Source organism: Oreochromis niloticus, linkage group LG9, assembly GCF_001858045.2.
Source record: "Oreochromis niloticus isolate F11D_XX linkage group LG9, O_niloticus_UMD_NMBU, whole genome shotgun sequence".
NCBI lineage: Eukaryota > Metazoa > Chordata > Actinopteri > Cichliformes > Cichlidae > Oreochromis > Oreochromis niloticus.
Window position 1 is genome coordinate 8084760 of NC_031974.2, and position 69291 is coordinate 8154050.

Below are 69291 nucleotides of genomic sequence, written 5' to 3' on the forward strand. Positions count from 1 at the left end.
GGCTGCATTTCGAGCAGCCTTTGAATTGGGACAGCCTCACTGTCGCTGTGACGTAATCGGCCTTAAACTGCGGCCTTTAAGGCTGCAGACCCTGAATTGGGATACAGCCTATGTCAGGCTGATTGGGTTGGAATGGCAGACCTGACATGTTAAAAGGAGGGTGGTGCTTGAAATCATTGTTCTTCCATTGTTAACCATGGTGACCTGCAAAGAAACATGTGCAGCCATCATTGCGTCGCATAAAAATGGCTTCACAGGCAAGAATATTGTGGCTACTAAGATTGCACCTAAATCAACAATTTATAGGATCATCAAGAACTTCAAGGAAAGACGTTCAATTCTTGATAAGAAGGCTTCAGCACATCCAAGAAAGTCCAGCGAGCGCCAGGATCGTCTCCTAAAGAGGATTCAGCTGCAGGATTAGTGTCACCAGTGCAGAGCGTGCTCAGGAATGGCAGCAGGCAGGTGTGAACACATCTGCATGCACAGTGTGGCGAAGACTTTTGGAAGATGGCCTGGTGTCAAGAAGGCAGCAAAGAAGCCACTTCTCTCCAAAAAACCCCCCATCAGGGGCAAATTGGTCTTCCACAGAAAGTATGGTGAATGGACTGCTGAGGACTGGGGCAAAGTCATATTCTCCGATGAAGCCTGTTTCCGATTGTTTGGGGCATCTGGAAAAAGTCTTGTCTGGAGAAGAAAAGGTGAGCGCTACCATCAGTCCTGTGTCATGCCAACAGTAAAGCATCCTGAGACCATTCATGTGTGGAGTTGCTTCTCATCCAAGGGAGTGGGCTCACTCACAATTTTGTCCAAAAACACAGCCATGAATAAGGAATGGTACTAAAACAGCCTCCAACAGCAACTTCTTCCAACAACAGTTTGGTAAACAACAATTCCCACATAAGGCACTCGGGATTATAAGGGGCACCGTCGATTTTCAGAAAAATCAAAGGATTGATTTTAAGTGTGCCATATTTTTCAAAAAAACACAGTATTAACGACGGCCTGCTAGCGTGTCCTACCACAAATAGTGCTTTGTTGTGTATCTGACGGACGAAAGCTAAACCAGTTCCACACCACTGAAGTTGCAGCATTTTTACGAACCAGAACTGGTTCATCTGTTTCATTCAACGATCCGCTTTCACCCTTTTCATTCTCCGTCGCCGCCATGCTTTTTCCTCCATGTGCGTATGAAAACAAAGGCACTGCACATGTGTGTTTTACCCATATTCTATCGTCATATTTCACTTTCCTATCGTTGCCCAACGTTATACCGGTATTACTATGAACGGTATGATATGGCCCAGCTGATCGTGCACTAATCACACATTAAAATGTGCAAAAGAGGCAAAACTGTGTGCCAGAGTCAGGGGTCAGTGTTTTGTTTTTATGTCACAGTACCAGAACGATTGCAGGTGCTCATAAGTAGTTACCATAAATCACCACCTTTCATGGTCTCAGCACATCGACTCTGTTATTAAGAAAATGGGACAAGGCATAGCTATGGCTATGAAATGCTCTTTCTGTATCACTTCTTCAATTATGAAAGATGTCATTAATGCACTAGTAATGTCTCATCTGGAGTATTGTTCAATCATTTGGTCAGCAGCTAATAAGACAGATCTTAACAGACTTCAGTTAGTCCAGAATAAAGCATCCAGATTAGTGTTAAGATGTTCATACTATACTAATATTGATAAAATGCATAATCAACTTTCTTGGCTTCCTGTACAGGCTAAAATATTCTATGGCTTACTTGTAGTTATAAAGAAAGCAATTCTGTTAAACACACCACATTTATTTCTGCTCAGTTGCAGTATCCAGATGAAATACATAATCATATTACACAGTTTTCAACAAACTGCAATTTAGTAAATCCTCGAGTTAAAAGTAACTTATGTGTGTGTGTGTGTGTACAATCAGGAGGGATGGGCATGATTTTAGTGTTTGAACAGTCATGAATTATTTTTAACACCAGGTTGGATGTAATATGTTAGAACTACCAGCAGGTGGGGATAAGAGACCTTTAAGGTGTTTGGTGCCACACTCCACCTTCAGGTTTAAAACTAGTGTTAATGGAGGGAGTTTGAAGGTTCAGTTTGTTCCACGACTGCATTTCACTCACTGCCTCTGTTTGTATCTCTGTCACTGCAGGACCAACATGGAGCGAGAAGTCAGCGCTCTCAGGAGGCCGACAAACCTCACAGAAGAAAGAGAGAGAAAACATACACCTGTGACGAGTGTGGGAAGGATTTTACTTGGAAGTATGAACTAAAGCAGCATCAGGTCATCCACACTGGAGAGAGACCGTTCAGCTGTGACTTGTGTGGAAAGTCTTTTTCCTGGAAGGGTTACCTAAAAAAACACAAACTCATCCACAGTGGAGTTAAAGCGTACAGCTGTGATCAGTGTGGCAGAGCTTTTAATCGAAGTAGCAGTTTACAGATTCATCTAGTTACCCACTCTGGAATTAAGGCATACAGCTGTGACATTTGTGGAAAAACTTTCAGCCTGAGAGGGAACCGAAATAAACACCTACGCATTCACACCAGACATGATGTGTACTGCTGTGAACAGTGTGGCAAATACTTTGCTACAGACGCACAGTTACAACAACACATGTTTACCCACACTGAGGGACGACTTTATAAATGTGACCTGTGTGAGAAGACTTTTAAATCTCCACTTAGCCTGAGGCAACACCAACAGATCCACACCAGAAAGAGACTCTACAAGTGCAGTTACTGTGAGGTATGTATTTATATTGTTATCTTGTCATTTTAGCCTGACTGTTTGGAACAACTCTGCTCATTAAACTGTGTTAGCATGTTAGCAATTCTACTGCATGGAAAAGCAGCTCTGAGTGATTATTCAGATTTTCATGTCAGTTATAATTTTAGTATTACTGTAGTATTATGGTGGTAGTATTGTAGTTATTGCAGCCCAGTAAACTGAGTGTGTTAACTGAAACAGTAAAATGTAATTGGACGTCTGCAGAGATGCTCCTTATTTCAGGCGACGTTCAGGATAAAATGTTGAAGGACTGACTTACACTGTCTTTGTGTCTTTGTTTAGAAGCAGAGCGACACAGATGGATCCAGTTCTCAACCCTGTCATCACTGTGGTGGTGGGAAGGACTTTCATTGTGACCTCTGTGGAAAAAGTTTCAGTTCCAAAGCTGACCTAAAAACACATCAACGTAGACACACTGGAGGCAAACTGAAATACTGCAAAGAATGTGGGAGAAACTTCACCACATCAAGTGACTTAAAACGCCATGAACTGATTCACAGTGGGGTTAAAAAGCACCTCTGTGATCAGTGTGGGTCATCCTTCACCTCTGCATGGGACCTTAAATCACACAAACGAGTCCACACAGGAGAGAAACCATACAAGTGCAGACACTGTGACAAAAGCTTCTCACAATCAGGTCATCGTAACAATCATGAACGTACACACATGGGAGGAAACTACAGCTGTGACCAGTGTGACAAGAGCTTCAGGAATCTCAGTTCATACTCCGAACACAAACGATCCCACGTTACTAATAAACTGTTTCACTGTTACCAATGTGCCCAAACATTCACCTCATTGTCTGCTCTGTGCAAACATCAGCGTGATCACTCAGGGCTGAAATCACTCCCATCACTGGATCACAGTGAATCTGAAGAGACAGAAAGATCCTCTGGTTTCAGTGTCAGACTCAAAAAGCTTGAGATCAGGCTCTGACATGTTTTAGCACACAAGGCTTCATCGGGGAGTTCACTCATGATTGGACCATGAGAATAAAGGTTTTTAGTTCTTTCAAAGAGAGTCTTGGAGCTGTTTGATGTTTTTGTTTTTTCTGAAACCACCTGAAAGAAAAACTATTTTTCTTGCTTTATGTAGTGTGGAAGTTTTTAATGTTTCTTTCATCTGTGATGTTCTTGAATGTGTTCACATGAAGATGGTACAAATAAACTGTCCTTTTAGCTTTAGCTCCTAATTTATTCATTATTTATGGATGTAGCACAGCAGCAGTTTCTTGATTAACACATGGAGGGCTCGGGATCTGATGGTAAATAATGTTTTGTGTCCTTGTGTCCTTGTACACATCATACAGCTCAGCTGTTACACAGATGTCAGGTTTACACAGTGGGATGGTTTGTAAGAACGCAGCTCTCCTGTGGATAAATCCTTACTCTTAGCCTCAGGACCTCACACAGTCCCAGCAGGTTCGGTCAGAAGATTTATCCCTTATACCAAAACTTCATAGAGTCTCCTTTGCTGTGCTGTTTTCACAAAGAAACGTAAACTGAAGACCTGCACTTACAATGTTTTAATTAGTTTAGCACAGGGGTCAGCAACCTTTAAGACCCAAAGAGCCATTTGGACCCGGTTTCCACGCAAAAGAAAACACTGGGAGCCGCAAATAGTTTTTGACTTCTAAAATGAAGATAACACTGTATATATTGGTTTTTACCTTTATGCTTTGTGTGAACAACTAAGGTGTGCTGCTTATGAAATCCATGAAGTGCTACAGAGAAAATTAGATTTTATTTATGTAATCAACACATTTTGAACTCTTAAAGAAATATAACAAAAGGAAAGACACCCAGCTCAACAAAAATGATCCATGTAGCAAACAAAAACTGTTGTCAGCCGCCACCCTTATGTCGCCTTTGGGATTTTGGAGCCTTGACCTGACTTTTAAAAAATAATTGGGGAAAAAGCACTATGCTGCTAAAAAATTTAAAATAGATATTTGCAAAATTCTGCCTAAATATTTTACCTGGTTAATGTGTGCGGCGGGGCGTGGTCTGCAGCACGGCTGCAGGGGAGGCGGACGCACTTGAACACCCGCAATCACGCCTCACTGCCTTAACGTCTGCGCTCCCTATGCTGATGTGTTGTTGTGTGTCGGGCTGTGAGCTGAAAAGCTACAGCCGGCTGTATGCGTACAGCAACCGTGTGTGAAAAGTGGTCAATATAGAGATGCTGAAAAACGTGTTCATGGAAACATCGTCGGGTCTGCCGTGACATGTTTACAATGGGACTTCTGCTCCTGAACCTCAGCGCACAGCGTCTGCAAATCGGGGCTGTACGAAGTCACTTTACGCAGGACTGTAAGCTGTCATCTGTCAGGTGTGAACGGTGTTTGTTTTTAACATAGTTCCCGGTGGAGAACAGCTGCTGATATAATGTGGATCCAAAGATCCATAATTGGCCTATCTGGGGTTGAAAGTCTCGATAAATGAACGCCGTTCGGCGGTATTTTGGCTTCCGTGAGTGTGATGCTTATTTTGAGCGATTAAAAAAAAATATATATATATATAATTTTGTTTTTATGTTTTAATATGACAATAATCTTCCAGTTTAGAACTACAAGTTAAAAAGAACTAACATAAATAAAATACACTTCAGCTAAATACTTCTAATTTATTTTCCCAAACCACGCGGAGCCGCAGTATACGGACTAAAGAGCCTCTAACGTTGCCGACCCCTAGTTTAGCAGATTCAGTGTCTCCATGATCAAATCTGCTGTTTTTATGCTTTTGTTGGTAGAAAGCCGGTTAATACTGAAATGAACTGGCTGCATGAATCTCTGAATGTAAATTGGTGCACTACTAATAGATCACTCTGGAGCGGTATCGTCACCCTAATTTGCCCACTTAGTAAATCTCACTCATGGCCAAGAAATTGAAATAAATCTTGTTTCCCTGCTGGATAGTGATCCACTGTAACTCTGCTCCTCCTTCCTGTTTAGGATTTCTGTGACTAAAGGAAAATTCCCTCCATCCATCACTTATCCCAGCTAACCCAAAGTAAAATAAAGTTTTGCTCATCTTAAAAAAGCATTACAATAATGGGCATTACCAATGCAAACTGAATAATACAGAAGATGAAAGAACAGACTTTGATCAGTTAATAAAGCTCATGATCTTGATTCATTGTGGCTGCTACACAGATACTTCTGGGTCACTTCTCTCAGTTAGGAACCTTCCTCATCAAAACAAAAAAACAGTGGAAGCGGAGCGGCCAAAGAGTAAACGTTTAAAGGTAAGTACTGATATGATGTCTCAACAGGACCTGGAAAAACTAGTCCATGCATTCATTTTTAGTTGGCTTGATTATTGTAACAGCATCTTTACAGGTCTACCTAAAAAATCAGTCAGACAACTACAGCTCATTCAGAACTCTGCTGCTCGAGTCCTGGACCACATCAGTCCATTAGCCTCTGCACTTCCTCTCTGTACGCTGACTCGTCGTTCTTGCCAATGAGACCCACCACGGTCGTGTCATCAGCAAACTCAGCAGTCAAATAAATGAGGTGAGAAACAAAATATTTATAAAAATGTGGTCACAAAGTTTAGAAAAACCAAAAGTGACTTTCTATCAAAAGTGTGAAGATTATAATATAGGTAATAAAAAGACACTGTGTATATCTGTCTAATGGTGCTTCTCTCTTTCACCACCACAGGAAACTCTGCTGTGTCCTGTGAACTAGAAAGGGAAAATGCTTATGAACTTGCAAATTAAAAACATGATGCATTTAAGGTAACCCTTTTTCATTTTTATTTAAGAAGAGAATTTGTTCCACTGTGGGATGGCCGAGTCTGCTTGTTTTCATGGAGTAATTTCTCCTGCCTTAAAAAAAACCCTCTCAGAAGAGGCTGGAGTGCACAGAAACTGGTAGAGATGCAGGTATCTGGTTGTCCTGGGTTCCACAGACTATCAAAAATGATAAGCAGATATGAAAAGCAGATTTTTGACAATTTAATTTTTTTATGTTTAGATAAAAGAAACACACAAAAAACAAAAACAAACAACAAGAACACAAAACTGGCAAACCAAACCAAAACTGACCAAAATCAACCGAAAATACTCCCACATGACAGAACCTCTCCTCTGCCTCTCTGGCTCCATATCTCTCAATAGATCAATCTGTGGTTTGCTATCTCTCACCATCAGAACACTCCACAAATCCTGCGAATGAATCACTTCCTTATAAACAGTGTTGGCAAGTTATTTTGAAAAAGTAATTAATTATAGTTACTAGATACTTCTTCAAATTAGTCACTGAGTTAGTAACTGAGTTACAAGATTTTGAAAGTAATGAATTACTTGAAAAGTAACTATTGCGTTACTTTCAAAAACGTTTAACCCTCTGGGCTCCAGGGGATAATTGGCCATTTTTAACTACTTTTGATTTGTAATTCTATTTCTGCACTTAAGGCGAACAAATCTCCTGGCACAGATGGTTTAACTGCAGAGTTTTATGAGTCATTTTCTAATCTCCTGGCTCCGTTCTTACTGCAGGTTTTTGATTGAAAGTATAGAGAATAACACACTCCCTCCTACTCTTACTCAGGGTCTCATAACACTTATTTTAAAGCCAAACAAAGACTCACTTCTTATTGATAATTGGAGACCCATCTGTCTGCTCAATAATGACTATGAGATTATGGCTTTAGTACTTGCTAACAGAATTAAAGAGTTCTTGGATACAATTATCGATGAGACACAATCAGGCTTTAAGAGAAATAGACACATTTCTAATAACATTAGACTGGTTTTACAAACCGGATTCCAAAAAAGTTGCGTAGAAAGATAGTGGAGCAATATCAGAAAGGTGTTACCCAGTGAAAAATTGCAAAGACTTTGCAATTATAATCATCAACTGTGCATAACATCATCCGAAGATTCAGAGAATCTGGAACAATATCTGTGCGTAAGGGTCAAGGGCGTAAACCCATACTGGGGGGCGATCGTGGCTCAAGAGTTGGGAGTTCACCTTGTAATCGGAAGGTTGCCGGTTCGAGCCCCGGCTTGGACAGTCTCGGTCGTTGTGACCTTGGGCAAGACACTTCACCCATTGCCTACTGGTGGTGGTCACTGGTGGCGCCAGTGTCCGGCAGCCTCGCCTCTGTCAGTGCGCCCCAGGGTGGCTGTGGCTACAATGTAGCTTACCATCACCAGTGTGTGAATGTGTGTGTGAATGGGTGAATGACTGGATATGTAAAGCGCTTTGGGGTCCTTAGGGACCAGTAAGGCGCTATATAAATACAGGCCATTTACCATACTGGATGCCCGTGATCTCCGGGCCCTTAAACGACACTGCACCACAAACAGGAATGCTACTGTAAAGGAAATCACAGAATGGGCTCAGGAATACTTCCAGAAACCATTGTCAGTAAACACAATCCACTGTGCCATCTGCCGTTGCCAGCTGAAACTCTACAGTGCAAAGAAGAAGCCATTTCTAAGCAAGATCCACAAGCTCAGGCGTTTTCACTGGGCCAGGAATCATGTAAAATGGAGTGTGGCAAAATGGAAGACTGTTCTGTGGTCAGACGAGTCACGATTCGAAGTTCTTTTTGGAAACGTGGGACGGCATGTCATCCAGACCAAAGAGGACAAGGACAACTCAAGTTGTTATCAACACTCAGTTCAGAAGCCTGCATCTCTGATGGTATGGGGTTGCATGAGTGCGTGTGACACGGGCAGCTTGCATGTCTGGAAAGGCACCATCAATGCAGAAAAACATATTCAGGTTCTAGAACGACATATGCTCCCATCCAGACGGCATCTCTTTCAGGGAAGACCCTGAATTTTTCAACAAGATAATGCCAGACCACATTCTGCATCAATCACAACATCATGGCTGCGTAGGAGAAGGATCCGGGTACTGAAATGGCCAGTCTGCAGTCCAGATCTTTCACTTATAGAGAACATTTGGTGCATCATAAAGAGGAAGGTGCGACAAAGAAGGCCCAACAGTTAGAGGCCTGTATTAGACATGAATGGGAGAGCATTCCTATTGCTAAACTTGAGAAACTGGTCTCCTCGGTCCCCAGACGTCTGTTGAGTGTTGTAAGACAGTGGTGAAAATGGCCTTGTCCCAACTTTTTTGGGATTTGTTGACATCATGACATTTTGGATCACGATATTTTTCCCTTAAGATGGTAAATTTTCTCAGTTTCAACTTTTGTTCCATGATTTACGTTCTATTCTGAATAAAATACTGACATTTGCCACATCATTGCATTCAGTTTTTATGCACAATTTGTTTAGTGTCCCAACCTTTTTGGAATCCGGTTTTAGATCTACTTGATTACTCTGATTTGGTATCTGACAATAGCTTCATTCTCTTCCTGGATTTTTAAAAGGCTTTTGATACAATTGAACATCAATTTATTTTCCACTCTTTGGAAAAAATTGGCTTTGGAGAATTTTTCTGTAAAGCTTCAAAACCTTGTACACGAATGGCAATAGCTCAATTAAAATGATTAAGACTCCACCCCGAGATTTGACCTGTTATACAAGGAATCACCATAGCTGATAAGGAGCTCATCATCAGCCACCTACCTGATGACACCACACTCTTCTTGAAGAATGCAAATCAAATCCATCCAGCCCTTAGTGTTATTAGTGATTTCTCTGAGGCATCTGGTTTATGTCTAAATCTAAAATAAATATAAATTACTAGCAATTAAAGACTGCACTGCAAATGCTATCTGTAACATTTCTGTTAAACAAGAAGTCACATACCCAGGACTGTTAATATCCAAAGACCAAAAGTCAAGATGCTCGTCAAACTTCAGTCCAATTATACAACAAACATGAAAAAAGTTCAATCAGTGGCTGCAAAGGGATTTATCTCTCAAAGGTAGAGTGTTAATTACTAAAGCTGAAGGGATATCCCAACTGGTATATGCTGCTCTCTCCTTACATCTGGATAAGAACATTAGTAAAGACACTGACCGCATGTTCTTTAATTTTATATGGAAAACCATAAGCAGGTCCTCTTACCGTGGACCCTCATTTATAAACACAACTTCTCACCACACAAATACCTCATCTGGAACAACAGAGATATTTTATTTAAAAATAAATCACTTTTCCTGGAAACTTGGGTCCAAAATGGAATCCTATTGGTGGCTCAGCTGGTTAATAAAGAGGGAGCACTACTTACTTACAATGAATTCCTTACACTATATAATGTTCCCATCAGTGTTTGGGAATTCTCAGTGGTGCTTGGTGCCATACCCTCAGGTACTTTAATGTTATATAAAAACACTGACAGTTCAATATCTACCTCAGTCACTCTCCCTGATCCAGCTGAGTCAGCAGTGGGAAAAATCTGCTTTTCACAGGAACTTGGTAACAGCAATAAGAGAATACGTAGTTTATTCCAAGAAGATATCGTGTCTCTCCCATATATATAATATCTTAGTGGAACCGACATGTTCCAGATATCACCTGGAAGACAGTCTGGATGATCCCATAAATATATAATTGTAAACAAGGTGAAGGAAATCTCATATAAAATTCTTCATAAATGTTACCCAGCCAGTCACTATATGGTAACATTTAAAAGAGACATAAATACTAATTGAACTTTCTGTGGGGATCATCCACAAACTGTGGCACATCTTTTTTGGTACTGTTCCTCTACACAGAGATTCTGGAAGGAATTTAGCAGTTTTGTTAATGTCCATATTTTAAGGGAGTTTTCTTTACGATGGGAAAATGTTTTATTCTGTTTCTTTAAGTTCTCCATGTTTTTTTTATAATACATTTCTTAATACTTTTAGCTAAATTTTTTATCCATAAATGTAAGTTTATTAATAAAACACCATATTTCTGCCTTTTTATAAGGATATGGAATTATACATACAATCAATTTCAGACTCAACCAACAAAAAGCCTCTCAGAACAATATATACATGTGATGTTTTGCGCATACTCATATAATTATTTTTTACTCCTGGTTCTGTATGTTCATGTTCTGTTCTTTCATAAACTTCATCTGTTTGTATGTTCTACACTCATTGTGTTTCAATAAAGTTCAATAAAAAAAAGTACACTGTAAATGAAGCTTCAGACGTCACTAATCACGTGACTCTGGCCAAACGAATCAAGCCTCGACACAGTGCTTCTGAAGCAGCGTGTTGATCTTTTTGACACACGCACCGGAGCGTCAGCTTCAAGCGGACCATCACTACCTCTCACATCTAAAGGTAAGTGTCAAGGTAACTTTGAACTGAGTTCAGTCAATCTCGAGTTTTTCGAAGTTTTCTGAATGAAGTTTTCTGTTGCTCTCTGTGAGAGAAGACCGTTAAAGGCGAGGCTCTCCAGAGTGTAGCAAAACAGGAAACCACAGCTGTGTGTGTGTAAGTGTGCAAACGAATAGATTAGATGTGCAAGTGAGCCACGAGTATAGAAAGGTCAAGTTTCGTGAGTTGTTTTTCTCACCACTGATAAAGCGCTCCGTCAAACACACTCCGTCAGTCTTGTTCCTCTTGAACAACTAAATGTTTAAAAATGTTGCGAGTGTACCTGGTGATATTCTCATGCCGATGCTGTTCACAGGACAGCAAGAGTAAACAATCAGGAGAATCTTGTCTTCGTCATCGTTCCCCTCGTACTTGTTATCACTCCGAATTCAGAGTTTTTGCTGCACAACTAAAGCGTGCAAATTACTTTGTGTGCGCTCAAATGGAGTCGAGTCAACCAGCGCCACCTGTGGCCAAGTGCCATAGCCTACAGTCAGATTAACTTGTGACACACATCTGCACCTGGCTCTATCGCCACGTTTGAATTCGTTTCAAGCACAATACATGTGGAACTTTCTATTTTCTCTGATTTTGTGTCTTGCAAATAAACCTCTAAAATGAATTACATTTTATTATTTTGGCCCACATCAGTAAGAAATGCCAAAATATATACACAAAGTTATAGAAATCACAACTTCCATTTTTCATGATGATTTCAATAACATCACATAATAACATGTAACATCACATCCTGTAAGCATAGTCTGCCTGTGTCTTTTCTCTGGAAATGAACATTTTCAGCCAATATAGGTAATACATCAACATGGCTGCCATGGCTAAGTTAGGAATATTTATAACGTAATTTCCAAAACTTGCATATGATCTGCAATTTGTAGCAGATCTACTGACTGTCACAGAGCAGCTGGAGCAGTCTCAAATGGAGGTCAGTCCACTACTGCCACCTGTGGCCAAGTGCCATAGCCTACTACTAGATTAACTCGTGACACATCTGCACCTGTTTCTATGACCACACTGAGTAGAGTCTGAGTGGCTGCACTTACACTGGTGCATTCAAATCCACCCACAAACATATTGAAAGACGCAATGTGGATTGTCAAGACTCAAACCAATCATTAAGCAAAGACAGCAGGGATCACTTGTTTCTGTTTATTATACAGCAAGATTTACTTGTGACACACATGTGCAGCTGGCTTTATCACCTATTTTGAATTTGTTTCAAGCACAATACATTTGTAACTTTCAGTGTTTTCAAGTCTTCCAAAAGAAGAAAAAAAACCTTCAACTACATGACATGCAATTGTGTATTTGTTTTCACCTTATCATCCACTTGAAGTTTTACAAATCACCACTCCTTTTGTTAATATCATTTCAGTCTCAGACAATCTAGTTTTTCTTACAGAGATTGAATGCACCTTCTGCGGATGGCGGTACCACACAGTGTGTGTGGACTTCCCCTGTACAGAAGGCAACTACAAATGTTGTGAATGCTAAATAAACAGAAACAAATGATCCCTGTTGTCTTTGCTTAATGATTGGTTTTAGTCTTGACAATCCTCATTGCTGGCATTGCATCTTTCAATGCCAGCAATGCCAGGTATCAGTGCTCAAACCTTTTGTGTTTGTTTCCAATAAGTTTCCCACCTCGGGAAGCAAAAATGTGTTCTTTGTCTTGTGAGATGAACATATGAGACACTTTGACTCTTCAGTGCAGTGTGGAGCCTAACAAAGATCTGTTTTGTGTCCCAGCTGATCAGCAGGAGGAGAAGAGTCTGACGGAGCAGCAGAGGAACATTTTCAGCTACTCGGACTCAGCTCAGCCACTACAGAGAAAACAATGAGCTCAACACAGAAGGTGACAGACAGAGCAGGGCGATATGACCAAAAATATTTATCACGATATACATTTGAAAATTTGCGATAACAATATAACTGACGATATAATTGACACTAGATAAAATACTTTACAACTCCACAACTTTATTAAAAAACCCATCAATGTATTTTCACTTAAACAAGCAGCTGTTTTTTATGTGCATCAAAGTTATATAAAAATTTAACAGTGCAAATGCAAATTCCTTGCTGACAGTTTAACCAAAAGGCATTTCCAGTGGAAATTGGCCGAAATATCCTGAGCATAACCATGTATAATATCCACAAAACTTAAAAAGAGGTTATACAGTCGTGGCCAAAAGTTTTGAGAATTGCATAAATATTGGAAATTGGAAAAGCTGCTGCTTAAGTTTTTATAATAGCATTTTGCATACACTCCAGAATGTTATGAAGAGTGATCAGATGAATTGCATCGTCCTTCTTTGCCATGAAAATGAACTTAATCCCAAAAACCCTTACCACTGCATTTCATTGCTGTCATTAAAGGACCTGCTGAGACCATTTCAGTAATCGTCTTCTTAACTCAGGTGAGAATGTTGACGAGCACAAGGCTGGAGATCATCATGGCTGTATCCCAATTCAGGTTCTGCAGCTTTAAACTACGCAGCCTCAACGGTCCTCAAGGGCCGCGTACTCAAAGACTGCTAAGGCCAGAAGTGCGAGGCTTGTAGGCTTGTGAAATGGGACGGTCTAGCCTCCATCATGCTACCCAGGTTGCCTAGCAACCATGATACTAACAACTGGAAACGTTTCATACAGCTTTGTTTGACAGAAATGAAGGAGAACATATTTTGTTCATTTGTTTCTACATGAGCTCTGTGTGAGTTAATAAGTATCTGAGGCTGAGACCACAGGACTGTAAAACATGATTGTTGGGCTTCATTTCTGTACTGAACAGTTTTAAGATTAGTTAGTAAATAACAATTAGCTAATGTTGTTCATGAGACTAAAGTCATCGTACTTTGGTAATGTAACTATAATATGGCCAATATTGTAGTTATTATATTAATCACTTCACTCAAAGACAAGTATCTTTGACAGTGTATATATAGATGTATCATATATAAGAGACAAATATTGTTCTTTTAATATGTTGGCATTCTTACATTTGGCTCAACGTTTACATATATGTGTAAAAAGCAAATGTACGAGCTGTGATAACTGTTTGTCAGTGTTGGGTAAGTTACTTTAAAAAAGTAATTAATTACTAATTACTTAGTCAATATTGTATTTAAAATACTTATCTAATTACTGTGTCAGAAAAGTAACTTAATTACTACATAAGTATTTAACTAAATACTTCTTAAAACCCATATAAACCTTGAGTGGACAAACAATAGAAATTAAACTCTTTAAATAATAAATACATTTTTTTAAAGACAGACACTCTACAGTACGCAGTGGTAGCATCTGTTCCACAATGTTGCCTGCCAGGGCTGGGCTGGGACAAAAAATCGGCCCGGGCATTTTGACTAGAGTCCGGCCCACCAGGTATTATAGGAAAAACCATAAAGCCTTTGAATGAAAACAAACGCTGTTGTCACAGTGATGTACACTGTCTTGCTGGTATATATTTATCAGTCTAATAAACTTAAACCTACGCATCCTCCCTATTCTGGTATTCTAAACAGCACCCGAAAGTAGACTGCTTGGCCGAGTTAACTTCCTGAACTATCTATAACACATGGTGAAAACCTGAAATTAAGACAGAGAAGACTAGAGGTGAGACATGATCATTACTGATTACTGAGGACAGATTTAGATATATTTTCATAAACCATTCATTTGTCACATCAATAAACACCATGGCAGGGCAAAATATTTTTTCTAACATGGCAACCTTTAAAAAGTGAAAGGAGACAGAAAGAGGTGAGAAAGAATGAAACTTCATTGACTTTTTGATGGCATTTTACACACAGTACTGGTACAGTATCTAGAAAATGGGGGAAAATGCTGGCATCATAAACAGTACTTAGCCACTTCTGAAGAAATTATGATGGGACCCTAAAAAAAATACTATGTACAATAATGGATTTCTATAATTTTACATCAGATGAAAACGTTTGTTGTAAGATTCAGAGCGATAAACAAACGAGAGAGAAAAGCCGATCAGCTGATCACTGATCAGTTTCATGATTGAAGTAGAAACAGGAGAGGGAGGGGGAGAGAATGAGAGGAGACGAGGCAGCTGTGCAGCGTAAACAGAATAAATCCAGCTTTGTGTCTTTTTCATTGTAGCTGAAATACAGGACAAACTGTGTTCCTTTTCACCTCAATACGAAACGCGCAATATTTTCTCTGAATATGAGACGATACCGTTTTTTACAGGACGGTTGGCAACTCTAATAACTAACCTTATAAATAAGATAAAGTTCAACATCAGTAATATCATAGCACCCGCCCAGCAGTATAGAAACTCCGTCAACTGACTGTAAAAAGTCAGCATAACGAAAATAAACTCCACCTAAACTTGGTTTATATCTGACCCAGATAGACTGCAGGTCATAACTTCTTACCTGAAGTTCAGTTCACCGCCTCGGGTCTCTGCTCCTCCTGCCTTTCCGTCATCCACCTGCCAGCGTGTTGCATCTGCTGGCCTCCACCACTTGCTAATGTTACTGAATCTGTAGAAGCTCCGCAATAGCCACCACCAAACAATTGAGTTATTTTTTACACATCTACCTTCATCTGGCCAATCCACCACCTTTCAGTGTTTCTACCATTACGGAAAAAAACGAAGAAAAAAAATTGGTCCATAAAAATGAAAAATCACCATCGGGGATACCAGGCATGGCCAGTCCAGCTATGTAGCCTGCAGTCATTTTTTAAGCTCACCTTCAGACGCTTTCTGTGCTGCTGAAGTAAAATCAAGTTTTGCCTGCTTAGCAGGAGTTGCTGCGGTGTTATCCATGGATGATGAACAAGGATCACTCAGAAGTGTTTGTCTATGCTCTCGTGTCAGGCGCTTCAGTAGATTACTCATGCTATTAACAGCAGCTAGAGCTGGGCGATATGACCCAAAATTCATATCTCGATATTTTTTAGCTGGATGGCGATATACGATATATATCTCGATATTTTTTTTTAAGCCATAAGGTAAGAACAAAAAGAGAGTTTAGTCAAAGCTGTGTCCCAGATGTCACACAGGCACTTTTATTAACATACAGCATAGATGTACATGAAGAATTTACTCAAAAATAAATTATCAGCATTTATTAAATAATAATGCTCCTTAAATAAAAGAACACAATGTTGTTTCTGTGCATAACAAAAAGCTCACAATTGTGCAGTCAAAATGTAAACTAAAAGACGCTGAGCATAATAACAAAGAGACAGATTTCACAGCTGCTCTATTCCCAAGTTCTACTGCGTGACTGACAGCCTTGAGTTTGAAATCCCCTTAACCGTGTCTCTTAACACGTGCCATTTATGGCCCTTATACACACACAATTCGGTAATATTACGTTGAAGCACAATACGTATCTGTCATGTTACGGCTGTGTGCAGACAGGAATAGGACCCAAGGTGCAGACTCCGGAGACAGTCATGAACTCAAAACAGCTTTATTGCTGAACAAAGAATATCTACAAAACCTAAACTGAGAAGAAACTAACAAAACACACACAGGGAGCCACAGGGAGATACACACAGCATGAGGGACGACGCGACACTGACTCAAAGAAACACAGGGTTTAAGTACACAGAGGGAGCAATCAGGGAATGGGCAACAGGAGGGAAACACAGCTGGGGCAAATCAGGACTAACGAGACAAGGAGAGCAAAACCAGATACACTAACATGAGACATGGACTTTCAAAGTAAAACAGGAAACATAACACAGACTCTCAGGCAGGCATTATAACAAAGGGAACAAAGACGTGGGACCAGGGCAGACACAGACAGTGACTGGACGTGGGGATACAGTAAACAGGGGAGACAGCAACTCAGAATCACAGACAGAAAACCAGAACACTAAAACTCTAACAGAACCCACCCAGAGAACCTAAACTAAGAATAATCCAAAACCCAAAAAGCAAAACTAGAATATAATGAAATAACAAACTCAAAGAACCAAAACACAAACCACTGGGTCGATGACCCAGAGATCCTAACAGTATCACTCCGCGAGGCTCCACTACGGTAACTGTAATGCTCTGACAATCCATCAAGAGGTGCGGCTCCGTAGCTTACCAAAGTCGTACTAAAACATTTTTTGACAGATTGCTGAGCACCGTGTACCACATGAAAAACGGTTCGCGGTCAGTAAGCACAACCAGAATTCATACATAAGGCGCGCGGTCAACTTTTGAGAGAATGAAAGGATTTTAGGTCATGCAGCCCCTGGGCTGCATGTCGTTAGCGCGTTAGCGCTGTTAGCTCACTAACACGTTGACACCGTCCAGCCCCACGCACGGGGCAATCCGCGGTAACTCGTTACCTGAGATTTGCTGTGTTCATCTTGTCGTTGCCTGCAGGTGAAGCTATGGGGGAGGGGGAGTTGTTCAGTGAAGGAGAGGCGAGGCCCAGTAACGCAGCGTAGAGACAAAAATGGACAGAAAAGAGGCAAACTTACGGCTCGTTAAGCTGAAAAGCTTAACGAGTGAACCGTCAGCTCGTTCAAACAAACATTAAAGTCCGTTTGGCTCGACACCACCGAACAGAGGCAGCAATATAACATAGCTAACATTAACAGTGCAGTGAATCCTGCTTGTGCCGTCATATTCAGGACTGCAAACCGAGCAGCATCACTGACTTTCAGCTCGTTGTGTTTGTGGATATATGACTGACTTTAATTATCCATAAAATCATCACATTCTCTGTAAGATTAAGGTCGACTATTGAACGGCGAATATTTTAAAGTACAGGCTTTAAGTTAGTACAAACATCACTAATGTCACATAACTTTGCCGAAATGTGGTCAACAGTAATGTTTTAATGTTCTTCATTATTCAACATTTGCACATAAATAAGTGACATAATATTCAGTACTTACTTTTAAAAGTTTACTCTTCCGACGTTTTTTTTCGGCAAAATTATCCACACCCACCGCCACGCTATGAAGTCTGGGATATGTTGGGCGATGAAGTTTACACCGCCACATCCTTGAAATTCAGGGAAATGAAGGACGCATTTGAGGCTGCATTTCGAGCAGCCTTTGAATTGGGACAGCCTCACTGTCGCTGTGACGTAATCGGCTTCAGTACATCCAAGAAAGTCTCCTAAAGAGGACTCAGCTGCGGGATCAGAGTGTCACCAGTGCGGAGCGTGCTCAGGAATGGCAGGAGGCAAGTGTGAGTGCATCTGCACGCACAGTTATGAGAAGACTTTTGGAAGATGGCCTAGTGTCAAGAACGGCAGCAAAGAAGCCACTTTTCTTTCTGACAGACGAAAGCTAAACCAATTCCACAACACTGAAGTTGCAGCATTTTTACAAACCAGTTCTGGTTCGTATCGTGATATTTCATTTTCTTATTGTTGCCCAACATTATACCGGTATTAGCATGAACGGTATGATATAGCCCAGCCATACATGAAAGCCAACCTGATTGTGCATTAATCACACATTAAAATGAACAAAAGAGGTAAAACTGTGTGCCAGAGTCAGGGGTCAGCGTTTTGTTTTTATGTCACAGCACCAGAACGATTGCAGGTGCTCATAAGTAGTTACCATAAATCACCACCTTTCATGGTCTCAGCACATCGACTCTGTTATTAAGAAAATGGGACAAGGCATAGCTATGGCTTTGAAATGCTCTTTCTGTATCACTTCTTCAATTAAGAAAGATGTCATTAATGCACTAGTAATGTCTCATCTGGAGTATTGTTCAATCATTTGGTCAGCAGCTAATAAGACAGATCTTAACAGACTTCAGTTAGTCCAGAATAAGGCGTCCAGATTAGTGTTAAGATGTTCATACTATACTAATATTGATAAAATGCATAATCAACTTTCTTGGCTTCCTGTACAGACTAAAATATTCTATGGCTTACTTGTAGTTATAAAGAAAGCAATTCTGTTAAACACACCACATTTATTCTGCTCAGCTGCAGTATCCAGATGAAATACATAATCATATTACACAGTTTTCAACAAACTGCAATTTAGTAAATGCTCGAGTTAAAAGTAACTTTGTGTAAAACTGTTATATTTAGAGCAACTTTTAAGTGGAATAAATTGCCTTATAAAATTAGAGAATTAGCAACTATTCAAAACTTCAATGAACACTTAAAAGCCGAGTTACAGAGCTTTTAGTTGTTGTAAATATTGTAAGAGATGATTTGTTTTTGAGATTTGTGTAATGTGTCTCAATGTTATTGATATTATTATTATTATTATTGATTGCTTATATTTTAATTGTGAAACATCACTGTGGATGTAAAATTATGTGGATATTTTGAATCCACTTTATTGTATAATATTTTATGAGATTGTATTTGATGGAAGACAAGCAACATCTGTTGTGGAAGCTAATGGGGTTCCTTTTGAATAAACAAATAAACAAACATAAGATTTATTATCACTGAATAATTATGTATAAATCTATACAAATTATAGAAATATGTAATAGGAAACAACTAAATAATATAAATTATAAAATAAGTGTGTGTGTGTGTGTGTGTGTGTGTGTGTGTGTGTACAATCAGGAGGGATGGGCATGATTTTAGTGTTTAAACAGTCATGAATTATTTTTAACAGCAGGTTGTGTTAGAACTACCGGCAGGTGGGGATAAGAGACCTTTAAGGTGTTTGGTGCCACACTCCACCTTCAGATTTAAAACTAGTGTTAATGGAGGGAGTTTGAAGGTTCAGTTTGTTCCACGACTGCATTTCACTCACTGCCTCTGTTTGTATCTCTGTCACTGCAGGACCAACATGGAGCGAGAAGTCAGCGCTCTCAGGAGGCCGACAAACCTCACAGAAGAAAGAGAGAGAAAACATACACCTGTGACGAGTGTGGGAAGGATTTTACTGGGAAGGCTTCACTAAAACAGCATCAGGTCATCCACACTGGAGAGAGACCGTTCAGCTGTGACTTGTGTGGAAAGTCTTTTTCCAGGAAGAGTTCCCTAAAACAACACCAACTCATCCACAGTGGATTTAAAGCGTACAGCTGTGATCAGTGTGGCAGAGCTTTTACTCACAGTAGCCACTTACAGAGTCATCTAGTTACCCACTCTGAAATTAAGGCATACAGCTGTGACGAGTGTGGGAAGGATTTTACTGGGAAGGATGAACTAAAACAGCACCAACTTATCCACAGTGGACTTAAAGCGTACAGCTGTTATCAGTGTGGCAGAGCTTTTACTCACAGTAGCCACTTACAGAGGCATCTAGTTACCCACTCTGGAATTAAGGCATACAGCTGTGACATCTGTGGAAAAACTTTCAGCCGGATAGACAGCCAAAATAGACACCTACGCATTCACTCCAGACATGATGTGTACTGCTGTGAACAGTGTGGCAAAGAGTTTACAACAGACACACAGTTGCAACAACACATGTTTACCCACACTGAGGGACGACCTTATAAATGTGACCTGTGTGAGAAGGCTTTTAAATCTCCACGTCACCTAAGACGACACCAACAGATCCACACCAGAAAGAGACTCTACAAGTGCAGTTACTGTGAGGTATGTATTTATATTGTTATCTTGTCATTTTAGCCTGACTGTTTGGAACAACTCTGCTCATTAAACTGTGTTAGCATGTTAGCAATTCTACTGCATGGAAAAGCAGCTCTGAGTGATTATTCAGATTTTCATGTCAGTTATGATTTTAGTATTACTGTAGTATTATGGTGGTAGTATTGTAGTTATTGCCGCCCAGTAAACTGAGTGTGTTAACTGAAACAGTAAAATGTAATTGGACGTCTGCAGAGATGCTCTTTATTTAAGGCGACGTTCAGGATAAAAATGTTGAATGACTGACTTACACTGTCTTTGTGTCTTTGTTTAGAAGCAGAGCGACACAGATGGATCCAGTTCTCAACCCTGTCATCACTGTGGTGGTGGGAAAGACTTTCGTTGTGACCTCTGTGGAAAAACTTTCAGTCAGCAAAAGAACCTAAAAATACATCAACGTAGACACACTGGAGACAAACTGAAATACTGCAAAGAATGTGGGAGAAGCTTCACCACATCAAGTAGATTAAAACGCCATGAACTGATTCACAGTGGGGTTAAAAAGCACCTCTGTGATCAGTGTGGGTCATCCTTCACCACTGCAAGGGAGCTTAAAACACACAAACGAGTCCACACAGGAGAGAAACCATACAAGTGCAGACACTGTGACAAAAGCTTCTCACAATCAAATAGTCGTAACAATCATGAACGTGCACACATGGAAGGAAACTACAGCTGTGACCAGTGTGACAAGAGCTTCAGGAATCTCAGTTCATACTCCACACACAAACGATCCCACGTTACTAATAAACTGTTTCACTGTTACCAATGTGCCAAAACATTCACCTCATTGTCTGCTCTGTGCAAACATCAGCGTGATCACTCAGGGCTGAATTCACTCCCATCACTGGATCACAGTGAATCTGAAGAGACAGAAAGATCCTCTGGTTTCAGTGTCAGACTCAAAAAGCTTGAGATCAGGCTCCACAGAGTTCAGATAGAATCATTTAAACTTGTGTTGAACTGAACTGGTTGCTGGGCTGAACTTCTACATAATACAGATTTACATGGTGTCAAGAGTTTATTTTTAATAAGACATTCTTCAGGCTGAATAAAGACACTCAAACAGTTAGAATGTAATAACATTAACGTGCACGGGTGAGAACTCTGACGAGACTCACACCGAGTGCAGGCGATGGCTCTTTATTTATAGTTTACATCGTGTATGCAAATACGTCACATTTCCTCTTTTACAAATTCCTTTAAACCAACAGTTGTATATGTGTGTGTGTGTCTGCTTCTTTCTAAAAGACGTGGCGCTGACTTAATCTTTTGTGGTTAGGGAGTCGCGCATCTGTTTTCCTGTTGTGGTTTAGGTGCCTCATCCGTTTTCTATTGTAGTCTGGGTGACCCGCATCTGTTTCCTGCTTAAACTATTTGTATTGCAGAGTTCACTGTCGGGTTGCATGACAATGGAGCAATACATCGAATCTTGTGACATGGGGAAGTACAGCAAATTCTGTGAAATATATAAACACTTTACAATATGCTTGAATATTAAAAGATAATAAAACAAAGAATAAAACACATAAAAAACATAGAATCTCATAACATTCCCTCCTGTTGTTAATATATTTCACTCATACTTCATAGGCTTCAGTAGACAATCACTTGTTTGCACATTTTCAATTGCTACATCATGTGAAGTGTCTGAAATTTTTAAACACAGTCTTCTTCTTCCTCAGTTGCTATCGGGCTATAAGCTTGTGCCAGGAAGATTCCGGTTGCAGTGTCTTATTTGGATAAACAAAAGATACACCCTGCTTTTCTGGGACTCTAAGTCTCCATAGGCAGACCATGGTCATGTTATGGGCTAGTTCGGGCGGTGTGACCGGAAGTGTTATTAAGCTCTTTATTGGTTCCTTTGGAGCACATGCACGCAGACTTGTATTTATTACTGTTTCTAGAGTTTGTAGTAGGTTTACAAAGAATGCCATTTCAGTTTTGTTATGGGGTACATAATTATGCATTAGTTGGCATTCCTCTGACCAGCATCGTCGTCGAGTCCTGTTGGGGACTGGGTCCTCTCCATCTGAAATGTCTGAATGTTCATTTTGCACGTCTATGTCAGGCATTGCTTGTGAGTGTCTGAGTAGTTACTTGAGTGATGGGTTGCTCTTCTGGTTTTGCAGGTTGGACTGATCTTCCTTTACTCTACCGGGCAGGTGGGGCTAGGTCGGTGCTCGGGCTACAATGGGGTTTCTTCAGGTCGACCAAGTTCACCAGATCACCTAGTGTGTTGACTGAAAGCGAAAAGTTAAGAGGGCGGGGTGTACCCGATCTGCCCTCTCCTTTACTTACAGATCACTAGATGACAGGTGAACTGGCGTCTGGGCTTGTGTCCCCTTGTACTTTTTTGGTGTGGCTCTGGTGGATCCACGAAGGTCTTTCAGCGATCTTGCACGCTGTTGGCGTCGTTAGCAGGACCTGAAAAGGGCCCTCCCACCTTGGTGAGCTCCAGTTTTTCCTCTGGAGAACCTTGATCAGGATCCAGTCGCCTGGCTTCAACCTGGAAGAGACTGGAGAAGAATCACTCGGAAGTTGGTTGTTCAAAACTATGTCTTTATTCTCTAGCAGTTTTGTCATCCACTCTGCTAGGGTTGTTTCTCTAACTGACTTGTCTATTGGTTCACTGGTGATGGGCAGAGGAAAAGGTCTACCATGTATAATTTCAAATGGTGTCAGTTTCTGCAAGCATTGGGTTAATCTCATCCACATTTTTACTAGGCCTATACACTCTGGCCACGGTCTTCCTGTTTCTTCCATGCACTTTCTTAGCCTCTGTTTTATTGTGCCGTTTGTCCTTTCTACTAGGCCGGCACTTTGAGGATGATAAGCACAGTGATATTTGATGCTGAATCCTAGTGCTTCAGAGAGTTTGCTGATTACCTCATTGACAAAGTGTGTCCCATTATCTGATCTTATCAGAGTGGGGATGCTATATGTTGGAATAAAATGGTTACATAAGCATTTTGCTGAAGTTTCGAAATTTAGAGTGTGTTCGAAATTTAGAGTGTAAAAGTGTTTTGGAGATTATATCTCTTATCCCTCCTGTTGACGCATGGAGAGTAACTCCATGTGTCACTAAGGCTGCTGTTTTGTGTAGAGATTTTGGAAGTATTGGTTTTCCTTCACAAATCATCAAGTCATCTTTTAGTTTCGCTCCACATTTCAGCCATTTCTTTTGCTCAGCTGTGGGAGCTGCTTTTTGTTCATCCTTTGTCAGTAAAATTGTTTCCCTTTGTAATTTCATAGTCATTCTTCTGATGTGCTGCACACTTGCAAATTGCTAAATGTCGCATCACATGAGGAGTTTCCTCCCATGTAAACAGATGTGTGCCATGATAAAACCTTCTCCACACACTAGAAACAAAAAACTAATTTCAACCGTTGTTACATCTTATTCACTTATTTTATAATACAGTTACTTTTCAAATCTAATATCAATCAACTAATTTGCATATCAGCTTATAATGCGCTAAATTGACAGGTCAACAGAAATGCACGTTCAAAAGATTATCACAAAAAAGAATTTCCTCCATACAGTAAATTACTTGTGTTGCATCAATCAAGGAGAAAGCATCTCACAATTTATTGTATTACCAACTAAATTTATTGTCTGGTCACTGCTTGGTCATACCAGACTCTCTCTGTGTCTTTATTTTTCCTTCTCTGTTTTCACAAACGTTTCACCTATTGTCCTGCAAGCTGGAGAGTTAAATGTCAGTAGTGGGTAAATTCAGCAGTTGATAACAAAACTATTAAGTTTTTCCTGTTTTAACACCAATGTGAGATATAGAGGCGCACATATAGTGTGTGCTCTAGTGTAAGCTGCTCTTCATTGCATGTATGTGTGTTAGTACGCTTGCATGCAGGGCCTCTGGGCCTGTCTCACCCAAAAGGGCATTTTCTTAACAGTTGCCTTTCACTCGCGTGTGTTAAGAAAGGCAAATGTGCTTGTAGCAGTTGTGAGATTATTATGCTGTCATATATTACATTATACCTGTAATCAAAATGAGTGAATCATAATACTGCTGGAGGCCACATCATACTTCTTAGTTAAAAGAATTTGAAAATCATTAGATTTATTAGATAGGTTTGTATTATCCTATACTGCTGACTCACTGCTGATATACTGTGAGTGAGTTACACTGTTTCATGACATTTCATACTGCCGAGTTATGCAGAGAATATTGTATTCAGAGAGTAGGGGCCTTTCTCTTTTTTTCCTTTGTGATAGTAAAGAGAACAGAGCACATGCCACGGGAGCGTCACCCCCACCCTTGGTGGAAGCAGAAAAACAGGGAGCCAAGGTCATAACTCAGGCTCACAAAGAGTCAGAAAGAATGTAAATACTTAGTTTTGTGGCTGTGGCGCATTCTGTATAGCTTTTTTTCTTTGTTTAGTAGCTTTCTGCCTTCACCTGAGGGTGTGCCCTAAGCATGTGACTTCAGGTCTCCATAATTGGAGTTTATTTAAAGATAAATAAGATGATTTCATATATTGCTCGCAGATCATGCACTAGACGATAATGTTGCAGTATTAGCCTGCTTCAACACTTAAACAAAACATCATTCTTTGTTTTATTATTGTTATTATTATTATTATTATAATTATTATTATTATTATTATCCTGTCTCAAAACAGAAAATGAAATTGTAGTTGTTCTTGGCTGAGAAACACAAAACCTCTTTTTTTCTTGTTTTTTTTTTCAAAACAAGAAACTAAGTTTTAATCTCTCAGCCTTGTCACATAAAACAAAACAGATAACCCAGCTCTCGGCTGGCTCTGGACTTATCATCATCGAGGACACAAAAAGAAAAAGAAAAAGCTGCTGCCAGAAACAGAGCAGAAGTGTGATGAAAAACTGAGCTCACAGACAGCTGCATGTGTGACCTTTAATATGCAGCTTCTGCACTAAAAAACAAATACAAAAAAAAAAAATGTGTAACTTGCTCATCAGCTTGGTAGTGTCCACATATTTAATTCATTTTATTCAGCTTTTCAAACCTGTAGCTTTAGCTGTTGTATACAGGGTTTGACTTATTAGTTGTTAGTATAGGTTTGCTCTTCATCTTAACAAAGTCTCATCTAAGATGACAGGTTTACAAGCAGGTCAAGTGTCTCTATGCACCTGATTAGTGTAGTTATTTCCTTATTTTCTTCATCTCCTATATCATTGTACTGAGTTTGAGCAAACCTTAAGCTTGAATCAGACTACTTTTAACAATCTTCCACCTCACATCATAACTGACTGAGGTGCCTCTTCCTATTAATAGTATGTCATTGTTAATGTTATCATTGTATTGTTTTTCCTTTTTTATAACAGCAATAGTATATTACAATACACTACTTCACTACTAATATACAATAGTATATTAGTTTATATTTCATTATGTATCCATCACGGGTCTGTGTGAACCTGCAGCTTCACACCTTCCCAAGCTGGAGACATTTTCCTTGGCTGAACAATGACACAGCCTTAATATGCCTTATGCATCTCTCTTTTTTATTTGATATATTTTGTGTGAATTATCTGGTTTCACGCATTCTATTCATTCAGCTTGGTTGTCTTCCCAATTTTGTTTCATTGCTTTAATTTAAGTTAACCTTAATTTAACCTTTTGTTTATTCCACTTCATTCCTCTTTCCATGCTTTAAAATATTACAACTCTTGTGTATGCTTTGATTTCTTTTTAGCTTCCTTTTCAGTATTTATTTCTGCTTGGAGGGTTTCTTATAATTTAGTTAATGCGGAGGGGCTACATTTTCCCTCCCACGTGGGACATTTAGGTTTTCTTTGGATTTCTCCATCTACATGCACTAATTTGTCCGGCGCCTGGACATTTCTTTTCTAGCCACTGCTCGTCAGCAGTGAGTTTTGTTGTTTTATTTCCCATTTTGATTTTGTGTTATTAATACTACAAACAGAACTGTGTGACCTTCTCTGGTATTAGAGTTAGGGGAGGTTATTAAGGCAGCCTTCTACCCTTGTCCTAATGTCAAGGGCGGCCTTAATTTTATGCGATGAAGCGCAACCTTTTCCCTTCCTCACCAGTATTTCAGTCGACACAGGAAAACAATAGAAGTGGTGTAGGGTCCTACTGTCCCTCTTCAAATGACACTCACTTCCTCTTTTAATACAAACAATTCACATACGCGGCAGTGTAATCCTATTTTAATTGACACTTTCCTTTTCCCATTTACTCCCGGAGTAAACTTTGTCGACTACCAGCTTTTTTTGCTGCGAAACGAGTCACCTCTGGACTGCCAGTTTCGTCTTACAAGCGAGTCTCTTAGACTACCAGCTTTTTTTTTTTATTGCGAAACGAGTCTCTTCTGGACTGCCAGTTTCGTCTTACAAGCAAGTCTTTTTTTTTTTTTAAACTGCCAGTCCCTACAGGACGAGTTTTTCCCTTGGAAAAGTGTCAATCTAAAAGACGATTATTTGCGATGTGTGTTTGAGTGTTAATATTCACCTGGTTATGATGATATAAGTGCCGGTCAGAGATTCCTCCTCGTTCCCCAGGATCGTGGACCTCTTACTAAGAACGCTGGCCAACCCCGAATTCACGTAGTTGGTCTTTTTCTCCTTCATAGGAAAGAGGCTGTCGACAGACTTCAGCGCGGGCTCTCCACGATGTCAGGAAACGACGAGGTCACTCCGTTGGAGCATAAAATTAGTTATAATTCGATGTCCTACATCCGGCTCGAAGGACCAATTAAATGTCAAGAGTTTATTTTTAATAAGACATTCTTCAGGCTGAATAAAGACACTCAAACAGTTAGAATGTAATAACATTAACGTGCACGGGTGAGAACTCTGACGAGACTCACACCGAGTGCAGGCGATGGCTCTTTATTTATAGTTTACATCGTGTATGCAAATACGTCACATTTCCTCTTTTACAAATTCCTTTAAACCAACAGTTGTATATGTGTGTGTGTGTCTGCTTCTTTCTAAAAGACGTGGCGCTGACTTAATCTTTTGTGGTTAGGGAGTCGCGCATCTGTTTTCCTGTTGTGGTTTAGGTGCCTCATCCGTTTTCTATTGTAGTCTGGGTGACCCGCATCTGTTTCCTGCTTAAACTATTTGTATTGCAGAGTTCACTGTCGGGTTGCATGACAATGGAGCAATACATCGAATCTTGTGACATGGGGAAGTACAGCAAATTCTGTGAAATATATAAACACTTTACAATATGCTTGAATATTAAAAGATAATAAAACAAAGAATAAAACACATAAAAAACATAGAATCTCATAACACATGGGATCTTATTTTCTGTCGTTTTACTGAGTCAGTTTTGTCCTTTTTTCTCTGTCCTGGTTTTGCTCGTCTGTAAATAATTGACACTCAGTCAAATACAGTGGCTTGCAAAAGTATTCGGCCCCCTTGAACTTTTCCACATTTTGTCACAATTACAGCTGCCAGTCTTTTAGGGTATGTCTCTACCAGCTTTGCACATCTAGAGACTGAAATCCTTTCCCATTCTTCTTTGCAAAACAGCTCCAGCTCAGTCAGATTAGATCGACAGCGTTTGTGAACAGCAGCTTTCAGATCTTGCCTGGATCTGGACTTTGACTGGGCCATTCTAACACATGGATATGTTTTGTTTTAAACCATTCCATTGTTGCCCTGACTTTATGTTTAGGGTCGTTGTCCTGCTGGAAGGTGAACCTCTGCCCCAGTCTCAAGTCTTTTGCAGACTCCAAGAGGTTTTCTTCCAAGAATTCCCTGTATTTGGCTCCATCTATCTTCCCATCAACTCTGACCAGCTTCCCTGTCCCTGCTGAAGAGAAGCACCCCCAGAGCATGATGCTGCCACCACCATATCTGACAGTGGGGATGGTGTGTTCAGAGTGATGTGCAGTGTTTTCCGCCACACATAGCGTTTTGCATTTTGGCCAAAAAGTTCCATTTTGGTCTCATCTGACCAGAGCACCTTCTTCCACATATTTGCTGTGTCCCCTGTAAGGAAGGAAGTATTATTTTTCTGTTATTTTTATTATTTCCATTTATTATTTCATTTTTATTAATTCTATTTTTATTATTTTGTTATTACTGTTGCATCATAATCATATAACAAGCATTTACATTGACGCATTCATTGAAGTATTGATATTGTATTCATAGGTTTAAACATATATGCACCCAATTAATTAGTCTTTAGTACAGGTCCAGTAAGAACCACTTTAAACTGTGGAGTTGAATCTATAACCCAAAATGCTTTTGAATGCTTTTATAATCTTAAATGTTTATATGCAGACTGCATGGTGACAGGAAGTATACTCTGTGCCAAAGTGAGACAGGAAACTGCATGTTTGCAGGGCATGCTTTTGCAGAAGTGAAACCGAAAGCAGAGGACACTGGCTTCCACCGGGGAGAAGATGGAAGCCAGTGTCCTTTAATTGTGTCACAAGTTGTCAAATAGAACATTTGTGGTTTTGAGTTGACGTATCCATGTATTGTATTTGTGAACGCAAGAGGGGGCGTTAAACCCCGATGCTATAAGACGATTGTCTTGTGTATTTTTGAGCGGAGATCTACAGCTGATGTTGCTGTGTACATCTTCCCACGGTGCGTGTGTTTCATTAAAATCTTCGTTTGACTCCACCTGACAGGGTCAGTGTGTTATTCCGATCTCCTCCATCTCTCTCTCCTCAAAATGAACCTTAACATTTGGGGGCTTCGTCCGGTGGTTGAGGGGGAGAGTGTGTTTGGAGGTGTAGACGGAGTCGGACGGGCAGGCATTGGTCAGTGGTCGAAAGTGAGTGACAAGCCGGCATACATCAAAAGGTAGGCACCACCTGTTGAATTATTTCCAAAGTGTGCCAGATTGGACATTACAAAATTAAAAGTCTACTCACTGAAATTACTGGTAGATGTCTGTTTTGATTTTGTTGAAAATCTCATGAGAACTGAAACTGAAGTAATGATAATGAAACGCTGAATGATAGTACTGGGTAAAGAGAATAAGTGTATTTAAAGCAGCTGGACTGCAGAGTGAATTTAGTATGATAGGTAATTGGTGAAAGTTTGTGACAGTTAAGTCTCGATTGAATATAAAGCCGGGCTTGAACATCAATATAATTGCTTGTGTGATTTTATGTGCTGTTTTCAAATTAATTAAATTGTCTTAGGACGGGACTCTGGGATAGTCCTAGGAAGTGCATCGCTCAGAGGTAACGCTTGCCGGGGCTGGGGACGCTCAGCCCCGTCCTCTATGAGGGATAGTCAGGTGGCTACTGTGGGAAGTGGGGCATTCCAGAATAGCCAGTGATTGAATCACTTTTTACTGTCCGGGACAGTACATTGCGCGTTATTGGTCAGAGAAACCCGGTTTCGGGCGTGAAACTTTAACTTAAAATTTCGAGAAAGCCTTGGCTGTGAAATGCCAAAGATAGAGCTTCTGTTTTTGCTCACTACAACTGTATAAATAGAGTTTGAATTCATTACTGTGGATGTATAGTAATTCACTAAGTTTTGACATATATTGAGTGCATTGTACAGTACCTAAGACCACTATATATTTTTCAGTAATAACCTCTCTTGAGCAATAAATGCTGGTGTGTTTTAGTTTTTTTTCAGTTATGTGTGTGCTGTGAGAAGCTGTGAGAATGATTTGAGGTTTCAGTTGTTTTTCTTGGACTTGCTCTTTCTGATTATGGAAAGCATGTCCAAAATACTTGTACCTGACAGGGTCAGTGTGTTATTCCGATCTCCTCCATACTCTCTCTCCTCAAAATGAACCTTAACACCACATGGCTTGTGGCAAACTGCAAACGGGACTTCTTATGGTTTTCTTTTAACAATGGTTTTCTTCTTGCCACTCTTCCATAAAGGCCAACTTTGTGCAGTGCACCACTAATAGTTGTCCTATGGACAGATTCCCCCACCTGAGCTGTAGATCTCTGCAGCTCGTCCAGAGTCAGCATGGGCCTCTTGGCTGCACTTCTGATCAGCACTCTCCTTGTTCGGCCTGTGAGTTTAGGTGGACGGCCTTGTCTTGGTAGGTTTACAGTTGTGCCATACTCCTTCCATTTCTGAATGATCGCTTGAACAGTGCTCCGTGGGATGTTCAAGGCTTGGGAAATCTTTTTGTAGCCTAAGCCTGCTTTAAATTTCTCAATAACTTTATCCCTGACCTGTCTGGTGTCTAAATCCAATCGAGAATCTGTGGCAAGATCTGACAACTGCTGTTCACAAACGCTGTCCATCTAATCTGACTGAGCTGGAGCTGTTTTGCAAAGAAGAATGGGCAAGGATTTCAGTCTCTAGGTGTGCAAACCTGGTAGAGACATACCCTAAAAGACTGGCAGCTGTAATTGCAGCAAAAGGTGGTTCTACAAAGTATTGTGGCGAGCTCAGGCAAGGAGGAGACAGCGGTTTCTTGGGAGCACAGCTGTTTATTAGAATTGGCCCAGAACACGGCCGCGAGCCAACCGCTCAGCCCCGCCAAAAACAGCAACAACCACACAGGGCGCCCTCTGACCCGGAAACACACACAAAACATAACTGTAATAACAAAACATAAATGTCCATAACAAATCCCCTAACAGCCCAGCCCGCTACATAGCCCCCACCTAAGGGGTCAGTCGTCCCCGACAACCCCATTACCCAACACAAAGTCCTGCAACTGTCCATGTGTCTTCCTTCGGCGCACAGGCCGATCTCGACCAGCAGGGTAAGAGTCACTTGGATGAGAACCTGGGGTGCCACCAGCATCCCCTGCCCTGGCGGCTGCGGGAGCGGGCGGGCAGTACGGTGAGAGCCTGTCCTGGTGCAACACCGCCACGCGTCCTGGACCCGGCATGCGGATCCGGTACACCACTTCTGTTAGCCTCCCCACGACCTCCGCCGGCCCTTGCCAGTGACCGCCCAGCCTAGGGGACACCCCTCTCTTGCAAACCGGGCAGTAGACCCAAACCTTGTCGCCAGGCACGAAAGCTCCCCCTCGGCACCTGGTGTCGCAGGCTCTTTTCTGTCGTACTCCGGCGCTGACCTGGGCCTGGCGGGTGTAGTCATGAACCACTCGCGGCCGCTCCCTCAGCCTCCTGTAGCAGTCCCTGGCCACCAACACGCGCCGGTTCTCTGCCTCGGGGATGGGGAAAGGCCCTAGGACGTCTCCTCCCACTCTCTCCATCGGGGCCCCCACCTGAACCAACGTCGCATCAGCCTCCTGCTCCTGCTTCAGCTGCTGCATGGTCAACGAGAGCCATCCCCCTCCGCCGGCTGTGGCCCGAGCAGTAGCCACGCCCCGTGCCTCCTGGGCCCGCTCTCCCTGCCGTTTCGAGAGGGCCAGCTGGCGTGGGCGCAGACAGATGGGTTGAGCTGAGCCGGTGTTGGTGGTGTGCTGAACCTGCCGAGTCTGCCTGCAGTCTCCGGTTCCCTGCTTTTGACCGCACTGGAGGGCCAGAGTCTCTGTACCAAGAGTGATAGCCAGCTTCGCGGTGTCAACACAGGCCCCCCAGCGGGTCAGCAGATCAAGGCCGATGATGCACTGTTCTTGGATGTCAGCAAGCCAGAAGTCGTGCACCAGCTCCAGATCCTTCACTCGGATCCGCAACGGTTTCTTCCCCCGCACGTCAGTTCTCTCCCCCTTCACTGTCATCAGCTGGGTGTCGGTGGGTGACCAACCCATCACAAGCAGCCCGGATGTTCCAGGAAACACACCAGGTCGTATTAGGGAAATGGTGGACCCCGTGTCCACCAGGGCCTGGAAGGGCTGGTCCTCAACACAGCAGCTCAAGTAGAGTCCCTTGAGGTGCCCGACTAGGCCCGCCACCGTGCATCGTTCTTGGAGGGGTGCAGGAAGCTGGAGCGGTGGTCCCCTCGCTGTACCGCTCCCCCTCTCATCCCCCTGAGGCCACATAGTTCTGGCCTTTGGGGCGGGCGCCAGGCAGTCGCGCGCCACGTGGCCAGGCTCGTCGCACCGGTAGCAGCGGTCGGTCGGTCGACGGGGATGCCTCCAGGGCACCGAGGGCTGCAGCTGGCATACCTCCGGGACCTCCCCCTCCCTGTCGTAGTCTGCGGCTCTGATTTGAGGGTAGTTTGGGGGGGGCACCTGCTGGTTAGGTGGTGAGGTGAGCACCAGCTCGGCCCTTTCAGCCTCAAGGAGCGCCTCACGGAGAGTCTGAGGCATGGCCAGGCGGACGTGTTGGCGTAGTTGCTCTGGAAAAAGTCCTCGCAGGAAAGCATGCAGGCTAAGCTCCTCACAGGCTGCTGCTGGGAACTCTGGGTAGCCACGACGAGCATACAGCAACACATCTGCTGCAAAAGTGCCCAGGCTCTCCCCCGGCCTACGGCTCCGGTTGGTCAGCTGCTCCCTGCTCTGATCAGTGGAGTGCCGCTGCCCGAATCGCCTCTCGAGTGCTATGGTGAGGGCCTGGAGCTCACGCTGCTCTGACGCGGCTAGGTCAAGGAGTACCTGTAGTGCGTCTCCTTCCAATGCTAGCGCTAGGTGTGTGGCAGCCTTTTCGTCGCTCCAGCCATTATGTCTCGCGGCTAGCCGTACTTGTGAGAGGTAGGGCTCTAGCGGGGTTAGCCCGTTATATTTCGGTACCTTAGCTGGCGTTGCAGGCATCACTGCTCGCTGTCGGGGGCCCGGTGTGTCGGCCGACGGAGGCAGCCCATGAAGCATTGCCCTAGCGTCTGTCGTGACGGGCCGCCGCCGCGGTGCGCTCGCGCCGTCAGGACCCGTCGGGGACTTACATGGCCGCTCGCTTCCTCTCTCCTCGATCGCCAGCTTCCCAAGCAGCGGATGCTGTCCTCGACAGCTTGCTCCAGCCTCCGAATGTCTCTCTCCATTATGGCGAGGGTGAGCTATCCCACTTCTGACACCAAATGTGGCGAGCTCAGGCAAGGAGGAGACAGCGGTTTCTTGGGAGCACAGCTGTTTATTAGAATTGGCCCAGAACACGGCCGCGAGCCAACCGCTCAGCCCCGCAAAAAACAACAACAACCACACAGGGTGCCCTCTGACCCGGAAACACACACAAAACATAACTGTAATAACAAAACATAAATGTCCATAACAAATCCCCTAACAGCCCAGCCCGCTACAATATTGACTCGGGGGGCTGAATAATTACGCACACCCCACTTTGCAGTTATTTGTAAAAAACGTTTGGAATCATGTAGGCATGGGCGATATGGCCTAAAATCCATATCACGATATAATTTGAAGCACGTGCAGTAACGATATATATCGCGATATATCCTTTTCTTCTGTATAATGTATTTTACACACTATAAGGCACACTTAAAGTCCTGTGAAAATATACTCCAAAATCATGTCCAAAACTCGAAAACGGAAAGAGGAGAAGGTGGGAACACTCACCACTGTTGTGTCATAAAAAATCTAATGATCAATTTTGACGTTTAAAGAGTTTAGATCGATCAGTTGTTTACATCACTCAACACAAGCAGAACTGCATTACAGAATCAGAAGACACATCGTCCCCATTCAGAAGCACATCTCTGTATAGTGACTGGTCTTGTCACGGCGAGTGAGATGAGCCGTGTGGGAATTAAAGGAGGATCCAAACGCAGGCACTTGTAAAGGTGTGAGGGTGGTTTATTAAACACAACAAAAGAGATGGACAAAATGGTAAACGGAGAACTAAACTATACTGGGATAACTAAACTACTGAGCATGAACAAGAACACAAACCTGAACACGAATAACAGCGAGCAGAAAACAGATGACGGTTGGCAGCAGGGAAACACACGGATGTGACATGGTGGATACACAGACGGACCAGCAACTACAATGACTGAAGACGACTTAAATACACAGAGAAACACAGGGAGATTACACACAGGTGGGGAACACAGCTGGGAATAATCAACAAGACGAGACAGGGGTAAAACTGAACACACTCACATGAGACGCGGACCTTCACAATAAAACAGGAAATGAGAACACTACACCAAGACGCAGACCTGACACTGAGAGACAGACAGAATGACACATGGAACCTGAACTCACACAAAACATGAGAACACAAATCCTAAATACAAATAAACAGAAATATGGAACTCAATAACAATAATCATCATCACCACCATCACCACAAAATGAGAGAATCCAAAACACCAAGATAACTGAAACACTGAGAACTGAGAAACAGAGAACATAAGGAACAATCCATAATGCAACGGACCCAGAACCGTAACAGGTCTTATGATTTAAACAGAAAAATTTTCAGCATTCAAACTATAGGTGAACAATAGTCAAACCAGATGTTTACCCGTTATGTCGATATCAGCTAGTCAAGTACACACCTACACAGCATGTTAACAAACTACGAAAAAAAGGCACACAAAAAAATGAAGGATTGCTGGTAAGGGTTTCTATACATTAGTATTTACGAAGGGTATGTTGTGTGTACAAAAGGCCCCGTAGTTATGGTTTTATTCTGTTCAGTTTTTAGTTCACCTGTAGTTTTTAGAGTGGCCAGTAGAGGTCACCCCACCGCTTTGTATAAGAGAGACTATGAGCAGGGAGAAATGTGGGCAAGGCACCTGTGCTTTTCTACTCCAGATTACCAGCAGAGAATTGGTCATTCCGTGAGAAGTGTGCGTTAATGAGCAACAGACCACACACACACACACACACACACATACACATACACATGCCCACGCATCTAAACCTGTATGCAATACCTGCTCCTCTGTTACCTTCAACTGTGTGAAGTCAATACAAGAGTCTGCACTATCCTCGGTGTCTTCATTGTCTCCCTTCTGAACATTCATCCTGGCCTTGAGCAGTGTTCTGGCCGACACTCCGGGGAGTGGTAGCTGCAAACCTGAACTAGCACCTTACAGTCCTCCCAGTCCAAGCTATCTACCCAACATTAATGGTCCTTTGAGTCGGATGTAAGCTGCTTCTACCCTAACAAGATGGATGATATTCAGAACTTCTCAGCCCTTGGTGCGCGCCCACGGCGTAATGTACGTCGTCCCCTCCGCTATGAAGCTTATGAGACTGACTTCCCCAGGCTTGGTGCAGGTTACCAGGAGGAAAGTGAGACAGGAGGCGACACCCGTTCTTCCCACCATCCTCCGTCTGACCCCTGTGATGACCGTTCACACGGCCATGTCACACCATTGAGAGCAGAGTTAGAAGATATACAACGTGAAAGGTTCCTGTTCCAGCAGTCCCATGACCACATGAGAGCCGGGCTGGCTGATTTCCAGGCCCTTCATGCTAGTTTGCTGCAGCTGCTGGACCGTGCAGAGAGTCTGCAGCTCAGTCCACCGCCCAGAGCCCCTGCTGTTTATCTCCAGCCACCCCCTGTGGAAGAGGAAGAGGACTGGCCTCCACCACCTCCTCCTGTTGTGTTCAAGGAGGAATCTGTCTCCAGCCGGGGTCCAGTTGCGGACCGCATCAATACAGTGATGAAAGAGCTCCAGGATCTGAAGAGGGAGTCTATGGCTGCACAGGAGAGTCAGATCATCCCCCGACATGAATCTAAGCCAGGGCTCATTTCTCCTCAGCCAAGGACCACCTACCCTCCAGCGCCGCCTCCGAGAGCACACCCCCCTCCATTGCAACCACTGCCAGTCCCACCTCCGTCCTCATCTACTCCTTTCTCGACCTCACAGATGTATAGACCCCCCCAGCGGCCCCAGATTTGACATATAGGGGGCCTCGTCCGAGCATTCCCAAGCTCACACACCGTGATCCTGGGGAATTTGCTCGTCTAACAATGGCGCTAGAGAACTTACTGCCCCTGGAGAGGTCAGAGCTCTTCAGGTACCAAGTCTTGTTAGATCACCTACACCTGGAGGAAGCAAAGTTGATAGCAGATGCTTACCTCCATTCTGCCACGCCCTTCAGTGACACCATGAATGCTCTTAATGACAGACTTGGGCAGCCCCACCAGCTTGCCCTGAGAAGAATTGCTGCTGTCATGGACTCACCTGACATCCGCCGAGGGGATGCAGCCGCATTCGAGCGATTCTCTCTCCTCATCCAGTCGCTCGTGGGCATGCTGAAGACTTTAGGCCCTGATGGGGAGGTCGAACTCCAGTGTGGCTCCCATGTGGCTCGACTCCTTAGTAAGCTTCCTTCAGAGCAAAGAGTTGATTTCCGTCAGTGCATGTACAACCATTCTGGTCAGGCTTACACCCTGGACGACCTGGCTACCTGGTTAAAGTACGAATCCTGGTGTCAGGACTATGACGGCTTGCCCACTCCAACGATCACCAAAGAGAAGCCTGATGTCAGACCAAGTAGGTGCTCGGTTGCGGTTCTTCACGGTGCAGAGAGCTCACCCAGGTCACTAGGTACCACTCCAAAAAAAGCTAGGCAGCAGCCTTACTACGCCTTCTGCGATAACCGTGCCCATCACCTGAGTCAATGTCCGGAGGTCATCAAGCTGAGTCGTGAACAGCTCACAGACTGGATAAAGACCAACAAGAGGTGCTGGCATTGCGCTTGCTCCCATCATCTGCAGGTCCTTCACGACGTGAATCCTAAGCCCTTAAAGACACATGACCCAGTGTCTGCTCCCCCACGAGAAGGTGAGAGTCCTACAGGCGTCCTGTACCTCGATCGTCCTACAGAGAGCATGCTGCTACCCACCGCTGCCCAGAAGCTTGACCTTCAAGGGATCCCAGAGACACTTCCATTTCGCACTATCAGGCAAGATGTGCAAACTCTACATGGATCGTGTGTCTCATTCGAGATCTCCCCTGGTGGCAAACCTAAGCTGAAGTACAAGGTCCGCAACGCCTTCACCACCACCCGTATCAACCTAGCCGAGCACAGCTACCCTGTGGAGTCCTTGCAGCGGAAGTACAGACACCTCAGAGGCCTGCCTCTCCAGTCCTTCAAGAAGGTCAAACCTCTCCTTCTCATTGGCAGTGACCACCCACAGCTCATCACTCCAACTGAAGCTGTTCGTCTTGGTCCACTGGTTGGTCCCGCTGCTATGTGCACCAGGTTAGGGTGGTGTCAAGATGAGGGAAATATTTTGCTGCTACTATTCATAACCATCATCATTATCATTGCATTAATCATCATTTCATCAAAGCATTTGTTGAAGCTGTTGGCATTGCGTTGAAACTTGTGTTACAGGTGTTGTCATGATCATATGTTGACATTTGTATTACAGGAGCAGCCATAATCATTGTGTACACACACAACATTAAGGTTAAAACAGCATACACGCTTGCAAAACACATATATTACATATAATCTAGGAACAGGCCTGAGCAGAGGCCCAAATGCATTCAGCTTCTTGTTGTAACCTGTTACATAGTAGTTTGCTTAGTAACAGATGACTGAAGATGTATCAGAGAGGATGTCACGTCCACAGGGACCTAGAGGGCCTGAAGTCATCGCCGTATTTGGAGAAGATACTAGAAAGAGGAACTTCTGTGTCTGACTTTAGTTTTAAAAATTGATTATTGTCTGTACAAGATGCAAATGATGTTCTTAGAAATACAAAAATATGTTATAGAACGCAAGAGGAGGCGTTATACTCCGACGCTATAAAAACCATTCTCTGTGTATTTTGGGGGAAGAACCCCGCAGATGTGATGCTGTGTGCTTCTTCCCACGCGTGTGTTCAATAAACTCATCTGTTTGATTGCATCCTTCTGGGCCTCTGGTATTTTGTTTTGGTTCTCAATATCTCCGAATCAGGACAGTGGACATTGCAGGGTCCCTCCAGCCTTATCGGTTCCTCTTCGCTGCCACAACAGTGCCTCTTCACGACCGCCATTCCTCCCCAGGTGAGTGAACTACTCAAACATGTAGAGAAGTTATGGCAGGTAGATGTCGTCCCAGTGCCAGAAGGCAAGGTGGTTACCCATTCAAGAGAAGATAACTATGCAGTTAGCCTGCTAGAGCAGAAGACAGTTCGTGTAGAAATCGAGGGCATCCAACGCTATGCCACCCCCCTCTTTCGCCGCCAGAACATGCCACACCTTAAAGCTAGCCCTAACGCTGTTGTTCCCAGTTTGAGAAGTGTGGAGAGAACGCTCCAGAAAGATCCAGAACGAGCTAAGATCTACAGCGCGGAGATAGAGAAGTTGGTCCAGGCCGGTTCGGTGGTTAAGGTGTCCCCCTCTGAGGTTGCTCGAGCAGATGAGTCATGGTACATACCTCACCACCTTGTTAGCCACAATGGCAAAGATCGCCTTGTGTTTAACTGTTCGTTCCAGTTCCAAGGCCAAGCCCTCAACGAGCATCTTCTAGCTGGGCCTACCCAGTCTTCTGCTGGAATTGCCCTTCGCCAGTGGGCCAGTAATGAACCCAGAACCATTGGGCACCTACTTGAAGACCTCAGATCCACAAGTGCAGAACTTTGGCTCACTCAAGACAAATCAGACACCTCTGAGCCAACTCTGGGCCTTAGCTGGCACTTCCCCACGGACACCTTGGGTTACAAACACTGCAAAATCAGTTATGGCGCCCCCACGATGCGGAACATTTACAAGGTTCTCGCAAGCCAGTACGACCCACTTGGCTTTATCCTACCGTACACCACCCGAGCCAAGATGCTGTTGAGGCGCCTTTGGGATCAGCAGAGGGGATGGGATGACCCGCAGCTTCCGCCAGAACTACTGCAGCAGTGGGAAACCTGGGAAGAGGAGTTGCCGTTCCTTGCACAAGTCCTGCTTCCTCGCCCTTATCTCCCAAAGCACATCATGGAGTCAGTGGGTGAGAGAGAGATTCACATCTTCTGTGATGCGTCAAAGCAGGCTTATGGCGCAGTGGCCTACATGAGAACAGTGACAGGTGATGGCAGCTCACATCTGGCCTTCCTGATGGCTCGCTTCCATGTTGCCCCTAAACGCATTCTCTCCATGCCTAGACTCGAGCTGTGTGGTGCCCTCTCAGGAGCTCATCTCTCCCGTCTCCTTAGAAATGAGCTCACTCTGGACATAAAGAGAATAGTGCTGTGGTCTGACTCCACAACTGTACTCACCTGGTTGAGGTCCGAGTCATGCCACTTCAAGGTCTTCGTCGGCACCCGCGTGGCTGAGATCCAGGAAGTAACTCACTTGTACACCTGGCGCTATGTAGATTCAGCCCAGAACCCCGCGGATGATATAACCCGTGGGAAATCCCTTCCCGAGCTGACCAGACCCAGCAGATGGAGTCAAGGGCCTCCTTTTCTGCTCCTAGGTCCAGAACAGTGGCCTCCAGAGCCAAGCGGCATCCTGGCTGAGCCTCCAGGCCCATCTGAGCTCTGTAAAGAGACCTTTTGTGGAGTCTCTACCACCTTTGACCCCGCCACCTCGAACTTCAGCAAATATGACACCTGGACACAGCTGCTGGAAGCTGCTATTAGGCAGCTGCATGGGGCGGCCAAAGGCGGGGGAACTTCATCGGCTCATCACTATATTAGAGCAGAGATGCACGTCCTGAGAGAAGCTCAACAGGAGAGCTTCCCTGAGGGGTATCGACTCCTTAAGCAGGGGAAATCTATCAGTTGCAGCAGTCGTCTCCTTGCACTATCCCCTGAGTTCGACCACGAAAATGAGATCATCCGTGTAGGTGGACGTCTTCGCTGCTCTGAAGATCTTGCCTTTACCAGCTCCCATCCTTTAGTTTTGGATCCAAAGCATCCAGTCACCCGCCTGGTCATCCAGGATGTCGACAGTCGCCTGCGTCATCCAGGGCCAGAGAGGGTCTTCGCAGAGATTCACTCACTGGATCCTGAGAGGCCGGGAGGCAGTTAGGCGTTTTCAAAGGGCCTGTCTTGAGTGCTGCAGGTGGAGAGCCCGACCAACTGTTCCAAAGATGGCTGACCTGCCAGTTGTGCGCCTCCGCCTTTACAAACCTGCCTTTTATTCAACAGGCGTGGACTGTTTTGGACCCTTTGAGGTCAAAATCGGGCGCCGTGTGGAGAAGAGGTGGGGCATTATCTTTAAGTGCCTTACTATCAGAGCGGTCCACCTTGATGTCCTAACCTCCATCGATACAGATGCCTTCCTAATGGCTCTTCGACGGTTCATTGCCCGGAGGGGAACCCCAGCTGAGCTGTTCTCAAACCAGGGGACCAACTTCCGTGGGGGAGGAAGGGAACTCCAAGCAGCTTTTGCAGCCATGACCTCTGACCTGCAGAAGCTCCTGGCTCCCCAGAAGATTGTCTTCCACTTCAATCCACCAGCGGCTCCTCATTTCGGGGGAGTGTGGGAGTGGGAGATTAGATCTGTCAAGACAGCACTCTACACTACAGTGGGATCCCAACCCCTTCAAGACGAGGTCCTCAGCACGGTCCTTGTAGAGGTGGAGGGCATCTTGAACTCCACACCACTAGGTTATGTCCCATCTGACATCAGTGATCCTGATCCAGTGACCCCCAACTGCTTTCTGATGGGGCGGCCTGACGGAGCACTTCCTCAAGTGGCTTACCCCAAAGAAGAGCTCCTGAGTCGCTGGAGGAGGAAGTACTCCCAGGTGCTGGCTGACCACTTCTGGTCTCGATTCATCCGGCTATACCTTCCAAGCCTGCAGCTTCGGCAGAAATGGCAGTCATCCCCCGCAGATGTCACAGAAGGTTTGGTGGTGATGATCATAGATCCTCAGCTGCTTCGTGCTTCCTGGCTCGTGGGTCGCATCTCCAAAGTCCACCCCAGTCCCGATGGGCACATCAGGTCTGCTGACATCAAGGTGCAGGAGAGGACCTTCACCTGACCTGTGGCGAAGCTGGTGGTACTGCTTGCCCTCCCAGACGAAGACAAAGGACAATCACTGTGACTTTTTTGTAAAATTGCCTTTTGTTGTGAGCAAATGTACTTCATACATTTGGGGGCGGCTGTACAAAAGGCCCCGTAGTTATGGTTTTATTCTGTTCAGTTTTTAGTTCACCTGTAGTTTTTAGAGTGGCCAGTAGAGGTCACCCCACCGCTTTGTATGAGAGAGACTATGAGCATGGAGAAATGTGGGCAAGGCCCCTGTGCTTTTCTACTCCAGATTACCAGCAGAGAATTGGTCATTCCGTGAGAAGTGTGCGTTAATGAGTAACAGACCACACACACACACACACACACGCACACACACGCATACACATGCCCACGCATCTAAACCTGTATGCAATACCTGCTCCTCTGTTACCTTCAACTGTGTGAAGTCAATACAAGAGTCTGCACTATCCTTGGTGTCTTCATTGTCTCCCTTCTGAACATTCATCCTGTCCTTGAGCAGTGTTCTGGCCGACACTCCGGGGAGTGGTAGCTGCAAACCTGAACTAGCACCTTATAGTCCTCCCAGTCCAAGCTATCTACCCAACATTATGACTTACCTTCAAAATTACAGTGGTCCCTCGCTATAACGCAGTTCACCTTTCACCTCGCTGTTTTGCAGATTTTTTAGTGCAAGTTTGCAGGCTTTTTAAAAAACTTTTTACATCACATTGTGTCCTGCATCCTGATCGCCGCAGATGATCTCCTCCGTGACGTCTCTCCTGTACAGTACAGAATCGCTGCATCGATCGCTAGCAGTGTGACTCTGAAGTGCAGTACTGTATGTCCACGATATCCACGCGTCAAAAAATAAAACTGGCTACTTGATTTCACGTATCGCTGGTTATTTTTAGAACATAACACCCGCGATAAACGAGGGACAGCTGAGAAATATAACATTTGAATCCCTTTTCTCTTTTGCTCTGAGGCGCCGGGGGAAAATATCGAAAAGTCGATGAACATCATTTACAGATATATTGGGTAAATGCCCAAGACATCTATAGAAATGTAAATTGCTGCTTGATTCATTCATTTGCTTAACTTGTTTTGGACCGTAAACAAGGCGTGAATAGGACACCGGAAACAGAGCTCCCCACAGGAGTTTCCGCACCGGAAGTAGCATATGCTAACGTGCACATAGTCAATTCTGGTTGTGCTTACTGATCTCGAACCGATTTTGGCTCGCAGAAATCTGTTAAAAAATGTTTTGATGGATTGTCACAGCATTACGGCTGCCATAGTGAAGAGCTTCGCGGAGTAATCTGGGTCCAAAACTCCATCCGCTTCAGGTCCCAAATCAAATGAACACGGAGAGTTAAAAATGGTCTAAATTCTTTAATCTTTAATAAAATGATCAGTGTTGCTCCTTTACCAGGTGTAACAATTAAGTTTAACATCCAGGCATCCATGAAAACAGAAGTTATTAAATTTACAAGTTACAAGTTAACAGGAAGTTAGCTCGCTAGTTTCCACCTAAACATGACATACCATGTTCTGACTGAGAGATTTTTGAAACGAATTCAAATGTACAGCTGTGCTATCACTTCCAACATAAATGAAGACAGAAAACTAAACAGCAGTGGCGTTTGCAGGGTGACTGAAGTTGGACTACCTGGTATATAATGTTGTGCTACGTGATTGCTAGCAACACAGCTATGTTAGCATAACATTAGCACAGTGAAGCTGGAGGATGAACGCCAATTTTTTTTTCCACTCAATAAAAGTTAATGTGAGGGTTTCTGGTGGTCAGGGACAAATGCAATCGCATAGCAGGATGCTATACACGGGCCAAACTTCAGTCAGGAGAACAACTGAGATCATTCATCCACAACACGAGGTTAGTTATTAATATACTGCAACAACATTGGAATAGAGCAGCTGCGAGAGAATTCAACATTAATCAATCAATGTTACGGAAGTGGAGGAAGCGCAGTGTTTGGCTTTCCCCATATTTCAAAAGTGCTTCATCTCTTTGCTATGACTGTCGGCATAATTTGCAGATGATAATGGTTGTAGCCGCTGCGATGCTTTCGACCAAAACAGGCACGGCTTGATGATATCATCAACATACGCTATCGTGAAATAGCGGTATAGTCAAAATCTCTATCGTTGGCCAAATTTATATTGTCTCTCTCTTCTTTTTTTTCCCCCTGTCCCGTTTGGATCTTTAGCCATCAGAATTGTTGTCTTAAGGCCAAGAGAGATGCCAAGCGGATTTACTTGCCATATTGGTCCATTTGATTGACCTTTATTATAATTATGTATTTATTTTATTTTCGGTTGTTACAGTTGGGACAGACATGACTGGGGGATAGGACAGGGAGAAAGAATGAAAGAAAGAGAGGGAGAGAAAGAAAAATAGAGGGGAGAAGAGATGGTGAGAAAGGGGAGAAGAAAGAAAGAGAAAACAAACAAACAAAAAACAGCAACATAATAAATACAGTACCATCACATTAAACTAGCTAGCAGTAGATAACAGTAGATACTAAATATTAAATGTTATTGTGCCGCACGCAAGATAGACAGCGCACAATGTGCTTTGAGGTAGCAGCTAAGAAAGGTGTAGTTTGTGTCTGTGAACACCCGTGTGTACACCTGTGTGGATAAGCATGCTTGTATTCCAAAGGTTTCTCCATGTAACAATCTGCTAGGGAGTGTGGGGAGCCATAGCCCCGTCCCCCAGGGCATGAAGAAGGTATGGAGGAGATCCAGGCCCCAGACGTCCAGAGGCCCCAGAGTACGAGGACCACCAAAGGGAGAGGGAGCCGCACCACCCTCCTGGGAAAAGCTGAGTAGAGCCCCAAACGAGAGGTCACCCAGAAGCCACAGAGCAGAGGCCAGAGGGGGTTGCAGTGGCGTGCCCGCGGGCTCTGCTGGCAGCCAGCTGCGCCAGAGAGGACCGAGCTTCAGGTCCAGAGGTCTGAGGGCACCCCAACCCCCAGAAGGGGCCCAGCCGGGCCACAGGCGCCAGGCCCCGCCAATCGGCCACCAGGAGTGAGCCGGTACATACATGAGCGCCCAGCCCCAGTCGACAAGAACCACCAGCACACCAACGTCTGAGGGCATCAGCCACCGGCAGGGAGTGTGGTGAGGGGAGATAGGCCTCCGTACTTTGGAGGGCCTGAGATGTTCCCAGAGAGGTCGAGTCTAAGGCCCAACCTGACATATAGACACAGACGAACAGGCGCACGCAGACTCAAACGTGCATTCCCACCCCCATATACACAACCAAATACTCGGCACTTACCCAACGTGTAGACAGACACAAATAGACACTGCACAGACAATCACACTCCCAAACATATTCTATATCCCAGGTCCAGGTACCCCCACCCCCAGAGGGGCACGCCGCACCTAGACCCAGGAGGTGTAACCCTTCTCTCTGGGATGGAAGCAAGCGGACCGCCTCCTTATCTGCAGTAGCAGGGAGGCACCGCATCCCAGACCCCAATCTGACAGCCAGCACCTCCTCCCAGCCCCCCAGCCCTGACGGCTAACAGAACCGGGGTGAGTGAAGACCCCAAACCTCCCTCTGCCCGCTCATATGTAGTGTTGCTGTGTGCTGTTCTAAAGTGCATTTAAAACACAGGAGGGCATGGTGCTTCCTGCCAGAGAGCAACACAGCTCTTCCAAAAACCCTCAGTGTCTATATTTATATCGTTTCTATCGTATATCGTTTCTATCGTCCACCCCTAGAATCATGTATGATTTTTGTTCCACTTCTCACGTGTACACCACTTTGTATTGGTCTTTCACGTGGAATTCCAATAAAATTGAATCATGTTTGTGGCTGTAATGTGACAAAATGTGGAAAAGTTCAAGGGGGCCGAATACTTTTGCAAGCCACTGTAGTTCATTGTTCTCCAGCAAAATGTTTTGGAAACTCATGTTTAACCTTTAAAACTCTGACATGTTTTAGCACACAAGGCTTCATCGGGGAGTTCACTCATGATTGGACCATGAGAATAAAGGTTTTTAGTTTTTTCAAAGAGAGTCTTGGAGGTGTTTGATGTTCTTGTTTTTTATGAAACCACCTGAAAGAAAAACTATTTTTCTTGCTTTATGTAGTGTGGAAGTTTTTAATGTTTCTTTCATCTGTGATGTTCTTGAATGTGTTCACATGAAGATGGTACAAATAAACTGTCCTTTTAGCTTTAGCTCCTAATGTATTCATTATTTATGGATGTAACACAGCAGCAGTTTCTTGATTAACACATGGAGGGCTCGGGATCTGATGGTAAATAATGTTTTGTGTCCTTGTGTCCTTTTGTACACATCATACAACTCAGCTGTTACACAGATGTCAGGTTTACACAGTGGGGTGGTTTGTAAGAACGCAGCTCTCCTGTGGATAAATCCTTACTCTTAGCCTCAGGACCTCACACAGTCCCAGCAGGTTTGGTCAGAAGATTTATCCCTTATACCAAAACTTCACAGAGTCACCCTAATTTGCCCACTTAGTAAATCTCACTCATGGCCAAGAAATTGAAATAAACCTTGTTTCCCTGCTGGATAGTGATCCACTGTAACTCTGCTCCTCCCTCCTGTTTAGGATTTCTGTGACTGAAGTAAAATTCCCTCCATCCATCACTTATCCCAGCTAACCCAAGGTAAAATAAAGTTTTGCTCATCTTAAAAAAGCATTCCTCTCCGTGAATCGCTACCTTATCGTGGTGGAGGGGTTTGTGTGTCCCAGGGATCCCAGGGGCTATGTTGTCTGGGGGCTTTTGCCCCCTGGTAGGGTCTCCCATGGCAAATTGGTCCTGGGTGAGGGACCAGACAAAGAGCGATTCAGAAGACCCTTATGAAGAGAATATCGAGGGAACAGTTTACCCTGCCCGGGATAGGGTTACCGGGGCCCCGCCCTGGACCCAGGCCTGGGGAGGGTGCCTGAGGGCGAGCGTCTGGTGGCCAGGCCTTTGTCCATGGGGCCCAGCCTGGCACAGCCCGAAAAGGGGACATGGGCACATCCTCCCGCAAGCCCACCCGCAGGAGGCGCCATAGGGGTTGGGTGTGTTGTGTGCCGGGCGGCAGCCAGGAGCCGAGGCCCTGGCGGACTGATCCCCGGCTGCCAAGACTGGCAATTGAGACATGGAATGTCACCTCTCTGGTGGGGAAGGAGCCTGAGTTAGTGCATGGGGTTGAGAGGTACCGGCTAGACATAGTTGGGCTCACCTCTATGCATGGCTTGGGCTCTGGAACCAGTCTCCTGGAGAGGGGCTGGACTCTGTCTCAGTCTAGAGTTGCCCCTGGTGAGAGGCGGTGGGCTGGGGTGGGTATTTTAATATCCCCTGGGCTTGCTGCCGGTACGTTGGGGTTTTTCCCGGTGGACGAGACTGTTTGTTCCCTGCGCCTTAGGATCGGGGAACGGGTCCTTACCGGGTCCTGACTTCTTAGAGTCCCTGGGTGGGGTGCTGGAAGGTGCTCCACCTGGAGACTCTGTTGTCCTGCTGGGAGACTTCAATGCTCACGTGGTTAACAACAGCGAGACCTGGAGGGCATGACTGGAAGGAACGGCCTCCCTGATCTGAACCTAAACGGTGTTTTGTTATTGGACGTCTGTGCAAATCACAGTTTGGCCATAACCAACACCTTGTTCGAACATAATGCTGTCCATAAGTGCACGTGGCACCAGGACATTCTAGGTCGCAGGTCTATGATCAATTTTGTAATTGTATCACCAGACCTGCGACCATATGTTCTGGACACTCGGGTAAAGAGAGGGGCTGAGCGGTCAACTGATCACCACCTGGTGGTGAGTTGGATCAGGTGGCGGGGGAGGACGCTGGACAGACCCGGTGCACCTAAACGCGTAGTGAGGGTGTGCTGGGAACGTCTAGCAGAGGCCCCAGTCCGTGAGATCTTCAACGCACACCTCCGGCAGAGCTTCAACAGCATTCCGAGGGAGACTGGGGACATTGAGTCCGAATGGACCATGTTCAGCGTCTCCATCGCCGAAGCTGCTGCATTGAGCTGCGGCCGCAAGGTAGTTGGTGCCTGCCATGGTGGTAATCCCCGAACCAAATGATGGACACCAGAGGTGAAGGGAGCCACCAGGCTGAAGAAGGAGTCCTATCGGGCTTGGTTAGCCTGTGGGACTCCGGAGGCAGCCGACAGGTATCGACAGGCCAAGCGGAATGCGGCTCGGGCAGTGGCTGAAGCAAAAACTCGGGTGTGGGAGGAGTTCGGAGAAGCCATGGAAAAAGACTTTCGGACTGCCTCGAAGAGATTCTGGCAAACCGTCAGACGTCTCAGGAGGGGAAAGCGGTGCTCTACCTGCACTGTGTATAGTGCTGGCGGAGCGCTGCTGACGTCGACTGAGAAAATTGTCAGGCGGTGGAAGGAATACTTCGAGGACCGCCTTAATCCCACTGACACGTCTTCCGAGGAGGAAGCAGAGTCTGGGGATGAGGGGAATGACCCGCCAATTTCCGGGGGCGAGGTCACTGAGGCAGTTAAACAACTCCTTGGTGGCAGAGCCCCTGGTGTTGATGAGGTCCGCCCCGAGTTCCTGAAGGCTCTGGACGTTGTAGGGCTGTCCTGGTTGACACGCCTCTACAATGTTGCGTGGAGATCAGGGGCAGTACCCCTGGATTGGCAGACCGGGGTGGTGGTCCCCATCTTTAAGAAGGGAGACCGGAGGGTGTGTTCCAACTACAGGGGGATCACACTCCTCAGCCTCCCTGGGAAAGTCTATGCCAGGGTGCTGGAAAGGAGAGTTCGTCCGCTAGTCGAACCTCAGATACAGGAGGAACAATGCGGTTTTCGTCCTGGTCGCGGAACACTGGACCAGCTCTTTATCCTCTCAAGGATACTTGAGGGTGCATGGGAGTTTGCCCAACCAGTCTACATGTGTTTTGTGGACTTGGAGAAGGCATTATACCGTGTCCCTTGGGGTGTCCTGTGGGAGGTGTTGCGGGAGTATGGGGTGTCTGGCCCATTGCTACGGGCCATTCGATCCCTATACAACCGTTGCAAGAGTTTGGTTCGCATTGCCGGCAATAAGTCGGACTCATTCCCGGTGGGTGATGGGCTCCGCCAGGGCTGCCCTTTGTCACCGGTTCTGTTCATAATTTTTATGGACAGGATTTCTAGGCGCAGCCAAGTGGCGGAGGGCTTTCACTTCGGTGGCCTCAGAATCTCATCTCTGCTTTTTGCGGATGATGTGGTTCTGTTGGCTTCATCAGGTGAAGGCCTCCAGCTCGCACTGGAACGGTTCGCAGCCGAGTGTGAAGCAGCGGGAATGAGGATCAGCACCTCCAAATCTGAGGCCATGGTTCTCAGCCGGAAAAGGGTGGAGTGCCCACTCCGGGTCGGGGATGAGTTCCTGCCCCAAGTGGAGGAGTTCAAGTATCTCGGGGTCTTGTTCGCGAGTGATGGGAGAAGGGAGCCGGAGATCAACAGACGGATTGGTGCTGCGGCTGCAGTGATGCGGACGCTGCACCGGTCCGTCGTGGTGAAGAGGGAGCTGAGTGTAAAAGCGAAGCTCTCAATTTACCGGTCGATCTACGTCCCGACCCTCACCTATGGCCACGAGCTGTGGGTAGTGACCGAAAGAACAAGATCGCGGATACAAGCGGCAGAAATGAGCTTCCTCCGAAGGGTGGCTGGCCTCTCCCTTAGAGATAGGGTGAGAAGTTCGACCATCCGGGAAGGGCTCAGAGTAGAGCCGCTGCTCCTCCACATCGAAAGGAGCCAGTTGAGGTGGTTCGGGCATCTGACAAGGATGCCTCCTGGGCGCCTCCTGGGTGAGGTGTTCCGGGCATGTCCCACCGGGAGGAGGCCCCGGGGCAGACCCAGGACACGCTGGAGAGATTATATCTCTCGGCTGGCCTGGGAATGCCTTGGTGTTCCCCGGATAAGCTGGAGGAGGTGGCTGGGGAGAGGGAGGTCTGGGCTTCTCTGCTTAGGCTGCTGCCCCCGCGACCCGGCCTCGGATAAAGCGGATGAAGATGGATGGATGGATGGATGGATAAAAACGCATTACAATAATGGGCATTACCAATGCAAACTGAATAATACAGAAAATTAAAGAATATACTTTGATCAGTTAATAAAGTTCATGATCTTGATTCATTGTGGGTGCTACACAAATACTTCTGGGTCACTTCTCTGAGTTAGGAACCTTCCTACTACCATTCACACCCATGGTCAATTTCAAATCATCAGTTAACCTAACCCTATGCATGTTTCTGGACTGTGAGAAGCCACCAGAGTACCAGAGAGAACATAAGCAGACATGTGAAGACTCCAGACAGAAAGGCCCTAGACTGGATTCAAACCCTGGATCTTCTATGATGAGAATTTCCTGTTCTTCCACATCTCAAAGGTTCGTGTTGTGCAGCCTCAGCAGAAGAAGAAGGGTGAGATTAGAGCAGTGAGGAAATGCAGCAGTTACATTAATAAGAAAGATGAATCGGTCTTTCTGACTTCTCTAATTGTATTGACTCAATTTCATCAACTGCAATGCCTGAAACATGTTTTTGAATAATATCATTTGTAGCATGTACAGCCATAATTTATGGCTCAGTGTGGAGAGCACGTTTGCAGTCTGCTGGCAGTCTACCTGCCCAGAGCTCTGGTGTTGATGAAGGCAGCGTACAGCGTATGTGGTCCAGCTGGTCTGTGGGCCTCTCTTACATGTGCTCTTGTCGGTCTGTCAGCCACACAGAAGAGTAAAGTTATAACAAACACAGAGCTGAAGTGAAACCAAGTGTTAAAAACAATGAATCGTGTCCTCTGCAGCCACTGTTTGTGCTTTTCATGCTGTGTTTCTGGTCTCTGGAGTTTTTTCACAGTTCTCCTGCTCCCGGTGAATTCGGCTGTCACCTTCCCTACTCATTTCCACTTCTCAAATATATAATAACAAAGAAAAGTATAGTACTGGTCAACATTTATTACTAATCTTGTGTTGTTGTAATGTTTTTATAACTACTCCCGGTTGGATGTCAAGCGCTATTATCTTCAATGGATGGTAGAGATAGACTCAGTACAATAACAGAAGATATTATGTAAATCTTTATTATTATGTTTGTTATTATTGGAATGATTAAAAAATCGCTGAGGGTGGATCTGGACTTTGCTGATGTCTGGGTGACTGATCTCACAGCGCCATCACTAAACTGTGTCTGATCTGTTTCTTCATATTTGATCTCAGTTATAATAATTAATCACGTCAGTTGTGCTGCTGTTTTCTCTGTGTGTTGAAATTCCAACCAGGAAGCGTTGTTATGAGTTTTCTGTCTTTGGTTATGTTTAGTAGCCTGCAGACCAGGACTACCCGACATAGGAACAGTTTCTTTCCCCTCGCCATCTCCCTTCTAAACAGTTGACCTGTCACACTGCTCCCACTGCCAGACTGCAACTGCACCTTATGTACATTCTGTAGTATTCATTCCATCCATTTCATTTCTGTATTTTATGTATATAAGTTTAGATTGGCTATTTATAGTTGGTTTACACAGCTTTGTGTATGTATGTGTATGCATGTGTAATGTATATATAGACACCTGTGTGTGTGTGTGTGTGTGTGTGTGTGTGTGTGTGTGCGTGTGTGTGTGTGTGTGTGTGTTTTACATTGCTGTGCTTGAGAGCCACCATCTACCGGAACCAAATTCCTTGTATGTGTCTGCACATATACTTGGCCAATAAACATGATTCTGTTTCACGTATTATAGACCAACAAGTTATTCATAGCAGTTTAAATACGAGCAATCGGTTTTTGGCAGACGATCATTTATTGGCACAACACCAGTCATTCATACACATGTACTGTATTATATAAAATATATAAACCAAAGGTCTTTGAAACTTATAGATTCTAATCTTTGGTTTCTTTTACATAACACTTTATCAAACTGTTGTCTGCTCCAGAATTACAAGTCTGTGAATCCCCAAATTGTTCAGTTGTTCTTGTTGCTCCCCATGAGGTCACTTTCACCATGTGACAAACACAACACCCCACTGTACACACTCGGGCCACCAGCAACTTTCTACATCCTCAATAAAAAGCTGACAGGTTGCAATGATGTTCTGAATAACTTATTAAGAAAACAACTAAATGCACAGAAAATATTATGAAAACTGGTTTATTTTATATCTCCTAGCTTGAAATGAAGCAATAAAAAACATGTATAAAACATCACAAACTGCAATATTGTACAAATGCTTACGTCCTGCTGATGCAATGGAGACATCTTCCAGTGACAGGCTTCATCCGTGTGTGTGTGAGGAGGCTCCTAAACCCACCGACACAGAAGTGCATGTTCACAACTCCCTCTGTGCAGGCGGGGTCAGGACCCCCTCACGCTGGGGGAGGAGGGGTGGTGCTGTGGCCAGTCAGGTATGAAGTGCTGAGAGTGGATCGTTGGTCCTCTGTGCAGCTCTGTCCACTCTCAGCTTCCCTGCAAAGCAATAACACACCAAAGACATCATTTTAACACAAAACAGCATTTCCATTGTTGGTAGCTGCAGCATGTTGTTAAAATGCAATTTTAAACTCAACATATACACACAATAACTATAAATAAACTTAAACCTACAGTACTGTAGGACGATGATTTATACCAGCTATTGGAAGGATTTAGTCTTCAAGACAGTTTGTAGCCAATGTGAGGTGATAACTTACATAGCTGGAACACAGCACCACTCTCCAGTTTGTCATTTGGTCATCCATCCTTCTCATCGGGCTGGGGTAAGGCTGTCTTCTGGGTGGAGTATCTCTCTTTGTTAGCTCCGTCTTGGACGTTGAGTGTCTGAAGTGCTGAATGCTGGGAGAGGACAAGTGTAAAGCACCTGAAGACAAAAAGACAAAAAGAAAAGCATGAATTCACAGATCACCGAGTTGTTCAATTTACTTTTCTTCTGTTATGTGTTTTTACCTCACCTCTGATCCCTCAGCCACAGGCTATACCTAATGTAAAAACAAGAGACTACAGTCAGTTCACTACATCATTTTTAAAACTTTTCTAAATATTTGTGTTGACATTAAGTACGGACTTACCTTTGTCCTGCATGTCGAGCTAGAGCTTGAGAAAAAATATGTAAGTCATTTAAATAGTTACCTGTGATATTAAGAAAAATAGAAGTAACACTACCTAAAAAACTACCTTTCAGTCACACAGGCAATGTCACATATTAAGAAAAAAAACAATACATTTCACACGTGTTAGTTAATATTCTTTAAAAGTCAGATATTCTTAGTTAGCTGTCTTACAAACATCACAAAACACAAAGGCTTAACTTAAACATTACAAAGTTCATTAAAAATTAAAAGATATTTATAAGAAGCTGTCCTCAAAGCAAGAAAGTGTCTTACAAACACTGCAAGACGCAAAGGCCAACTTAAACGTTTAAAGTTTAAAAACACGTTCTAACATAATCTAATCAGAGTCACTGTCATCAAGTGAAAGGCTAAAAGGCCTCTCCCAGAAACGCCTGACTCCAAAAGAACCTGAGGATGTTGAAGGGGCATCGAATGTGTCACTTACCTTGCACCTCTTTGCACTTACCTCTTCAGTGCAGATGTCTTCTCTGCTTCTCTTTGCTGAGGAGGTGAGAGCTGAGGTTGAAGGAGAAGGAGAAGCTGTGGGATCAGCAGAGGAAGCAGCTGAGGGAGAAGATAAGAGAGCAGGTGAAGAAGAAGCAGCTGAGGGAGGAGGTGATGGAGCAGGAGAGGAAGCAGCTGAGGGAGTAGATAAGAGAGCAGGGGAGGAAGGAGCAGCTGAGGGAGGAGGTGATGGAGCAGGAGAGGAAGCAGCTGAGGGAGTAGATAAGAGAGCAGGGGAAGAAGGAGCAGCTGAAGGAGGAGCAGCTGACGGATAACCGACTGGGACAACGACTGGAGGGAAGAGTAGGTCGTTGGCGTGGCCGAAAGATGGCATAACCAATGGGGCATCACCTGAAGCAAAAGGATTAAACCAATCCTGCCAATCGGGAGGGAGCTGGATATCAAAGTCCTGTGCTTCACCAGAAGAGGTGGTGCTCAGGAGACTGTCATCCAGGATCCAGATGTCTTCAGGGCGAGGAAACAAGTTTAAAATAACATTAGAAATGTAATAAACACCAAGTGCTAAGAAATAGACCTACATCTGTTAGTTTGAGCAGATGATGAGAGAAAAGCATTTTAGGCTACATTTATGTCAGACTGAATGCCACTTCTACTTGTTCATGCAAGAAAAAAACAACTAAGTCAACTAAGTTCACATCATTAAGTCAAGCATCCATTTTTAATAGAAGAGCTCTAACACAGCAGCGTGTATGCTAGCGGCTAATCTAGCGAAGAAATGAACAGAGTGGTTTTAGGTGTGGTAGAAGGATAAGATGATAAGCTGTGTGTGTTTTTCAGAATGACCTGCTTGTATTTACCTTCATTGATGAGTGGGACTAGGTAGGTGTGCTGAAAAGAGGCCAAAAAGCTGAGGCTGAAGAGCGTGGTGTAAAGCTAGTGGCGCCGCCAGCAGGTTTCCAAGCAGGGATTGGTGGTAGCAGGAAGGCTTTGGCTTGGTACGCCGTCCAACATTGGCAGTCCCATTTTGTGAAAGGCAATGGAAAAGTAGATAGGTTTCCATGTGTAATTTGTGTGCACCAGTATTGCACAAGAAATGGAATAGGTCATTTAGAGAACCCCCGCCCCGCTCCGCCCTGCCCCGCCCCCCAAAAAACCAAGTGTTGAAGAACAGAAGATAAATATCCTTTTTTTTCCTCTTCTCCCTGGCCGGTCGCTTGGCGTAAGACGTGTGACGGAGCGCTCTGGTGCACAGCGTTCCGAGTTCGACTCCCTCACGGACTCGCTGCCACGGCCCTGCCTTGGGGGACAGGGAGACGCCAAGTTGCGTCTCCCTTTTTCCTGCTCTCCACAACTTCTCCGCATGCTATACATCTCTTTTATTACCTTTTAGTATTGACGACAAGGCTGTGGTTATTAGCTGCTAATAATTTCATGTAAAAGTGTCCCAGAGACTCTGAAAAAATGAAGGCACAGTTGGTAGCCTGAAGAGAGAAAGTGCAAGTTGTGGAAGGTGGAGTAATAAGGCAGCAAATAGTGGAGGAATGAAGAGGTGACAAGCCTGGGTATTTTGCCTGACTAAAAGGTAATAAAAGAGCGAGTCCGTGAGGGAGTCGAACTCGGAACGCTGTGCACCAGAGCGCTCCGTCACACGTCTTACGCCAAGCGACCGGCCAGGGAGAAGAGGAAAAAAAAGGACATTTATCTTCTGTTCTTCAACACTTGGTTTTTTGGGGGGCGGGGCGGGGCGGAGCGGGGCGGGGGTTCTCTAAATGACCTATTCCATTTCTTGTGCAATATTGGTGCACACAAATTACACATGGAAACCTATCTACTTTTCCATTGCCTTTCACAAAATGTTACTGCCAATGTTGGACGGCGTACCAAGCCAAAGCCTTCCTGCTACCACCAATCCCTGCTTGGAAACCTGCTGGCGGCGCCACTAGCTTTACACCACGCTCTTCAGCCTCAGCTTTTTGGCCTCTTTTCAGCACACCTACCTAGTCCCACTCATCAATGAAGGTAAATACAAGCAGGTCATTCTGAAAAACACACACAGCTTATCATCTTATCCTTCTACCACACCTAAAACCACTCTGTTCATTTCTTCGCTAGATTAGCCGCTAGCATACACGCTGCTGTGTTAGAGCTCTTCTATTAAAAATGGATGCTTGACTTAATGATGTGAACTTAGTTGACTTAGTTGTTTTTTTCTTGCATGAACAAGTAGAAGTGGCATTCAGTCTGACATAAATGTAGCCTAAAATGCTTTTCTCTCATCATCTGCTCAAACTAACAGATGTAGGTCTATTTCTTAGCACTTGGTGTTTATTACATTCCTAATGTTATTTTAAACTTGTTTCCTCGCCCTGAAGACATCTGGATCCTGGATGACAGTCTCCTGAGCACCACCTCTTCTGGTGAAGCACAGGACTTTGATATCCAGCTCCCTCCCGATTGGCAGGATTGGTTTAATCCTTTTGCTTCAGGTGATGCCCCATTGGTTATGCCATCTTTCGGCCACGCCAACGACCTACTCTTCCCTCCAGTCGTTGTCCCAGTCGGTTATCCGTCAGCTGCTCCTCCTTCAGCTGCTCCTTCTTCCCCTGCTCTCTTATCTACTCCCTCAGCTGCTTCCTCTCCTGCTCCATCACCTCCTCCCTCAGCTGCTCCTTCCTCCCCTGCTCTCTTATCTACTCCCTCAGCTGCTTCCTCTCCTGCTCCATCACCTCCTCCCTCAGCTGCTTCTTCTTCACCTGCTCTCTTATCTTCTCCCTCAGCTGCTTCCTCTGCTGATCCCACAGCTTCTCCTTCTCCTTCAACCTCAGCTCTCACCTCCTCAGCAAAGAGAAGCAGAGAAGACATCTGCACTGAAGAGGTAAGTGCAAAGAGGTGCAAGGTAAGTGACACATTCGATGCCCCTTCAACATCCTCAGGTTCTTTTGGAGTCAGGCGTTTCTGGGAGAGGCCTTTTAGCCTTTCACTTGATGACAGTGACTCTGATTAGATTATGTTAGAACGTGTTTTTAAACTTTAAACGTTTAAGTTGGCCTTTGCGTCTTGCAGTGTTTGTAAGACACTTTCTTGCTTTGAGGACAGCTTCTTATAAATATCTTTTAATTTTTAATGAACTTTGTAATGTTTAAGTTAAGCCTTTGTGTTTTGTGATGTTTGTAAGACAGCTAACTAAGAATATCTGACTTTTAAAGAATATTAACTAACACGTGTGAAATGTATTGTTTTTGTTCTTAATATGTGACATTGCCTGTGTGACTGAAAGGTAGTTTTTTAGGTAGTGTTACTTCTATTTTTTCTTAATATCACAGGTAACTATTTAAATGACTTACATATTTTTTCTCAAGCTCTAGCTCGACATGCAGGACAAAGGTAAGTCCGTACTTAATGTCAACACAAATATTTAGAAAAGTTTTAAAAATGATGTAGTGAACTGACTGTAGTCTCTTGTTTTTACATTAGGTATAGCCTGTGGCTGAGGGATCAGAGGTGAGGTAAAAACACATAACAGAAGAAAAGTAAATTGAACAACTCGGTGATCTGTGAATTCATGCTTTTCTTTTTGTCTTTTTGTCTTCAGGTGCTTTACACTTGTCCTCTCCCAGCATTCAGCACTTCAGACACTCAACGTCCAAGACGGAGCTAACAAAGAGAGATACTCCACCCAGAAGACAGCCTTACCCCAGCCCGATGAGAAGGATGGATGACCAAATGACAAACTGGAGAGTGGTGCTGTGTTCCAGCTATGTAAGTTATCACCTCACATTGGCTACAAACTGTCTTGAAGACTAAATCCTTCCAATAGCTGGTATAAATCATCGTCCTACAGTACTGTAGGTTTAAGTTTATTTATAGTTATTGTGTGTATATGTTGAGTTTAAAATTGCATTTTAACAACATGCTGCAGCTACCAACAATGGAAATGCTGTTTTGTGTTAAAATGATGTCTTTGGTGTGTTATTGCTTTGCAGGGAAGCTGAGAGTGGACAGAGCTGCACAGAGGACCAACGATCCACTCTCAGCACTTCATACCTGACTGCACTCTCAGCACTTCATACCTGACTGGCCACAGCACCACCCCTCCTCCCCCAGGGTGAGGGGGGTCCTGACCCCGCCTGCACAGAGGGAGTTGTGAACATGCACTTCTGTGTCGGTGGGTTTAGGAGCCTCCTCACACACACACGGATGAAGCCTGTCACTGGAAGATGTCTCCAGTGCATCAGCAGGACGTAAGCATTTGTACAATATTGCAGTTGTGATGTTTTATACATGTTTTTATTGCTTCATTTCAAACTAGGAGATATAAAATAAACCAGTTTTCATAATATTTTCTGTGCATTTAGTTGTTTTCTTAATAAGTTATTCAGAACATCATTGCAACCTGTCAGCTTTTTATTGAGGATGTAGAAAGTTGCTGGTGGCCCGAGTGTGTACAGTGGGGTGTTGTGTTTGTCACATGGTGAAAGTGACCTCATGGGGAGCAACAAGAACAACTGAACAATTTGGGGATTCACAGACTTTGGTAATCGTTAAAAAATGAAGAAAAATTGTTCTGTGTGAACAAGAAGCTCAAATATAAACCATCCTGACACACTGACACAAATGATCTGCTATCAGTGTTTTCATGAGCCTGGGTGAAGCTAATTTGCATGAGTTTAACCTCCCTGTCAAAAACTTGCATGACTCTGTTAGTACTGTAGCTTTCTCCTGTTTATTTATTCATTTGCTTATTGTAGAAGATTAATACGTTCAACAACCGATTCTTACGTGGCCTGAATGTTTGAATGTTTGCAGTTTCAGGTCCTACTGATCAGTTTTAAGTATTGGAGAAAGTGAGCAGCAATTTAATCAAATCCTGGGATGAAATGGGACAAAAGGGTCATGTGACAGCCACATTAGTTCCCTTCCCTCGTTTAACAATGTGTAAGCAGACTGCTTTAACCTGCAATTTACTGCATGTTGTTAGGCTGCATGGTGCAACCACAGTCTGCTAACCACCCGTGGTGATCGAAGGTTTTGAGCTCTTGCTCGAGCTACTGATGAAGCTTTATCAATGCTTGTTAAGTTTCCCAACCACATTTCATCCCGATGGTCCAAGGCTTACATCTTTATGCTCACAAATGTACTTCTGTAATTAATCAGTAACCAATTTATTACTTTAAGTTACAGTTTGAGGGGCATTAATGAGCATAAATGAGATTTAACTGGATTATGTGTTTAGGTCAAGAGACACAGACCTTCATCTTTAAGAGGCTCGTCTTAAATGTCTGATCATGTTTGTGTTTGTCTGCAGCATCACTGCAGCAGAGAGGGTATAACACAAGGCCACAGTCATGTGGTATTCTGTCCTGCTATTAAGTGAATAAAATACTGAAAAAAACATCTAGACACTAAATACAGTCACTGGCCACTTCATTAGTTACACCTTGCCAGTACTGTTTTGGACCTTCTTTTACCTTCAGAACTGCCTTAATTCTTTGTGGCACAGATTCAACAAAGACCTGGAAAGATTCCTCGCAGATTTAGTTTCACATTGACATGGTAGCATCACACAGTTGCTTCAGATTTGTCGGCTTTGCATCCATGTTGCAAATCTCCTGATCCACCACATACCAAAGATAATCTGCTGGATTGACATCCGTTATAAGATGAGTATACTGTGGTCATAAAACGATGGACATGGTCAGCAGCACAGCTCAGGGAGGTTGTACCTCTGGAGAGGCCTCTTCCTACACCTGAAGTTTTTACCAGTGAAAAGAACGGAGGTTTCCTCATACAGTGTTTCATCAACAGAGGAGAATTTGTTCCTCAGACTGTGCAAAAATTGCATTCATGGTTATCCTGCTGCGAGGGTGAGCTCTGACATGGGCCCAAGCCATGCTTCCTCCTCAGCAGTCTTTATTTAACCTGATATGTCAAACCCAATAATTGTGGAAGACTCCTCTGACTCTGGAGAAGCAGTTCTGCTTTTTTTTTTTTAATGAGCAGTAATGATACTTGTAATAAATGTAGCCTTTCTGCAGCTCTGGAGGCCTGGATTGCTGAATTGAACACTGGAAATCCCACCCTTGAAAACCCGTAGCTGGTCAGGCCCTGTAGCTGGAGCAGTGGAAGGTGGCGTAGGCCCTGCTAACTGTCTCCCAGCAGGTAATCCTGAGCAGACGGGAAAACATGATGGCTGGGTGACGGTCAGGAGGAAGCATAAACAGAAGCCCTGATGCACCACCAACCTGTTCATGTGTCTAACTGTTTTCCCCACTCAGCGACACACCCGCCAGGGATCAAACTCTGGTAATTGGTGATTCTTTTCTGAGACACGTGAAGACAGCAGCAACCATAGTCAATTGTCTTCCAGGGGCCAGAGCAGGTGACACTGAGGGAAATTTAAAACTGCTGGCTGACGGTAAACCTGAATTCAGTAAAAATATAATTCACATCAGCAATAATGACACCCGGTTACATCAATCAGAGGTCACTAAAATCAATATTGAATCAGTGTGTAACTTTGCAAACACAATGTCAGACTCTGTAGTCCCCTCCCCAATCAGACCAGGAGTGACATGTTTAGCTGCATGTTCTCCTTAAATTGCTGGCTGTCTGACTGGTGTCCAAGAAATGATGTGGGCTTGATAGATAATTGGGGAAACTTTCTGGAGGAAACCTGGTCTGGTTGGGAGACAATCCCACTTTGGATGAAGCAGCTCTTATTTCTAGAAATCTGGCAAATTTATGAAATCCCCTGAAACATGATTATCCAGTGTTGGGACATGTAAGCAGAGTTGCAGTCTCACACACCTCTGCAGCTTCTCTCCTACTGTTATCCCCCTGAAACCCCATCTCCATAGAGACTGTGTCAGCTCCCAAACAGACAAAAAAACTAACTAAAAACCAGCAAAAAAAAAAAAAATGACTTAAATGTAAAAAAATAAAATAAGAAAGAACAATACAGTATCCTCAACAGCACCAAAGAGTTATTACATGACTTAATAATGGATCAAGAAATCGATTTACTCTGCCTTACTGAAATGTGGTTACAGCAGGATGATTATGTAAGTTTCAATGAATTAACACCCCTGAGTCATACTAACTATCAGAGCCTTTGAAGCACAGGCCGAGGAGGCGGTGTGGCAGCAATCTTCCACACCAGCTTATTAATTAAACAAAGATCAATACAGAGTTTAATTTATTTGAAAGCCTGATGTTTAGCCTTGTCCATCCCAGCTGGAAATTTAGATCAAAACTTTAAAAAGCCCCCCGTAAAGCTAGAACATCTTACTATTCATCACTGATTGAAGAAAGTAAGAACAACCCTAAGTTTCTCTTCAGCACTGTAGCCAGGCTGACAAAGAGTCAGAGCACTGTTGAGCCAACGATTCTTTTAACGTTAACTAGTAATGACGTCATGAACTTCTTCACAAATAAAATTTGAACCATTAGAGAAAAAAAATGACTCATAATCATCTCACAGATGTAACATTATCTGCAGCTACTTTGAGTATCATTGATATTGAGTCTTTTTCTCCAACTGATCTTTCTGAGTTATGGCTTATTGGCTTATTTGAAGAGTTTCAGCCAGTTTGTCCTAAAAAACACCTTGAAAAGACTTCAGTTAATCCAAAATGTTGCAGCAAGAGTACTGACAGGGACTAGAAAGAGAGAGGTGATGGCGATGGCGTTCATTTCGCTTTCCTTGAAGCTTGGTGCGAAATTCTGGCAGTAGACTGGAGCGAAGCAAAGAGTATGTAAAGGGACAATAAGAGGAAATGATGAAAGGAAGAAGAAAAATAAAAAATGGTGGAAAAAAGGATCAGAGCCTAAATTCTAAAGCTGCAGCTTTGCATACTGGCAGCTCCAAGATCTCACTGACATGTAATCATAGACTGTATATAAACATAGGCCAGTGTGATGTTATTGATTTGTAGACTTTAATTTTGAACAAAGGGCAACCTCTGGGTGCACTTCATCATGCTATTTATTCATCTCTGGCTCTCACAGCATGTCTTTTGTTCTGTCTTCCTTCTCTCAACTGGTCCCAGCAGATGGCTGCCCCTCCCTGAGCCTGGTTCTGCTGGAGGTTTCTTTCTGTTAAAAGGGAGTTTTTCCTTCCCACTGTTGCCAAAGTGGTTGCTCATAAGGGGTCATATGATTGTTGGGTTTTTCTCTGTATGTATTTGTAGAATGCACTCCACACACACACACGGCTCGATACAGCGAGATGTTACGTTTATTTCTGACTTTTTTTTTGTGACAGTTCACAGTCTAGACAGCACCCGTCTCAGCTTTTTACAGCCCCTCCTCTCCTCTCCCGTCTCACTAAAAAGGGGGAAAGAAGACTGTCATCAGACCAAACGCCACCAGCTGTTTTCTCACCTGCCTCCCCAGCACCACTCCTCCCCTGCAGCCGAGCCACGGACCACACCTCCGCCACAGTATTGTTGTAGGGTCTACCTTACAATATAAAGCACCTTGAGGCGATTGTTGTTGTGATTTGGCGCTGTATAAATAAAATTGAATTGAATTGTGTCAAGTCCATGATTCTGTTCCCACATTCAGTTATTTCCTGTTTTATTCTGGTAGCCTGTGTCTCCTGTGTCTAGTGTTTAATTACACCTCAGCATTTTTTGTTATCAGATTTAGTTCAGCTGTGTGTTTTTCCTCAGCTGTCTCCACTCTGCCTACATGTATTTAACCCCTCATTGCTGTTTTGTCCTGTTCTCCTGGAGTCCTGCTTCAGTCTGTTTTGTTTCTGTCCTGCTCTGATGTTGTTTTGTTTACTGATGGCCAAATAAAGCTTTCTGAAGCTTTTACTGAAAAAGGTTTCATTACTTGAAACTTTTCAACACAGTTGTCTTTGGTGACATCTGGTGGCCTGAAATATGAAGAGCAGGTTGAATCACAACTTAAACTGCTTCATTATGATCGCTCACTCTACAGAGCCCTGTTGCCAGTTTCTGTTTAATATCATGTGACGGTGCTGTGTGATATCGTTCTACCACTGTGGTGCTTTGAACAGGTCTATTTGATTAATAACTAGTTTTGATGAATAAACCTTCCTTGTTTAAACATGTGTCATGGTGTGGTCTCTCTTTGCTTGTGACTTCTTGACGTTTGTAAACATTTAGTGAACTTTATGAGTTTATTTCTGCCTTCTGTGTCCTGCATCTGAGTCCACACTCTACCTGCCACACAGCAGACCACGACGGCTGTAACTAGAGAGCGGTCGAGGAATCTGGCTGTTTATTTGAAGCAGCTACTGCAGTCCATGGAAACTGGTACAGTTAGCAAAGTGTGATCAGTGGGATTTAGAGGAGTGAAATCATTGAACAAAGTGAGGAAGCTGATCCACTTTGACATGTCTGTTGTGAAAAGACTTTATTGGATTCCTACATCCAGGTAGGTCTGGATAGCTGCTTGTCCCTTAAAAAAAATTATTCTTCATTTAAAATCTGCATTTTGTATACACTCAGATCTTGGTCTATTATTGAAAGTGTTGCATTTCACAACAACAAATATCCAAAAAAAAAAAAAAAAAAAAAAAAAAAAAAAAAAAAGAGGAAAATGCTTTACACAACAGTAAATTTTTTTTTTTTTTTTTTTTACTAAACTTAACAATATAATGCATTTTCACCTATTTTATGAACCAGTTAACTACAATTGAGCTTAATCTTTTTTTTTTTTTAAGTCTACATAAATATCACATCATCATCAACCCGTCCCTTCATCTGGTTTTGTTGACTGTGGAGAACAGTGCACATGGAGACTCTCCTGTTTCCTGACTTCTGTCTCTGAAAACAGAGAAGAACATTTCATGATTTGGAGGATATAGCATCAACTGAAATCATTTCCATTAATGGTGAAAAAGAAGAGTAAAAGCAGTGAGTTTGTTTCTTAGACATGAGAGGACAGTCTCTCTCACCTCTTGGCTGCACTGCCTCTGTTAAATCTAACAGCAGTGTACTCAGTAACTTCCTGTTCCTGCATGTGTCTGTGAGGCTGAGCTGCTCTGATGTTGGAGTAGAGAGGATCTGCCTGGTTGTTGGAGAAGTGGATGCTGGTATACTGAAGATCATCCTGCTCCTCTGGCTGTCTCTGATCAGGTAAACACTGTATAGGAAAAAAGTCTCAGCTACAAATGTCATCAAATGTATTTGAGTTAAAGAACAACAGCAAAGAAGTATTTGTGAGTCCACCAGGAAGTTTAAAACCACAATGTTGGTTATTTGTACAACACTGATGTGACTGTTTTCACCTGTCCTCTGTTGTTGTCATGTTTCGCTCTGTGGCAGGCAGGGATTGGACCCAAACGCAAACTCAAGGGGACAGAACTTGAACTCAAAAGCACAGCTTTATTGCTGGAGAACAGAAGACAAGCAATGCAAAACTAAACTGGGAAAAACTAATCATAACGCATACCAGGAGACACGGGGAGAATCACACACAGCATGAGGGACGACGCGACACTGACTCTTCTTCTTCTTCAGTCAAGTTTAACGGCAGCTTGCATCCAAAACTGTTGCATTACTGCCATCTCCTGGCTGTTAATCTTCCATCACTCCTGAAACCTCAAATCCTCTTGATGAGACCAGTATTTCTCAAAAAACGAAAAACCACCACTTTCCCTTCACCATGACTTAACTTATTAACCACTCGTTCAAACGTAAGTTCCCTTCCACCACTCATTTCACCCCACATCACCCTCCTGTGACTTGCATACTTCCTACAACTAAGGAGTACATGCTCTACTGTCTCCATATCAGTGCACACATCACACAACCCAGTCGGATGTTTACCTATCCTAAAAAGAGTACCATTTAAAAAGCAGTGGCCCGTTCGTATTCTACTGATAACAACCTCCTCTTGTCTCTTTAACCCGCTACTCCTCTCAGCTTCTATTGTTTTTTGCACCCTATATAAATGTCTCCCTTTTGTTTCATTATCCCATGCCATTTGCCAGAAGTTCTTACTTTCTGTCCAAACTACACTTTTCCCTTCAGATTTTGACAATGGTAACTTTACATCTATGTCGACTCTTTTAACAGCTGCTTTGGCCAACCTATCTGCGCTTTCGTTACCCAAAATACCCACATGAGCCGGAGTCCACATTATTACCACATGTTTACTTTGGTCAGACAGTCTATGATGAGCAAAAAGAATGTCATACAGAATTTGCTGATGGGTAGTTGTGTATCCTTGTTCAATACTCAATAATGCGGACAATGAATCACTACATATCAGGACTTTGGAGACTTTGCTGTCTTCCAGCCATTCTAGAGCCAGCAGTATGGCATACAACTCAACTGCATATACACCCAGACAAGTTGATGTTCTTCTCGCAATCTTGATATTTAACTCCGGAATTACCACTGCCACACTAGTTGCTTCAGTCTTAGGATCTTTTGACCCATCTGTATACACCTGTAAAAAGTCACTGTATTTGCTGTCCAATCTGTTATAGAATTTCCGACAAATATCCGTGGTCACTTTCCTCTTTTTAGTGTCCGTTAATGATCTGTCTACGTCAATATATTTCAATGTCCATATGGGTCGTAAAGGCCACACCACTGTCTGATTGAAGTCTTTATCATACACTTTAAAAGTCCTTGCTCTATCATCCCCAACCCACCCAAAACTATTTTTAAAAACCTTTCCCCTTTCCCAACAAGTCCCTAACACTTTCTTAACAGGATGGTTTTCGTCATGACCTTTCAAATTTATCCAATAATTAACCAACAGCTGTTGCCTTCTAATACACAGCGGCATTTCTCCCGATTCCACTTGTAGAGCACATATTGGTGTTGTTTTTACTGCCCCCAAGCAAAGTCTCAGTGCTCGAGCTTGAATTACATCCAGCTTCTTCAAGGAAGTCTTAGCCGCTGATCCATATACCACACACCCATAATCCAATCTTGATCGAATCATCGTGAGATAAATACTCTTAAGTGCAGCAAAATTAGCACCCCATGTCAGTCCCGCTAAACACCTCAAAATATTAAGAACCTTTTTACTTTTCGCCACAACGTGCTCTATGTGATGTTTCCAAGTTAATCTCTTGTCAGAAACCACACCCAAAAAACGAAAAGAAAAGCAAAAAAAAACTTTTTTGAAAAGTCTTTAATATAGCAAAAGGATCAATAAGTATTGCGTAAAATATATATCAGTACTTCAGCTTTTAATGGGTATTAGTTATCACTAGTATCTGTCACCTTCTGTGTTGAGCTCATTGTTTTCTCTGTAGTGACTCAGCTGAGTCCAGATGGCTGAAAATGTTCCTCTGCTGCTCCGTCAGACTCTTCTCCTCCTGCTGATCAGCTGGGACACAAAACAGATATTTGTTAGGCTCCACACTGCACTGAAGAGTCAAAGTGTCTCATATGTTCATCTGACAGCACAAAGAACAAGTTTTAGCTTCCCCAAGTGGGCAACTTGTTTGAAACAAACACAAAAGTTTTAAGCACCAATACCAAATTTAGCAGTATGGCACAGCAGTACCAGGAGAGACTGAGGCCTGTTATTAGAATCAAATGCCCAGTGGACACAACTTTGTGCTGATAAGATAAAGGCAGCTGTGTTTTAATATAAATAAATGTATTTCATTATAGCACTTTTCCGCCAACATATGCGGTTTTCCTCTTTCTGGGGCAAAGTGGGCGATAAACAAAGAAATGCTCGGTATGCCCGATGGCCAGTCCAGCTGAATTGTACAATACTGATACTTGAGAGTGCGCGTGTGTGACGCAAGCACGTGTAGAGTGTGTTGAGCGTGTGATCAGTAGTGACAAAAACAATTCACAAAACGTGACCATACTATACTCGTGGCTCAAGTGGCGGTCCTAGCCTGTTTGGCGCCCTGGGTGAACACTCCCTCTGCCCCCCCCCCCCCTTTATTAACATAAAGCTGTTGTACACACACACACATATGAAGAGAGAGAGAGAGAGTATGCATAGTATGCAAACGGCTACCAAACAGCCATCATAATTGGTCATATGAGAACAGGAGAAATCAACAATTGACAATGAATAATTAATATTAAAATCTGTAACATAATGTATTATTCACAATCATTGGCTTCTTTGATAACTTAGTGCCTCTGTGAAACTCCAGGACATTGGGTAAGAGGGCTTTATCATGTTATATGTGAGAGAATTTGGGGTAACAGTAGTCGAACATGCCAAATCAATCCACAACTTACTGCCATTCCCCGGCTGTAACCTGCATATGCATCACATTAAATCTAAATCCTGTACCATAGCCACATGATGGGCATGAAGATGAGGTTCAAAGGGCTGTGTCATGTTGCCAGATAGCTTCATCCCCACAAACATAAACATTTTTCAAAAAACAAAGGTTGTAAATATTTGCTGTATTTACAAGCATGTGCAAGCAAACAAGACAATAATAAAAAAAAGTCAACATTTTACAAATGATACACTGAATATAAAAACCAAATATGAGCACAACTCCACATGTACAACTGTCACTGCATATAAACATGACAGATGACATATTATAAGAAGTAGAAACATATAATATACAATATGATCTGAAGCTGGTACTGGTGTATTTAAATTCCTTTTCTTTAGGCTCACATACACATTACTGCTTACCCTAATCATCGCATACAAGATGCTACTTACTTTACGTGCAGTATTTACCTTAACGTGCACTAAATGGTAAATGGCCTGTATTTATATAGCGCCTTACTAGTCCCTAAGGACCCCAAAGCACTTTACATATCCAGTCATTCACACACACATTGGTGATGGCAAGCTACATTGTAGCCACAGGCCTCTTACCACCACCAGTAGGCAATGGGTGAAGTGTCTTGCCCAAGGACACAACGACCGAAACTGTCCAAGCCAGGGCTTGAACCGGCAACCTTCCAATTACGAGGCGAACTCCCAACTCTTGAGCCACGATCGCCCCATGGTATAATAGCCCAGTCACTTCTATAGTGGTGGTGATGTAGACAATAATGTCAGTTGATATGTAAAACTATGAGAAGTAGACCTCAAATGGGAGATATCGTGTGCTGGGAACACATTCTGTCAGATATTATTAATCTATCAGATTCTTGAATGTTTTATGTACTTAAGCCACAGTTAGAGAGTGAAACAGAGAGTGACACTGGCTGAAATGTGTAGTAAATATTTTAGCTTGAACTTTTATGATGAAATACAAACTGTGAACTTTGAACTCTAGGCTGGTTTACTGTGTGTAAAATTGCAAAGCACACTTTGCCTTTGTCAGGAAAACAAAACAACAACAACAACAACAATCACACATGCACACACAAACTCACAAACGTATAAAAACGGACACACAAAGAGGGACACAGAGGACAGAGACAGAAGAGGAACCTAATGGACAAGGACCCAGAAAGGGAAAATCTACCACCATTCACAAACGTCGGTGTCGATTATTACACAGCAATAAAAAAGTTAATCCAGATACACACTTGAAATGTGAATTTGCGTTTCATCTCATGTTTTTCCATTGTTTTTAAAAAATAAAAAAACCCACTAGTGCTGTAATATCAATTCAAATTAGAATAAAAAAATAAATAAAATAAAGAGACGTACGAAACACTGTGGATGTCCTTTAATGTACTAGAAATATTAGTCACCATCAGTTACAAATGAAAGAAATGAAGTTTTTGTCACGGGCCGGTATTTTGAGTTTTATGCCCGTTTGTATTATGTTCTAATTTGTATAGTAGAGACTTTAACCTTCAGTTAGTTCTATGGTTGTGTTCTCTGTTTCCCTGTTTAGTTTTATCTGTTTAGGTTCCTCTCATGTCTGTGTCTCCCCACTATGTTTATGGCATCGTGTCTTCAGCGTGTGTTTGTTGTGTCCTCTGGGTTTAAGTCTCCCTCGCCTTTGTGTGTCCCTGTTATTATGTCATTGTGTCTCGTCTGCCTGTTCCGTCCTTATGTTATCCTCCCTGTGTTTCATTCCTGTCTGTCATTTGTATCCATGTATATTTCCCCAGCTAATCTTGTCTCTCCCTCTCTCTCTCGTGTCCCCTCAACCCCTGTGTCAAACTCGTGTTGTCACAGTCTATGTCTCACTATGTCTCCTGATTACATTTTTACAAATATATTTTACAAATATAAATACACAATGTATCGACAACCACTGCACATGTAAGAAAAATCCACAGATACATAAATCAGCAGTCATATTGCAGTGTGTGTTAGAGAGAGAGAAAGAGAGAGAGAGAGAAAGAGAGAGAGAATGTGTCTTTGTCACAATTGTACTTGATAATGAGGGTGCGAAGCTGCAATAGCAGCCCCCAGGAGCCAGAGGCAGCCAGAGATGGATGCAGAAGAACCGGGCTGTCCGGCACCTCTAAGAGTAACAAAGACCTGAGGCCACAAATCTCAGTGATATCCGTGCGTCCATCCCAGCAGGAGAAGGAGGACGCTCCAGATGGGGATCCCACAGCTGAAGGGTGAGAATCCCGGAGAACCAGAGGTCAGGGGAAGCTGACTCCACTAGTGGCTGAAAACCCTTTTGTACAGGCCTGCCCACGGCGCCCAAGAACACCTGCCTCCATGACCATGTCCCACAGGGCCCAGGCCCAGCCATGCACACACACAGGCTATTCACTCTCACACACGCCTGGCTACTAGTGACGCACAGACACACACAAACCAACACACACTGGGACGTAGCTAGAGCGCCCCACAAAGGTGTAGGAAGATGAGGCAGCTATGATTTCTGGACTTGCAGTAAATAATCCTAGAGCAGTGAGTCAGTGTAACCATTATTAAATCAGGCAAAACAACACATTGTTATTCACAGTGGCAGCCTGCAGAAGGCAAAACCTCTTAAAGAAATGAGGGTAAGGGTAAGCTGAAGCTATGTGATGATTAAGCTAATGAATATAACACAGTGACACATTTTGTCTTAGTATTTATTGTTTACTAAAAGCCAGAGTTTCAGGTGAGCTCATTGCGAAACCTGGCCCCACCCTATCATGTGATTTCCTGAGGTCAGATGGCCCAGGATGTGAGTGGGCGTTAAGGCGTCTGGGAAGGGAACTCAAAACTGGATTATGGATGGCAAAAGGTTGGTGTCGTAAACCACCGCCTCTGTTCAAAGATGGTCGCCCACAGTGGACATAGATGGCTTCTTTCACTCCTCTTTCAAACCATCTGTCCTCTCTGTCCAAAATTGTGAACATTGGCATCCTCGAAAGAGTGACCTTTGACCTTTAGATGCAGATGGACTGCTCAGTCTTGTCCTGTGGAGGAGGCTCTTCTATGCTGTGCCATGCGCTTGTGAAGTGGCTGTTTGGTCTCTCCAATGTAGAGGTCTGGGCATTCCTCGCTACACTGTACAGCATACATCACATTGTTAAGTCTGTGTTTTGGAGTAATCTGGGACTCTCCGCCATTTGACCTTAGAACTGAAGAAGCTTCTCA

At 43.7% G+C, this 69291-nt stretch overlaps 3 long non-coding RNA genes across 3 annotated transcripts; 1 reads left to right on the forward strand and 2 right to left on the reverse strand.

Moving 5' to 3' along the window:
* Positions 1 to 22356: 22356 nt before the first annotated feature.
* On the reverse strand, positions 22357 to 27895 carry LOC112847897 (uncharacterized). Its single transcript, XR_003221730.1, has 2 exons — positions 27112 to 27895; positions 22357 to 23151 (listed from the first exon to the last, which is right to left on the reverse strand). It is a non-coding gene; the product is annotated as an uncharacterized LOC112847897 (long non-coding RNA).
* Positions 27896 to 51669: 23774 nt separating this feature from the next.
* On the reverse strand, positions 51670 to 52534 carry LOC109199691 (uncharacterized). The gene is made up of 3 exons (XR_003221733.1): positions 52223 to 52534; positions 51970 to 52136; positions 51670 to 51745 (listed from the first exon to the last, which is right to left on the reverse strand). It is a non-coding gene; the product is annotated as an uncharacterized LOC109199691 (long non-coding RNA).
* A 3695-nt stretch (positions 52535 to 56229) lies between these two features.
* Positions 56230 to 56902, forward strand: LOC109199690 (uncharacterized). The gene is made up of 3 exons (XR_003221737.1): positions 56230 to 56357; positions 56444 to 56610; positions 56835 to 56902. It is a non-coding gene; the product is annotated as an uncharacterized LOC109199690 (long non-coding RNA).
* The last annotated feature ends 12389 nt before the right edge of the window (positions 56903 to 69291 follow it).